The sequence below is a fragment of the Uranotaenia lowii genome, chromosome 3 (assembly GCF_029784155.1).
Source record: "Uranotaenia lowii strain MFRU-FL chromosome 3, ASM2978415v1, whole genome shotgun sequence".
NCBI classification, from domain to species: Eukaryota; Metazoa; Arthropoda; class Insecta; order Diptera; family Culicidae; genus Uranotaenia; species Uranotaenia lowii.
The window spans coordinates 362,718,600-362,790,688 of NC_073693.1; the positions used below are offsets into that span (position 1 = coordinate 362,718,600).

The following is a 72,089-nucleotide window of genomic DNA, read 5'->3' on the forward strand; positions in this document are numbered from 1 at the left end:
AGGTCAATCAAATGCCGTATGGATGCACGGCTGGATTCGACCATTCGGCTTTGCGACCGTTCGGCCTACTGATCGGCCTAACATGCAAAAAACATGCAATTCAGCCGAACAACCATTCGGCCTTACGACCGACCATTCGGCCTTACGACCGACCATTCGGCCTTACGACCGACCATTCAGCATTATGACCATTCAGCCTAACGACGTTTTGGCCAAGCATCTATACGCCTTTACGACCATTTGGCCCGACGACCATTCGGCCTAGCATCCATTCGGCCATACGAACATTCGGCCTTACGAACATTCGGCCTTACGAACATTCGGCCTTACGACCTTTCGGCCTTACGACCTTTCGGCCTTACGACCTTTCGGCCTTGCGACCTTTCGGCCTTGCGACCTTTCGGCCTTGCGACCATTCGGCCGAATGACCATTCGGCCAAATGACCATTCGGCCTAGTGAGCATTCGGCCAAATGACCATTCGACCAAATGACTATTCGGCCGAATGACCATTCGGCCAAATGACCATTCGGCCTAAGGAGCATTCGGCCAAATGACCATTCGGCCAAATGACAATTCGGCCAAATGACCATTCGGCTTAGTAACCTTCGGCCTAATGTCCCATTCGGCCTATTGTCCTATTCGCCGAACATCCGTCGGCCTTTTAACCCATTCGGCCTAGCGACCTTCGGCCTAACATCTTTCGGCCTATCGGCCTTCGGCCGAATGTCCTGTCCTCGGGCTGGACATGTTGCGAGAATGCCGGACGACTGTCCTGCAAAACAGGTGATCGCTACGAATTCGGTAGGAACAAGACGAGCAGGGGCGTAACGAGCGAGGTCGTTAGACAAAATGGAGAGTGATCTGGCGAATGTGGGATGTCCGAAAAACGGCTGCCATGGTCTGTGTTACCGGTTGAGCGTTTTGCCCCTCACTACCTTCCTAGAAACACTCAGGAAAAGCAAACGAAGATGTGAACGCACCCCACGTTGCGAAGCTTTGATAATCCTGAAGGTAGGCAAGCGACATATGAAGACGTGCAACGAAACATTAGCACTGATTTTAGGTTAAATAAAGATGTGTCGCTTAACGTTAAGTTATTTAGTCGTGGATCGAAAATCAAATAAAGTATGGAATGAATTGATTGAAGAAAGAAAAATATTGTAAATAAAAAGAAAAATGGTTGAGCTAGCTAGGCGCTCCCAACGGTCACTTTAAATTACAGGCAGGCAAATCTCACAACACGTACAGAAACACAAGACAAAACAAGGAACAAGCTAAATTGTTTTTCATTGGTAAACGTTGGACACAGGTAAAATGTAAGGTTGGACACACTAACGGAAAAGGCTAAAAAGAACAAAAAAAGAGGAAAAAACTAAGGTCTGCCGGCCAATACATGTATCTGACTAAGTCTTTCCACGTTCGGTCAGTGCAGTTCAGATAAGTGCATATAAAGTTATTTGTATGTATCTTGTGAAGAATAATACATATCACGAAGAAATCAGGTACCAAACGAGATGAAGCCTTACGCCGTGCTATTGGACCATTTTTCCAAGGACCCGTTTTATAACTCGCTCAAATTCGAGCTAAACCGGGTTAAGCCAGCTGTGTAGAGGTGCTTCAGCCATCTTGTCGGGAAGCAACCAAACAGTGCGGTATTAGCCCAAGCGAGCCACAAAGCAGCAAAGCCAACCCCCATTCGAACTAACCGCAGGTGTAACCCACCGTAGGTTGGCTACATCAAACACCCACTCGTCCACCTGATCGTCCACGTGATCGCCAATTGTCCACCGTTTGTCCAGCCAAGCAAGCAAGCCATCGTCCACCATCGTCGAAGCAGCACTCCAGCCGGCTTACACTTAACATCACACAACACAACACAACAGTAAGTTTAAAATAATATACCAATTAAAATTGAAAGACCGGTGTTTGATTAAGATCCAGTGGAGTCCTTGCCTTGTCCAAGACCGTCCTCGAAGGCCTCCGTTGGCGTCGAGAGCCAGTCAAGTCGCCGAAAAAGAGGCCGATGTGATGCCCACCCCTGATTAGTTCTTTGGTCGAGGTCCCTCTGACTCAGACAGTATTAACCGAGTGAATTTTAGGAATACTGTTCATCATAAAATAAATAAAAATGTTGCCATTAAAAAAATGGGCAAATTTTTTCGTTTTTTAATTGGATTAGCTTTCCGTGCACTGAAAAAATTGCTCATGAAGCACCATTCATGATCCACGCGTATTCAGAAGAAATTTGACACCTCTATCAGTCTCTATCTGTCTATTTCAAAGTCTTTCTTTTATGAAAAAAACACATTCAAAGAACGATAGATACTTCAGCTTTGAAGGTGGTGAAAGCCGGCCGGATACGCTGCTCGAGGAATTGGAGATCGGTTGCCATGAACCGAGTGAATTTTAGGAATTATATTCGTCAAGTTATGTCGTGAGACGGAATACTATGTAAATAAAAATAAATAACTTCAGCTTTGGCATTTTTAACGTCTTGAAACTCTAGGATAACAAACAGAGCATCGAATGAAGGTCGGTTCCGGATGGCCGATGACCATAGGCGACATGAAGCTTCAAAGGATGCTTAGCATCGGCTTCCCAGATACTGTTAGAAAATTGCGGGACATTTCACGGATAAAAGCGGGAAAATTTAAGAATTTCTTAAAAAAAAGCTTAATTGTTTTTCCAAACTTATACGTATACCATCAGCAAAGTTATTCATAGAAAGAGCATCAAGGTTTTTTTTACGTGGATAGATTTTGCTCAGTTTTTTTCTTTTATGCTTGGTATTATCACGGTTTTTTGTCATAAGCACAGTTATTTTCCAAGGTTCTAGCAAATTAATACATCATTTGAGAGAAATATTTCAAGTCCTACATGTAAACCGCGGATTTCATACCGCGTAAAAGACCTTCGTTTGATCACAAATATATTTCAAATTTATTTTTGAAATTTGAAAACGAAATAAAACTTCCATCATGGTAAACGTTGGATAATTGAGTCGAAAAATTTAACTAAGATTCCGTCGAAAAATTAAAATCTAGAATCATTTGGAAGCAACTTAGAAAATATTTTCTTCATTCCACAGTCATTTACATTGCATTTAGTTGAACGTGCTCCAAGGTGCTACTAGAATGCTTAGCAGATTCAGAATCTTACTTTTGAGTTATTCATTATTGTCATATTGTTTTATATAAACTATGAAAAATGTTGCTTATTTTGAGAAAGAGGACGTATTTGAAAGGTTTTCTGTGTCGAACCAATTAATGAGCACCTGGAACGGGTTCTATGGTTGATTTATAATCTTTGGACTTTTTTCAAATAAAACAAATTACTTTGAAAAATATATATATTTTCAAATAAGTCATCCTTCTGCAGAATCTTACAGTGCTTTACTTGTTCTTGTTTAAATCTGGATTTTTTTTTAAATTTTAATAAGTATATTTTTGTCTATTGATGATTAACATTTAATAAGAGAACATTTAGTATACCTCCTGGGCAGAGTTTCTTTGTTTTGAAATAATTTGCAATGTTGAAAATGTTGCTGGATAGGCAAAGTTTATCAGAATTCAGAAACAAAATTCAAATTTAAGTTTCTGTAAAAACATAATTTTGATTAGGCTGTGGATTTGACTCGAAAATTTAGAAAAAAAAATTAGTCAATTGTTTATATGATCTCATTGTCTTCCTGAGGCTTTCCAAACATCTAAAAAAGAAAATAAGAGTCCGCTTGATCTGAACTGTCACTCAAAACCTACAAAAAAATAAAACTTTTAAAGCGTAAAAATATTGTCCAAAACTTTTAATGACATTGAAATTTTCATAAAATAATGCGTTTCGCATAGTTTTTTGGATCATAAATTCACTAAAAAATTCAATACTGTTAATTTTACACAAAAGTGAAGCTGAGATGATTGATTGCAAATTTATTTACTTGAAGGTCAAGACATCGAATTCCGATCACGGCACACATTGTACACTTTCTGTGGGTTGGTGGTTTTGGTATTTCTTAGATGCCAGCCATCATACCCTCGAAAGTTGAACGTTAAGTAAGAGGAATCACTTATAGGAAACACCAAGTTTCATTAAGATCCTGTATGTGTTTGTGTTTGTGTTAGAGTTTTGACAAAATTAAAATTGTTGAGATGCAGTTTTGAAACTAAACAATACAAACAATTTTGGAAAAAAACTATTAATAAATAAATTAAATCTGCATATATTTTTAAAAAAATTGTATACATCTGCATAAAATACTTTGATCGTAAAAAAGCTAAACTGAATTTTTTTGAAATTTTGGAAAAATTCGTACAAGAATGTAACTTAAAAAAATCACCCAACCAAACCAAATTCTAGAAAAGCAACGTCAATAGCTTCAAAATCTGCCATTGCAAGCTAGAAAGCTGGTAGGAACACTTATCAAATGTATATCGAGCTACCAACCTTTAATCAGCATCTCTTTTGATCCCACTGTGCGAAGTGGTGCTGAACAATTTTTCACTTGTGTGTCCGAAATTGGATAATCTCGGTACGACAGTTTGCGATCTTGATGTGCCAGGCCACTTGAACTGGTTTTCGGGGAGAGGGCTATTTACGGGGATTGACACAATGTCGGCATCGCCATCATCATCTTGGCAGTCGCCGATTGGGGTAAGCACACACATTGGCAGAAGGGGAAATTCTCCAGCGTCGAAGATCACCAAAGATCAACCGCACTGTGACTTTCGAGGGTTACCTCTTATGAATGGAGGGTACATGAAAGAATATGGAAAGGTGAGGGTGGGTTAAAATTTGTGTCCGAAAAAAACCCCTAGCCTCGTTTTTCGAAGGGGTTGGGCTCGGGGGAATTTCTTCGCGCACACTTTTTTTTCCTGTGCTCAACTGTCAACTCAACTGCGCGGCCGGATTTGTTCGTCTGTAGGAACGTGATGTTCTGGGGAAATAACTAGACGTAATTTTGCATTGCTTTAATGCATTGTTATCTTTTATCAATCCGGTCAGTTGAGCGTCGGATCTTCTTGGCTGCAGAACGAACGAAATCTTCGTCGCGGGTCGCGGGATCCATTGTTCTCCTGTCGTGATCGGAGGAGTTTTTTTTTGTGAAACGTGTGCATACTTTAAGGGGATAATAGCTGATTGATTTTTTGTGATCGGAGTTTGATAAATCAGCACATAAAGCTCCCGGTGTGGGAGATAAGTGGGGCAGAAGGGTTTTGTGAAGAAGTTCAAGAGTGCTGTTCATTGAGGATCGTGCAGTTTATGAAAGAGCGCAAAAATGACGGGTTTAAGTGTTGACGATGTGAAGATTTCTCTGCAAAAGTTTGGGCTGTACGATTATGTGGTGTTTGTGCTTATGTTGGCCAGTTGTGCCATGATTGGGGTGTATTTTGGGTTTATAAAGAAGAAAGCCAAAAAAGGGGATGGTGAGGCGGATTACCTTGTTGGTGGAAGGCAGATGAGTGTTATTCCCGTTTCGCTGTCACTGATTGCCAGGTAATATGTTTTGAAATTTAAAAAAAAAAATAGGGAGTTTTAACAAGATGGGATATGCATAAAATCTTCTTTAACACTAAACGTACCGGAGGGGGTCAAATGACATTTTTTGAACTTCAAATGACTGTAACTCCTATTTTCGCAATTTTTTCTTCATGACTATTTTTATTCACAAAATGCACAAATTTTTTTTATTCTTGTATATTTCGAATAACGTTTGAGGCAAATAAAATCTAGGTTTTATTCCAAAGCAAACAAAAGAAAAGTGAATTGTTGAAGTAAGGTACTTGAAATTTTAATTTTTTATCGGTTCCCATCGGCAGCGTTGAAAAGTTTATAGGTATATTCGAAAATAACTCGTAAAAATCGTTTTTGTTCCCAAAAACTAAAATTTTTAAAGTGTATTTTGAGTTTTCGCTTTAATTTTATTTAATTTAACAAAGAATGTGAACAAACCCGGACAAAATCCTTTGTGTCATCATAAGGCTTCAACTATTGCAAAGCAAACCACAAATGGAACTGGTACAAACTTTTCGAATCGTATCATGATCCCATGGGCTTGTGATATAGTTCAGTTGGAAAGTCAGTTGCTTCCTGAGCCGATGTCCGCGAGTTGAAGCCCAAGAGTAAACATTGAACACAGCTGTTCCGGATAAGTTTTTCAATAACTGTCCGCCAACTGCAAAGTTGATATAAAGTAGCGAATGCCACAAAGATGGTAAAACGACTATAATCGAAACAAAAAAAAAGGTAGCATGACCCCTGTGGTTTTTGTACGAATCGGGAAATCTTTTTTCTTAACGCTTGCAAGAAATGCCCCTTTATTTTCCAAAAGCCACAACACAATCCAAATACCACGTTGAAAATTAATAACTAATCGAAATATAATTGTGACTTTTCTTCATTGAAAAGGATTCCTCAATTCGATGTTCGCGATTCGATCACCACACATCGGTCACCTAATACGAAAAAAACTTCAACCAAAACATATTTTTGAATTAACAACTGCAGATTTTTTGAGCTATGAAATTCGCTTTTTCGGCAAAACTCGTGAGCTCTGTCAGAAGTTTTAAACCATTTCATGAAATAACTAATTTGAAATTTTGCACATTTTCTGAATGTAATATCAGATATATTATTTAATGGGGAAAGGGAATTTTTATGAACATCTCGAGAATTTATCTTTAAAATGGAACGAAAATTTTCAGTATTTGTATTTGAGTACAAATTGTATTTTCTATGATTATTTGAAGCTTCTTCATTCGTTCACTGGGGTGAGGGAAAGGGGAAAGGGAGCTCAATTCAATTTTTGGCTTATCTCGAGAAATTATCGAGCGTTCAAATCCGGAAGGGGGAAGTATTCTGGTACAAAAAATATTTCTTTGAAGATTTGGTTCCCTCGCGGGATAGGGAGGGACAAGGAGGTGTCCATAAGGGTGTGCTAAAATTGCATTATATCTGGGAATCTGGGGGCTCACCCTCTAAATGGGAGATAAGGGTGTGGAGAACAATATTTTGTATGGGGCCGATTAAAAAAATCATGTTTAGAAGTTCCGCTAAGGTGATCTTTGAAAAAAAAAACCACTTTCAAAAAGTTTGATTTCAAATAAATTCTGGGTCCAAAAAGTTTATCCGTTTTATCCGGGTTTGCCCGGATATTTAACACTTAATTCAATAACAGGCCGGCCCGGCCCGGTTGCCCGGATTTCATTGAAAAATGCCCGGATTTATTCTCTTTACTAGCTGATCCCATACGAATTCCGTTTCGCGTTCAACTTGGAATATGTCATGAACAGTTTGTATGATAGTCAATTGCCCAGCATTTTATAGATTAATAAATAATTGCAAAAATATTGGACGATCTCTATTTCTGTCGTCTGCTACTAAATTTGAAATCAGGAATCAGTTGACCGTGCCAAAAAACCCCCGTGTATAAATTTCGACTCGATCGTTGCATAACAACGCAATTATTGCCAAAAATTTAAACCCCTCTCCGATCTTTGATATCTGAAATCGATTGACCTTCCCTCAAAATTCCCATGTGCAAATTTTCAAAGCAATCTATTGCATAATAACGTCAATATTGCTAAAAACATTGAAAAATTAATTAATATGGACTACCCCTTTCTTCGACCCCTGGCAAAACATTTGATATCTGAAATCGATTGTCCGTCCCTGAAAACTACCATGTGCAAATTTTTATCACAATCCGATGTATAATAACGACGATATTGCAAAAATATTGAATGGTTAATATGGACGACCCCCTTTGTCGACCCCTTACTCTGAATTGCATACCTGAGATCTATTGCTCGTCCTTCAAAACTATTGTGTTCCAATTTTCATCTGAATCCGATGTATATTAAAGAAAACATCGCATTACAGTGAATAGTTTATATGGACGACCCTTTTGGCTGACCCCTGACTTTATTTTGGATAAATGAAATCAATTGTTAGTCCCTAATAACTCCCATGTGCAAAGTTTCATCCCAATTCGATGTACAAAACCCGATTTAATACACTTGACAGTGGATTGTAGCCTTTCTTACAGATTTTTTTATTATCAATGGATGCATATGCAAGACACAATACACATAATTCCTAATAAAAACCGGAAATCAAAATCATATTAAGAATACTGTTCAAAAAAAGTATACCTAGCATCCAGTTATCCTGGATATTGAGGGAATTATCTTCAAGCTCAGCACAAGCCAGGTGGTTTCGTCAAGAATCAGGACAACGCGAAGCTAAAAATCGGGATTTTCAGGACACCTCTTGATTTATGAAAATAATTGCAGCTCTGCTTAAATTGCATTAATGAAGGTACACTACAGGTGCTGTAAACGCCTTGATTTATGCAACAACAGTACGCAGCTTTTTGGCTGGCCTGCAGTTCATATTGAAAAAAAAAAAACACCATTTAAATATCATATGAACCGAAGATTACCCCCTGTTAATTTGGTTTAACTGTTTTATGATAGAATTATTAGATTCTCTCATAGTTTAAATACAAATTCGATTAAATTTGAGAGGTTTTCATAAAAATCAGGACAATTCAGGGCATTTTATGTACTAATTTTAAAAAATCAGGACAACTCGAGAGTTTAAAAAAAATTAGGACGGTCTCTTGAAAATCAGGACTAATCCTGATCAATCAGGACACCTGGCACCTCTAAGCACAAGAGAAACAACAACAACAACTGAACAATTGTAATGCACGTCAGAGGTGCCAGGTGTCTTAATTTTTCAGGATTTGTTCTGATTTTCGAGAGGCTGTCCCAATTTTCAAAAACTTTCGAATTATCCTGTTTTTAGAAATTTTGTCTTAATAATGTCCTGAGTTATCCTGATTTGTAAATTTTGTCCATTATGTCAATTTTGTCAGATTTGTTAACTTTGTCAAGATTGTCAATTTTGTAAAACTTGTCAATTTTGCCTATTTTGTCAATTTTGCCAATTGTGTCAATTTTTTCAATTTTGTCAATTTTATCAATTTTGCCAAATTTGTCAATTTTTAATTATGTCATTTTGGACAGTTTTTTTTCTGTTTCATCAATTTTGACAATATTTTTTGTCAAGTTTGTCAATTTTCTTAATAACAAATTAGACTCGACTATATTTAAATCATGTATTTTTGATATTAGTTTTCAACAACTTGTCAGGATACATGCTATTACTAGATGAATTGATCCCAGTATGACATTATTTTTTTCTAATAAGATTCTATTTTCCCTACACCCAGCATGAGATCAGCAGCGGTATCGACTATTTCAAAAGGACGTACGGCCAAATGTAAACAAATCGACTTGTCAGCTGGGTGAAAAAGTACCGTTTGAAGACCTACATTACAGCTCAATTTCTTCTTTTGACACTCCGAAATTTCCAAAAACCCCGCAAGGGGGGGATAAATAAAGTTTGAAATATTTTATGTTAATTCAGAAAAAAAAAAATTCGAAAGATTAAAAGATTAAAAATCAAATTTTGGAAGATGGGAGTTATTTCACCTTTTGTACTCTTAATTTTATTGATTTATTTCATGAAAAATTACTTCTTTTATAGATTTTCTAGATTTTGTTGCACACAAACTTTCGTGCAATTTATTCCAATTTATTTGTTGTTCCTATTATTTTTTTACTCCCCCCTCCCACCCTATCGCGATGTTCCAACAGGATTTGATTAGATGTTCTGAAATTTCAAACGCGTTTTTTTCGTTCCGAGCTAACTGCTAGTTTCGCCCTTATGAAATGCTACGCTAGGTATGTTTACATTTGGCGCGTTCGCCCTTTTCCAAATTTACTACAAAATTATCTGACAGATTCCCGCTTGCGTTCTAAAATTTTAGCACAAAACGTTCGCGGTTTGGGCACAGGCTAAAAGTTTGAGTCAATGCTACTAAATGGAGAAATTTGATGCGAATGATTCGGACGATGCACACCAACTCAATTTCTCTTATGCTGGATAGCATGACCACGAACGTACGACATAAGCTCGAGCGGTATGAGAGAAATTGAGATGGTGTGCTCCGCTCGCGTCCCTTATGTGGTTTCTCCTTCTAAGAGAAACCTTTGCTTGCGAATATAGCGTTGATGAAGTATCGTAGCCCGCCATCGCTGCAGAAGCATGCGATGTCGGATGTTACACCCATCGACCTTATGGTAATCCATATTGATGAATTTAGAATGGACATTCGGTTTCTATTACCGGAAACCGGTTCGGTTAAGCTGAGCTGGTGCCATTCAAAGATGTGTCAAACATGTCTGAAATTTGTCATTATTGAACTTTTCGAATTTGGCCAATCAGCGTTAAGTGACGGTTTGATAAAATTGTCATTGTTGATTTATGTGGCATTTTCGTCATTTTTGTGAATTTGCCAATTTGAGAATTCATTGAAGAAATTAAATAATTTGACTTATTTAAAAAAATGACAAATTTCACAGGTCATTTTTGTCAAATAAACAAATCATATTATTCATTTTGTCAATTATGTCAATTTTTTTAATTTGTTCTCAAATATGTCAATTTTGTCAATGGATTAATTTAAGTGCCTTTTGCATATTTTACGATAGGGGGAAATAACTATGCCATCTGTCGCGCATCTTCAAATAAATTTATTGCTGCTAAGAGATGGCGGTACAGTGACGAGCCTTATTTTTGGTCTGGTCGTAATTATTCAGAGTAAACAAAATATAAGAAAAATTTAAACGAAAAGTTGAGTCATAATAATCATAAAGGTCCGGTAAATATAATTGTATGTACTCAGGTACTTTCTTAATTCCAAATCAATGAAATTATAACACAAAAACAAAAGATTTGTCTTGTTTTTAAACTCTTTATCACCTTCTGATAAAACAGAATATCTAGTACTGCAAGTAGTACCAAACAGAGTGCGTATTTGCAAACCAAATTAAAACGACCGTTCAGTTGGGTGAAACTTCTAGAAGGAACCGAAAACGAAAATAAAAAGGGCAAATCTCGGAAATATCAGAAACTTACGGAAAAAATGCAGTTTTTTTATAATCAACGAACAATAAGTGAGCAATATTCTCGGAACAAAAAGTTTCTGATTGTTTTAATAGGTTTTGAAATTAACATATTCTTAAATCTCAAACATGTTTTTCTCGATCCGAGCCAACTGCTGGTTTCGCGCATATGAAATTTATGCGAGTCTTTTTTCTGGTCGTGAGGTTTGACAGTTCTCAGCGCTAGTAGTGACATCTCTCTGTAAAATAGTTTCTTACAACGGTCCATTGGCACAGTTTTTATTCTATTTCATCAATTTTGACAATATGTTTTGTTAATTTTGACAATATGTTTTGTCAATTTTTTCATTTTTTCGGTTTTGTCCATTTTTTTTTCAATTTTGTCCACTAAGTTAATTTTGTCGATTTGGCCAATTTTGTAAATGTTTTTAAATTTTGTAATTTTTGTTAATTTTGTCAATTTTGTTAATTTTGTCAAATTTGTATTTTTTTTCAATTATTTCAATTTTGTCATTTTTACACTTATGGCAACTTTGTCAATTTCGCCAATTGGCACAGTTTTTTTCAGGTTCATCAACATTGACAATATGTTTTGTTATTTTTTTTCAATTGTTTCAATTTTTTCAGTTTTGTCCACAAAGCCAATTTTGTTCACTAAGTCAATTTTGTCGAAAATCCAAAGGGGGAGATAAATAAAGTTTGAAATATTGAAATCAAATTTTGGAAGATGGGGTTCATTTCGCCGTTTTTCACTCTTTATTTTATTGATTTATTTGATGAAAAATTACTTAATTTATAGATTTTGTGCATTTTGTTGCACAGAAACTTTTGTACAATTTATTCCAATTTATTTGTTTCTCTCATTTTTTTTATTGCATCGCCCCCCCCCCCCCCCCCCCCTTCAACAGGATTTGATTAAATGTTCTGAAATTTCAAACGCGTTTTTCTCGTTCCGAGCTAACTGCTAGTTTCGCCCTTATGAAATGTAACGCTAGATTTGTTTACATTTGGCGCGTTTGCCCTTTTCCAAATTTACTACCAAATTATATGACAGATTCCCGCTTGCGTCGTAACCTTTCAAAAATTTTAGCACAAAACGATCGCGGTTTGGGCACAAGCTAAAAGTTTGAGTCAATGCTACTAAATGGAGAAATTTGAAGCGTATGATTCAGACGATGCACACCAACTCAATTTCTCTCACGCTCTCACGAACGCCATACACATAAGCTCGAGCGGTATGAGAGAAATTGAGATGGTGTGCTCCGCTCGCGTCCCTTATGTGGTTTCTCCTTCTAAGAGAAACCTCTATCGAAGCCCGACATCGCTGCAGAAAAATGCGGATGTCGGATGTAGGACCCATCGATTGGATATGTAAATTTCGGGGTCGTACCCCTTTATGAAAATCCATATTACCACAATATGATTTTGGAGGTTTGGCTCCAAATTTTTGAAACCGGTTCGGTTAAAACCGAACTGGTACAAAAGATAAAATTAAATTCAACACCAGAAATAATAATAATTTTTTCTACCCTTTCCTCCCGCTCATTATGTCGTCATCAAGACATCATGAGTGGGAGTAGAGCTTGTAACTCTTACCACTATACACAACGAGCGCCCATCGTGTATATGACGTCATGTATAATTTGACGTCATGTATACGATAATCTTGATTTTAGTGATTGCTGCTTGTGGCTAGCAAACCAAATTGATACGTTTTTTGGAGGGATGATTTGATGATAATTACTACGAAATTTTTTTTTTTCAAACTATTTTGTTTTTTTTTCTTTCTTTTATACATTGAAGAGGAAAAAAAATCAAATTTTTTAAGACAAAAATCATTTTTATTGTACTTCCCAGTTTCGCAAAAACGTAGTGACAAAGTTTATAAAAAAATCACACCAATACATACAAATACACTGACATCGTCTGAATTCGTCGAGCTGATTCGATAGGTACCTATAAAGGTATATCTAAGACCCATAATTAAGGATCTCCCAAATCGACCGATAACTATACCTTTCTGTAAGAAAGGCAAAAACGTCAATATCACTAAGATATTGAAAAGTGAATATGGACGACCCCTTTCGCCGGCCACTTAAACTGAATTTGATACCTCAAATCGATTGCACGTCACTCAAAACTATCGTGTTCAATTTTCATCTGAATCCGATGTATAACAACGTCAATATTGCAAAACAGCGAACAGTTAATATGGAGGACCCCTTTGGCTGACCCCTTACACTAAATTTGACAACTGAAATCAATTTCTCGTCTTTAAAAACACTCATGCGCAAATTTTCAACACAATCCGACGAAAACTAACGTCAATATTGCGAAAACAATATTTGTCTTGTATGGATGACCCCCTTCAGAAGGGGTCATCCGAAAATCTGTAAAAAAAATTTCTCAACATTCCTGGTTCAAATGAGCATCCATGCCAAATTTCAGACCTTTAGCTCTTAAGACGGCTGAGTTTATAGAGGACAAACAAACAAACAAACATACAAAAATTGCTTTTTATAAATGTACACAGATTCATAGACGCTTCCCATTTTAATGAATGAAGACTCTAATATTCAACAAATGTAACATACATATTATTAACAAAACCAATGCATGTTTTAGCGTTTTCATACCATTTGGCACACTGTTTTGATTTTTTACAAATTTGCCTGTATTTAAATACTTATCCCGCTTCAAAAAGGGGCTATTCTTGTAATTTTAAGGTTTAATTTACTGTATTGGAGATCCTTTCTATTGTTTTTCTAAACGGTGGCTCCTTCAACCTTGAAACCTTCAAGTAATGTTGAGACTCGAGACAATCTAGAAGCTAAGATGCCATGAAAAGAAGTTCGCTTTTGAATAATTTGAAATTGAATTAAAAAAAGCAGTACATTTTAGAAAAATTAAAAACACTGTGTGACTAGTGTTTATATAGACTTCCGGATACTCGTTTTATATATTTTTGAACTTATATTCACAAAAATTATAGGTTCTAAAAACAATTTAATTTTATACAAATTTACGGATTAAAAAAAAGAGTGATGTCATCAAGCACAGCCTACTCTTTCTTAATTTTTTTTTTCAGAACTTTCCTTATGTTGAAAAAAATATCAATTTACTTTTTCAATATCGATTTTGAAAAAAATTGCTCAATTTCAACATTCTTAAAATGCATAATTGTTGAAAATGAAAAGAAGCAGGTTATTACCAGAAATATTTCATTAGATCTGAACAGTTTTAATTGTGTATCGGTTAATATTTTGTTTGTGGTATCTTTGTATAGAAAATTCAAAATTGAGATTAGGTTTCTTTAAAAGAGAGCATTTTTTTTTTGTAGCGGCCCACCACACTCCCCCACACCAAAAAGCTCTATTGAGCCCCCTGGTAATGGACGCTACTGTTCTCAGCACGTCTGGCAGCACAAAATAACAAACAAAATAACTAATACGCGACGCGGGCAAAACATTACTCATGCTGAGAACTCAAAGTTTATAATCTAATGCGGGAAATGCGGCGATACATTAAACTAATTTACACTATGAATCTCAATGGAAAAAGATTTCCTTTTAAGAGATTCATGTTTGAGATAAAAACAAACTTAAATTTTTTTTAGAAGTAATACTAAAATTAATAGAATAAGTTATGACTAAAAATATTATACACAGGTTTTGAAGATTTTTTTCTCGCTCTTGTGCTTCTGTGGTATAGTTACAGATCACAGAATATAATTCGCAAAAAGTTGTTGAGTGTCTTGGTCTGAAATATAGGGGAGATGAGGGCATAACGAGCACCCAGAGCATAATGAGCACTCCTTTTTTCTACATAAGTACGTATTTTTTTAAACAAATTTTCATAAGGACTTGTTTCGTACTACCCATAGTATTAATTTTTTACCAAAAAAGAAATATCCTTTTCATCTTTACAGAAATATTAAATAATAACCACCTAGGTTCTCAAGTGACGAAAATATTATAATTTTTGAGCACCACCAAATAAGCTTTTATGACCTTTAAATCATCTTGATCTGAAATGTACGCACTGCAACATGATCTACACATTGTTTCTCAATTTTCAACATCATAAAATATTTGATTTTTCACTTTAATCAATTTTAAAACGCTTTTTTACTTTAATTTGTTCACTAGAGACGAGCAGAGCACTATCAATGAAGGCATAATGAGCATTATCTGCCGTATAATCGAGCAGCGAATTCAACTCGATGAAGTCAACTGAATAGTTAATAGAGCTACAGCTTGGCTTGTTTCGTCTGTCGATTTGGCCTATTGGTAAGGTGTCGGAGAGGTAATCAGTAGACTCGAGTTCGATTCCTGTTCAAGGGGATTTTTTTTGCACATACCATTCATGATTAGATTATTTTGTTATTGCTTTGTTTGACGAATCTACGCTTCACCGTTTAGTGCAATCATGATCATGAATGATAAATGAAAACAAAAATCACCTCGACCAGGAATCGAACTCGAGCCTACTAATTACCTCTCCGACATCTTACCAATAGGCCAAATCGTCAGACGAAACAAGCCAAGCTGTAGCTCTATTACTCAGTTGACTTCATCGAGTCGAATTTGCTGCTCCCCTAAGTTTGTAAAATTAAGGAATATAAAGAAGGGTCCAAAGATAATTGAAAATTATTTGTAGGGGAGATGGGGGCATAATGGCCATCTTAAGGAAAACGCTTATTTAACCATAGAGAACAGCTGTAATATGTGAATCACATCATTGTTTCGTGTTCAGACACTCAAATAGTCTATTGTCTAATTGGATGAAACTTGAAAAAGTAGATAAAAACGTTTAAAAATGCATTTTAAAAATTTTTGCCGAAAGCTGAAAACCAGTCACTGTAGAGGCATAATGAGAAACCCCCCGAGGCAGTATGAGCACCATTAATGAAGGCATAATGAGCGTTTTCTGCCGGGGATTCTAGCAGCAAATTCGACTCGATGAAGTCAACTGAGTAATAGAGCTACAGCTTGGCTTGTTTCGTCTGTCGATTTGGCCTATTGGTAAGGTGTCCGAGAGGTAATCAGTAGGCTCGAGTTCGATTCCTGGTCGAGGTGATTTTTGTTTTCATTTATCATTCATGATCATGATTGCACTAAACGGTGAGGCGTAGATTCATCAAACAAAGCAATAACAAAATAATCTAGGCCTGTTTGTAGAATTCAAAGAATTAACACATGCTCATACATTATGTTTCTGGTGTGTTGTTTGACGGATGATGCTTTGATGCTATAAGCCGTATAATGTAACAATAAAAAAAATCAATCATGAATGGTATGTGCAAAAAAAAATCCCCTCGAACAGGAATCGAACTCGAGTCTACTGATTACCTCTCCGACACCTTACCAATAGGCCAAATCGACAGACGAAACAAGCCAAGCTGTAGCTCTATTAACTATTCAGTTGACTTCATCGAGTTGAATTCGCTGCTAGATTATACGGCAGAAAATGCTCATTATGCCTTCATTGATAGTGCTCTGTTCGCCTCTACACAGCAAAAAAAATGTAAGGCTTGACGATGTAATTTAGGCGACGGACATGATTTTGGTTATTAATTTACATCCAATCGACGTACACAAAGCGAAAATGTCATCCAGTGTAATTTCACAACCCGCTATGTATTATTCTAGCAAAGTAGTCGCTTTTGATTTTTTTGACATTTAAAATATTTCTCATATTGAAAAGTTATAAACGGATTGTGAAGTTAAAAAGGATTCGTTTATCGGTAAGTACTACTAAAATTAATATTTTAGGTAAGCAAAATCTTTGTTATATTTAAATATCTTTTTTTTTTGTCATTTTCAGGGAATTTTAACCGATAACATGCCTGAAGAAAAAAGGTTCGATGTTTTCAAAACAACCAGATGCAAAGGTCAGTTTTAATGTAATCAATTCTTTATCCTAAAAGCGATTTGTGTCCAAATATTACTATTCCAGGAATAATCAGTGTACGACCTCAGTGATGCAGTTACAGTCCGAGGGTGATTACAAAAACTGGAGGCTCATTCGGAAAGGAAGCGTTTTATTCTAATTGTGAAAATATGAGCGCAGCTTCGTGTAACTTCTTACCATGGCATCTGAAGTAAATGGGTCCAATAGAAAAGCTTCCTCACCTTGCGATGGAGTTATTGTGCAAAATAGTGAAATAGTTTTAGTGCGGCAGGGAGTTGCAAAAAATTGTGACAAGGAAAAATGGCTAATTGCTAATTTAAAAGTTCCCTAGATATCAGAAATGAAACTAAACGACTTGTTACAAAGTTGTGTAGGAAAAAAAAGTTTTCTTAAATGTAATTTTCAAAAATTTGAACACATCAGACAGTTGAAGGTTTCAATAAAAATATGAAAATAAATCCCAAATCATCATTTGAGTCCATCTTTTTATTATGATAACGAAAATAAATCGCAGCCATCACTTGAGTCCATCTTATGTAATGAATTCAATTTCTTATCTATATTTTTCTAATCTATATTGAATTTGAAACTTAATTAAAGCATAACAGTTGATTCTTGGCAATGAATCGAGTTAAAAACACGAATATTTTTGACAAATTATAAGGTTCCTGAGCAAAGATTGATAATATTATCGCTTTTTAAATTATATCCTTTTTTCTCGATTGTCTACTGCGATGTATGCGATACATACATTTAGTGTAATATTCTACATAACAAAATTATACATCAAAACAGTGTAATATTAGATAGCATTGGCGACTCAAGTTATGTGCACGTTTTTGATGTAATAACGCAACACTTTTTTTGCTGTGTAGTGAACAAATTAAAGTAAAAAAGCGTTTTAAAATTGATTAAAGTGAAAAATCAAAAATTTTATGATGTTGAAAAATTGAGAAACAATGTGTAGATCATGTTGCAGTGCGTACATTTCAGATCAAGATGAATTAAAGGTCATAAAAGCTTATTTGGTGGTGCTCAAAAATTATAATATTTAGTCACTTGAGAACCTAGGTGGTTATTATTTAATATTTCTTTAAAGATGAAAAGGATATTTCTTTTTTGGTGAAAAATTAATACTATGGGTAGTACGAAACAAGTCCTTATGAAAATTTGTTTAAGAAAATACGTACTTATGTAGAAAAAAGGAGTGCTCATTATGCCCTGGGTGCTCGTTATGCCCTCATCTCCCCTATCAACGGCCGACTACCAAATATTGACCTTTTCAACTATTCGGTCAAACGAATATTCAACAATGATCTTAAACCTTACAACAGCAGTGTGTGGTAAAGAATGATTAAAATATGTATAAAATGGAAAATATACATTTAATGTAAACAATTATAAATATCTGAAGATAATATCAGTGTAAATCGACTATCGAAAAGCCAGTGATGAAAAGAGAGCATTGCATATCAATAAAATGATAGAGAGAGAGAAATTTGTTAAACGAGGGAACGAGAGAAAAACAATACAATGTGATCGGTCAATCTCGTTGGTCTGTGTTTGAAAAAAAAAAACCGGCAAGATTTGACTTATCTACAGTTCTTTATTGGATTTATGAGCAAGCCTGGATATATCAAGACTCAAAAGAATCTGGAATAATCTATAATCAAAGTGTTAAATGATATTTGTCAGCATTCTTCTATACAATCTACAGTGAAAGATTCACGGATACGCTGAAGATTTTTCACTAAAACAATAAGTTTGTGATGGTTGTGTTGGTTTTCCAACATTACTTATGAATATTATGTTTTCTGCCACGTCACTTTTTTAACTTCTTACATTACGTATAAATATTCAAAACAAATTTGAAAAATTTTACAAGTCTGTTGTTTTTTGAATTAAAAAATTAAATATTCGGCCTATTCGACCTATTTTGTCGAATACCAAGCTCAACTAAGTATTCGGTGAGCCGAATATTCGGCCTAACAGTTTTTTTTGGCAATATTTTGCCGGCCCAATGTTCGGTACATTTCTACAATTGATAAATAGAAAAAAATTAAGAAAGGACGGTCGGTCAAACTGTTGAAACTATAAGTCCATCGCATATTTCAATTTGCACTTCAGGTGTCTTTATCTGGTTTTAAATAGTTCATAGTTTGCATATTTAAGTTCACTGGTGTTGGGAAAAAGTGTTAGAAATTTTGACATTTTGAAAATTTTACCATGCAAAAATGTTTTCAAGATCTTGGGGCGTTGTATTTTTTTACAACACTGTTTTTATTCAAGCCGTATGTGATAGAAATATTGCTATTTTTGCATCACAGCATGCGAAACTACAACACGTGTTGTAAAAAAACTTGAAGGCCACAGTTCTTGAAAATGTTTTTACATGGCAAAATTTTCAAAATGTGCCGTAAGTGTCAAAATTTCTACCACTTTTTCCCAACACCAGTGAACTTGCTCTGAGAATCGATAGAAGTCAATACATTTTTCATTGTTCTGAATTTACATTTTTTTTCGGGTTTACTCGATTTTCTAATGAAATTATCCATTTTTCTACATCCTCTGTAAAAACTTCGTTGATACTAAAAATTAATTTGTCAATTGTCCGTTTACCATTTCCTTCCGTTTGGCAGTTTTATTTCCGGCATCTCGCTGCTGGGAACCCCAACGGAAATCTACGTGTACGGAATCCAGTACATGTACATTGTTGGCGGCGTCGTCTCGATGGGCTTCATCATGATGTACATCTACCTGCCGGTGTTCCACAACTTGCAGCTTACCTCCACCTATCAGGTAATGTAATGTCACATGGTTAAGCTAATGTGTTTGGTTTTTTTGTAATGAAAGTAATTTATGTGATTTATCTTATTTAAACGCAGTATCTCCAAACGAGGTTCGACAAACGAATGCGACTATTTGGATCGGTACTTTTTACGTTTGCCACGGTGAGTTACCCATTTGTTGCATTTTTTTTTTACTCGATCGCCTCCGTAACCCCATTGAGTAGTTTTTTTTGCTACCTGCTAGCGTGGGAGTTTTTGGGGAGAAAATTACCCCCTGCCTCGCGTAAATGAAACTGGCGTCAATGAGTGATGGTTTTTTTTCTTTTATTTTTTATTAATTAGATGGCCTGGTTGCCCATTGTGATCTACGTTCCGGCGTTGGCCTTCAATCAGGTGACGGGCGTGAATGTCCATCTGATTACGCCGCTGGTTTGCGTGATTTGCATTTTCTACACGTGCGTCGGTGGGCTGAAGGCCGTCGTTTGGACTGACGTCGTCCAGACTGTGATGATGTTTGGGGCGATGCTTCTGATTATAATCAAAGGGACACTCGATGTTGGAGGACTGGATGTGGTGATCGATCGAGCCATGGCTAGTGGACGGATTGAACTTCCGGATTTGCGATTCGATATGACCACGAGGCATAACATCTACTCATGCGTTATTGGCGGCGTCATCTACTGGCTTAAAACGAACGCTGTCAGCCAGAACATGATCCAGCGATATCTTTCTCTGCCGACGCTGAAGGACGCCAATCGAGCCTTGTGGACGTTCATCGTTGGAACTTTGTTCCTACTAGGTCTGTGCTGTTATAGCGGCCTTTTGATCTACGCGAAGTACTACGATTGTGATCCCTTGACTACAAAATTGGCCAAAGCAAAGGATCAACTGCTGCCTCTGCTAGTCATGGACACCTTAGGAGACTTCCCGGGACTTCCGGGACTCTTCGTAGCCGGAGTGTTTAGTGCAGCACTCAGCTCCCTGTCTACCGGATTGAACTCGATGTCGGCCGTGGTCTTGGAAGATTTTTTCAAACCCTTCTCAAATCGACCGCTGAGTGAGAGGGCTACTGCGTAAGTTGATATTGTTTATGAACTTTAGCATAAATTGCATCAGAGTTCATTCAGTGGCAGTGGTTTGTATGTGGGAAAAATTTCATCATCTAATTAAAAAATACGGACGAACGCTAACCTCTTCGAGATTTTTGCTGAACCCTATTCGATTTAGGAGGCCTTTAAGCGTTTAAAGTTTTAATATTGTTATCCTCAAAAATCTTCTAAGAAATCGGAAAAAAACCATAACAATTGTTGGATCGAAAGGACTAAAGAGAGCATTAAACCAATCGCCCCTTTATATAAAACACTAAAAAATAAATTGGCAAAATAAATCACAACTCGCTACAATCATAATGTGAACCATTGAACTGATAAAGAGACATTGTGGATCATGTTTTTGAATCCTCATGTTTTGAGGTAAAAAGAAAGGTCGTTTTGGTCAAAAACTCATCCATATTATTTCGCAAAATTAAAAAAAAAACATTTTCATGGATGAACATACAAAAGAAAAGCTAAGCTTGTTAGCCTAAAACATTACGAGAAAAAGTCTTCGGCAAAGTTGTAAGCTAGAAAATTTATAAAAATTGATTAACATGGCTCATTTTCAGAGTAATACGAAATATTTAAGGCAATGACCATTTAGTATCCGGCAGTCACAATTGCGTGTATTTTAAAAACCTTTTATAAGATCGAAAAACTTTCTATGAAGGAATTGAAGGTGGCAATATTCATACGAACGTGAAAATATTTAAAATATTATTTATCATTGATAATGAGAAATACTTATTTTTAAATCGCTAATTTATTGTTGCACACTTTTTTCAGCCGTGTATGAGGCTATTATCTTCACCACAGAAGCAGAACCTTTACAAAATCATGTTATTTTAAATTAATTTAACTGAAAAACCTATGCGAATATTTTTAAGAATCGTATTATACTTTCATTCACTCAGCGCAAAGAAGTTGAAGGAAAAAAATCATTAGTATTAGAGTTTTCAAGTCGACAATGATAGATTTTCGAGGCAATTGTTCAACATTATTTTCATCATGTCTCCCAGCATCGTTAATATCTCAGAAACACGTATACTTAAAAATCTGAAAAAATGTACAAGCTGGCCTTTTCTCAACCAATACAACGCTGCCAAAATTTACACATACAAACCCTAGGGATGTGTTATCCCCGAAATAAAGTGCCCGAATACTAAATAATTTAAGCCTTATTTCATTTTTCAGATAATTTTTTTTTCTCAAACAAATCTAAAAGCTCTCCGCTTACTGTATGTACTTCGCTACCGATGAGAAAAACATAATTCGTCAACTGGAATAACTATTTTTCCCTCAAACTTAGCCATTTATGCTAAAATATTAATACTGTTTATTCAATAGCTTTATCTTATATTGAATGAGTTTTTTTTTGTTTTAAAGATGTTTATTGATTTTTTGATGCATTATAATTGTTTGTTACTTTTTTGGATGATGAAATTAGCGATCAAACATCTAGAAGAAATCATTAATAGATCTTAAAATTTTCAGTTGAAGCGTTAAAAATATCTATTTGATTAGATAACTGCCTTTTCATGTGTTTTTTTAGTATTCCAAAGGTTTTAAATGGGTTTAAATGGGATATTTTCCTCGAGCACGAAGGAAATTGACATTTGAGCTATAATACTATATCAAACTGCTTAATTTCTTTATTAACATAACGTGAAATGAAGAAACAAACGTTCTAGGTTAATTTTGAATAAGAAAATTCAATGACAAAGAATTCAAATACTTTGATTTCATTTTCAGTAAACCACATTTTTTCCCGTTTCGTGTCGTAGATGGCAGCACCAACTTTCAGTTAAAACCAAAATATACACTGCCGGCCAGAAGTTTGGGATCACCCGTTAAAAAGCATGCAAGTTATGATCGTTCATATCTCAGCCGTCTTAGAACATGTTGCAAATTTTCTGATCCCATCTGAAAGATAATGAGCAATAGCTATTTCGGAGGTATTCTGCCCAGAAATAATGTTTTAGTTTTGTACCTTAAACTTAACCTAAAGTAAGAACATTTTCAAAAAAATCGAACTCAATACTCAAAGCACATCATCTCGGGATCAGGTGGACCAAATTTGAGTTGCATTAGAATCCTTATTCTTTACTTTTAAAAACACAATAAAAAAAATTGTGCAAATATTTTAGAATGTACTTTTAAATAATAAAATAGACACTTAAGTTATCGGCCAAAAGTTTGGGATCATTCTTTTAAAAACATGCAAATTTATCTCATTCATATCTTTTTCATCTAACATTGTATTGCAGATCTGAAGGGTTCATTTGGAAGCTTAGGAATTGTTGTTTTTTCATAAATTCATTCAATAATTATATTTTAAAGTTTTAACCATATAAAATTCAGAATCATAAGTGTGAACTTCCGAAAAACAATTAATTTCAGTTGAATTTTTTATGGATATCACATTAAAATATAATTGTTGAATGAATGTATTGAGTGCGATTTTTTGAAAATGAACTAACTTTAGGTTATGTTTATTATACAAAACTAAAACATTATTTCTGAGCAAAAAAACCTTTGAAATAGCTATTGCTCATTATCTTTAAAATAAGATACAAAGATTTGCAATATTTTCTAAGAAGGCTGAGATATGAACGATCAAAATTTGCATGTTTTTCAGTGGGTGATCCCAAACATTTGGCCCGCAGTGTAACTCAATATTGATTTTCTGGGTAAGATAATACTCACAATCATCATTTCAAAATAGTTTTCCGACATAGTTTTATAAGAGTTCACGATGAAGAAAGTTTTCTGGGTTTTCAAAAACTCACCAGCTCAAAAATTTACCATCGCCGAAGCATCTGCTCAACTCCACTTTTGATCAAATGCAAGTAGGTAGGTAGGTATGATACTAATAATATTGCTTGCCATCTGGGCTATGAAGTTTTATTGGAAAGAACAACATTTTTCTGATTTTCAGTCCAAGAAATTAACTTTTTATTAATCTTGATGCAATTCTAATTGTTTGATTTAGTGGTCTTAGAACTTTCAAAACTGAATCAAAGCAACTTGCTTTGATTCAGTAAAGTTATTTAACCAAGTAGGCTCACAACACATCATCCAACACACCATCTCAATTCCGGAAAATTGAAAATGGCTCGCAATTCTGTTTAACAGCAAGATTGGGCTGCAATCTTCGATTTAAATCAGAAAAAAAGTGTTTTACTGGTAAGAAAGATTATAATTTTTTAAATAAGAAGCCTGTTTTTAAACAAAAAAAAAATAAAAAAAATAAAAAAAAATAAAAACAAAAAAAAGGCTGCAATCTTCGATTTAAAGCAGAAAAAAAGTGTTTTACTGGTAAGAAAGATTATTATTTTTTAATAAGGAGCCTGTTTTTTTATTCCTTTATAGCTGTACATCTGTTTTTCCTCGTCTCAAGTCATGTTCATGAAGAATTTTAGCAGTATGATGAAGTATTATAGCTCAAGTGATGAATTTCTTAGTGTTAGAAGAAAATCTCTTAAAAACCCCTTTAAACCTTAGGAATACTAACAAATGCTTAGAAGTTTAAGAGGTTGTATATCAGACACAACCACAAGGTTTACGTAGAATTACGGCATCTTTTTTCAATTTCACAAAACTTAATAAATAATTTAATACGAATTTGTTAAATTTTAACTTTTATATTTTTTCTTGTTATAGCTAGTGTCATTTCTAGTCAGCCCTAACCCCTTAACACGCAACATGTTAACCAAATATGCCCCAGCTCCAGCGCCGACTCTAAGCTAGCCAAGCTCAAGTTGAACTTTCATGTGTTTAGTTCAAAAGTTGCTGAGCAACTAATCGAAATCGCTCAAATTTTGATTTTATATGCCGAAAATATCTTAGTGCGCGCAAAATGAAGGAAAAGTTCAAAGCATAATAACGAAAAAGGGTGGAGCACACGTGTGAGTATCGACGAACAAAAACTTGCTTTGATCCATTGGTTTTTTTTCCGGATCAATTTAAAATACACTGCCGGCCAAAAGTTCGGGATCACCCCTTTTCAAAACATGAAAACATACTTATCAAAACACATTTGTTAAATTTTGAGCAATAGATTGCATTGTGCTTCGAATTATCAAAATAGCTACTTACACTGATGAACATAAACATCCGACACTTTTAATGTTCTGTTGAAATTTTTGTTGTTTTAACGTAATCTTTCCTCTTAATTTTATCCCCTATGATAAAGAACATTTCCTTGAATCTATTCACATAAAAAACATGCAAATATGCCAAACTTTTTTGAGATCATGTAAATGCGATGAGTTAGCATGTGACGAATACTTATGTCCATCTGCTTAATGAAAAGTTCAAGTAAAGATCGATTATTTCCCGATCGTTTTCACCAAGATTTAAAAAATCCGGGAATTTTTTTCGTCTTAAGCACTGTCATCTAACGAGTTCATGCGAATTGGTTGGGCTTAATATATTATTTTTGCCAATAACTTAAGAAAAAATGATATGCAATGTGTCATAAATTTGGTGAGATATGGCCACAAAAATTTGTTTCCAAACTTTTGGTCGCCAGTGTAGGTACACCAACTACTCTAGGGAAGTAAACAGCAGCGCACAGATAATTTACACATCCGCTACATCCGACCTTCGGGGAGAATGACCAAAAACTTAATGAAACCGGGACAGCGCAATCGTTGCCCTTTTATAACTTCGGATCTGGTGCAGTTTGGATCGACTGTCGGGGTTTTTTCACTCGGGTGTTTTGCCCACCAATTTGTATTTGCGTTTTATTAGTATTGGTGTACCAACACATAGCCGACCCAAAATGATGTACGGAAAAGATGTCTGTTAAAGAGACGTTTTTCGTGACGCGTGATCTGTTCGCGAATTTCAATTTGCCCCCCTATAGTGTTGCCGTAAGACGTAATTCTACGTCAAAAATGCAGTTATTTATTTAAATTAGTCGTAGAAGCATTATTGATAAATTTTTCTCAGAAAATTTAGAGAAATTATAATGATTTTTTAAGAAAAACCAAAATCGTTATATGCTTATTTTGCACAATTTTTCATATTTTTGATTCTCAACGAAAGTAGCTTTACTAAAAAAAAACTTATGCTTGATTTATCCTGTCAAGAATTTTAAACAAACTGTAAAAGAAATTGTACGTGAAAATCAGCACTTTGTCCATTCGAATGAGAAGCCCTCCTGACACTTTGAGTACACCTTGTAAGACTCGCAACCGTGTTGCTGTGCAACTGAGTTTCCCACTTGGTTCACTCGACAATTGTATTATATCGAATTTCGATCTTTTCCGATAACTCGGTTTGTCACCAACGAAATATACAACGAACATCCAACTTAAATGAAACTTGAATTTTATTCTTAGTTGGAAAAGTCTTGTGTTTCGCGCGCGATCAGACACAATGTGTTGCCTCGGTGAAATCTGCAGTCGAATAGACCGATCAGCTCGAGAACGATCGAACACATCAGTTCGATTTTCTACCTAGCTATTGTTTCGCATTGTGTTTGATGTGTGTTACATTTGTGTGGCTAGATGAAGTGTGGAACAAAATTTGCTAATCAAAATTTAAATTCATATCAGTGATTCTCAATTTTACTAACAAACATACCGGTCGCCTGAATTGCCTAATTTGATTATGGTATTTTGTGTATCACTTTACTTTGCATTTCTTGCACTTTGAATCTTTCACGTTGAAATTCTATCACGCTGCTCTCTTCCTTCGGTATAAATATGTTGACCTTCGATGTCGGTTGCCTCTAGATGGATATCCATTTGAAGTACATTCACGTTGACCTCGACCTCGACCTTGACCTCGACCTCGACCTTGACCTCGACCTCGACCTTAATCTCGGCCTCGACCTCGATATCGACCTTGACCTCGTCTGTTGTTGGGTTGTTACTCGTCCTCGTTGACCTTCTCGTTGTAGTCGATGTTGTACCAGCCGTAGAAGGAGTTGTTAATGGAATCACAGTGTGTCGCAAACTGGCCACATTTGCTATACACCGCGGTTCGATGGCGCCTCCGTCAGGCGTGTTCCAGCATGGTCACCGTCCTCTTCGTTTCCGTCGTCTCGATGCATCGTCGAACGTGCAATCACAGCCATGGATCTGTGAACACGCAGCAGTTAGATCTTGCCAAAAGGATGAAATTGTAAAGTGGAACATTGATACTTATCTGTGCCCGGAGCCCAAGGCTCCGGGGGACGTGACAAAGCCTTATTGCTGGAACCGCCTGATCTGCTACTGCAGATTGATGTCTTATTGCTTTGTGTTGCCAGCTGTGGAGCTGACATCCTCGCCTTGTTCTGTTTCGTCGTTTTCTTCTGCGCCGGCCGCCGTGCTGGAATGCCGGACCGGCGGTAGGTGATCCTTGTCCACTTCAATGGGAAGCAGACACAATTTGTGAATGGATCGTGTGAATCGCCCGTTCGCTGTTTCAACTGTAGCTACTCGCACCAGGCCGTCATCACCTGGGTGCACAGCTACAACTCGTGCTAGTTGCCACTTGAGGGGTGGCAGGTTCTCTTCTTTGATGATCACCATTGAGCCAACTGCCAGATTCTTTGTAGCAGTGGTCCAACGGTAAGTCTGCTGTAGTGTCGTCAAATATTCGCATTGCCACCGCTTCCAGAAATGCTGGGAAATCTGCTGCACTCGTTGCCATTTGGCAAGCTTGCTGGGTGGGATGTCTGTTCTGTCTGGCTCAGGTAAGGAATTTATTGGCCGACCAATGACGAAGTGACCCGGAGTCAATGCTTGTAGGTCTGACGGATCAGTTGACAAGGGTGTGATTGGACGAGAGTTGAGACTGGCTTGCACCTTAGCCAGGGCGGTGATGAACTCTTCGCAATCCAATTTCGCATTCCCCACAATGCGTCTCAGGTGGAATTTCATAGATTTCACACAGGCCTCCCACAGACCCCCAAACGACGGTGACCTCGGCGGAATAAAGTGGAACTGAATGTCGTCCTTTCGACAGAAGTTTCGAACCGCATCCTTATGTTGCTCAGAAAGGAACAGCTTTTTGAGCTGGGCTAGTTGATTGCATGCTCCTCGAAAGTTTTTGGCATTGTCGCAATAGATATTGGAGGGTTTTCCGTGGTTCGAAATGAATCTCTCAAGAGCGGCCACAAATGCGGGGGTGGTTAAGCTCATGACTAATTCCAGCTGGACAGCCTTCGTGGCTAGGCATACGAATACAGCCACATACGCCTTGGTAGCTGTTACTCGGCGGATGCCAGAACGAATGTACATTGGGCCAGCGAAATCTACGCCGACATTTTCGAAAACGAAGCTGCTTGTGATTCTATCGGCTGGTAAGTTGCCCATTTGCTGCACTATGGTATGGGGTTTCGCACGGGTACAAGTTACGCAGGTGTGAACAATTCGTCGAACTAGGTCACGACCGCCTAGTGGCCAAAAACGTTGTCGGATTGTGGCAAGAAGTAGTTGTGGGCCACCATGGAGAGTTCTTAGGTGTTCTGACCGGGCGATTAAGTCTGTGAAGGGATGTTTCTTGGGCAAAATCAGTGGATGTTTGGCATCAATGGCGATGGGAGCATAATGAAGACGACCTCCCACTCGAATAAGTCCATCGATTAGTTTCGGTTTCAAGTAGCGAAGTTTCGACGAAAACGCTAACGGTTTATCATTCTGTAGAGCAGCTATTTCAATTTTGAAGTTTTCACTTTGGATGTGACCGACTATTTTCAGCAATGCGGAGTGTTTTTCATCGACGGTGAGTGGACCTGAACGACCTTGATTGGGCAATGAGCGAATGTTGTGGGCGAATCGCAACCCCCAGGCTGCCACGTAGATCAATTGGTTCAGTGATGAAAATTGCGCAGTAAATTCTTCTTCTTCGGGGGAGATGGTCGCTGCTAGGGCTACAGCCTTCCTCGGGTTATATTCAAGAGCACTTTGATGAGCATTCTCTTTGACTTTAAATTTTGTTGGCCAGGGTTCACTTTGGGTTGCCAACCACTTTGGTCCGTTCCACCACAGAGAAGAATTAGACAAATCAACCAAGTCTAGACCACGGGATAAAAGATCGGCTGGGTTATCCTCGCTGGGTACATGATTCCATGTCGCATGGGGTGTTAGTTCCTGGATCTCTGCCACTCTGTTGGCGACGAATGTTTGCCATGACGACGGTGGAGCCGAGAGCCAGCAAAGCACAACTGCCGAATCTGTCCAAAGATAGATTGTCGCCTTGATATCGATGATTTCCGTTGTGTTCTCTAATTGATGTGCAAGTAGTAGAGCTCCGCACAGCTCTAATCGGGGTATGGACTTGTTATCGATGGGTGCAACTCGGGATTTGGCTGTGAGCAATCTAACAGTGCATGACCCATCCGGTGCAATTGAACGCAGATATAGACACGACCCGTAAGCAGCCTCTGATGCATCGCAGAAACCATGGATCTCGATTTTTGTTGACTTTCTTAGCGATAGAGCAAATCTGGGTACAATTAGTTTCGAAAGTTCCCCAATTTGAGTCTGGAATTCACGCCACTCTTTTTGAAATGCTGCTGGCAGTGGTGTGTCCCAATCAATCTGATGCTTCCACAATGCTTGCATGAATATTTTTGCCCTTGCCACAAAAGGACCGATCAAACCCAATGGATCGAAGAGACTTGCCAATTGCGAGAGGACTACACGTTTGGAGAACGATTCTGATAATTTCCACTGCGGCTGTTTGAAACGAAATTCATCGGAAGAGGTGTTCCATCGCAATCCAAGAGTGGTAACAGAGCTTTCATGGTCTAGCTCTAGCTCTTCTTCCTCTCGCTTGTTTTGTAGAGGGATTTCTCGAAGCACTTCCGTGCAATTAGATGCCCATTTTGCTAATTTGAAGCCTGCCGACTTCATCAACTCGTCAAGCTGTTTGACGGTTTCTTTCAACTCCTGCACTTCTCGACTTCCGGTGAGGACATCGTCCATATAAAATCCCTTATGTACGACTGCTGCGGCCAAGGGATAATTAGTAGCCTCGTCTTCTGCTAGCTGCTTCAGCACTCTGGTGGCTAGGAAAGGCGCACAGTTAGTGCCGTAGGTAACAGTTAAAAGCTGATATGTCTTCAAGGGCTCGTCGGGAAATTGCCGCCATAGGATTCTCTGTAGCGGCTGATCTGTGGGGTCGACTAGAATTTGCCGATACATTTTGGTAATGTCGGCTGCTACAACGTAGGGAAACATCCGGAACCTCAAAATTATTGCCACAAGTGTATCTTGAATAGTTGGTCCATCGTTAAGAGAAAGACCCGACTTGGATTTACACGATGCGTCGAAAACTGTCCTCAATTTCGTTGTTGTACTCTCAGGGCGTAAAACAGCATGATGCGGTAGAAAATATTGGGGTGTGTCACTTTGTTCTTCATCGTTGATTTCTCTCATGTGCCCAAGAGTCTCATATTCGGCCATAAATTGGAGATATTGTACCTTTAACTCTGGAGTAGCCTGCAATTTGCGTTCCAACAAATAAAATCGACGTTCCGCATTAAACCGGTTGTCCTGAAGACGACCAACCAGATCTGTTCTTTTAGGGAGTTTCACCACATACCGACCTTCCGAATTCCGCACTGTGTTGTCAACAAAATGCTTTTCGCAAGCTTTTTCATCCAAGGACCATCCTCGAAGATCATGACTGGTCTCCAAATGCCAAAATCGTTTCACCATGTCATCTAACGTCTTAGAGCGGCTGAGATTGCAAAGAGCCTTTTGGGTAAAATCCTTTCCGAAACCTCCGGAGACGACCCACCCTAATAAGGTGTTTTGCAAAAGAGGTAATCCGTCACCGAGTTCTATACGACCGTACTGAAGAATGCGGAAGAAATACTCAGCACCAACGATTATATCAACCGCTAGACTTGTGAAATGTAGGATCAGCGAGTGTTGTCTGTTCAGGAATAGGCCAATCTGCGATGGGAACATCCTCTATTGGCAATTTTACTGTGATATCTGGGAGCACCAACACTTGTAATTTAACACGGAAGTCGGAATGCAAGGAGGAAATTTCTACGCTGACGCTGATTTTCCAATGCCAGAAATAACAATCGGGAATGGGGTTCTTCGGCGAGGTAGTTTTAATTTCTGACATAGATCGTGGGAGATAAAATGACACTGTGAACCTGAATCGAGTAAACACCTTGTTCGTAGAATTTTGCCTTGTCCGTCCTCTACATTGGCAAACGCAGTTGGTAGCAGAACGACTTGTTGCGGGGACTGATTTGTTTGGGAAGTGTAGGACGCTTGGATTGCTGGAGTAGCGGAAAATGAAACACCTTGTTGACTTGCACTTTGGGAATTTGCACTTTGTTGACCTGCACCTTGATGAATCGCACCTTGCTGACTTTGGCTTCCGCGCTGTTGTTGCTGCCCGCTAAATTGCCTGTTTTGTTGACCAGACGAATAATTGGAACCACGCTGTTGATCGGCTCGAGAATCATGAAGAAGAGTGTTGTGTTTCTGAGGACACTTGCTACAATTCCGCGAAGGGCAGGAGCGGAATGTATGTTTCGTTGTACGGAGGCAATTAGTACACAAACCCTTGCTGTTGACGAGATCATATTTTTGTCGAAGAGATAGATGGAGGAACCCCGGACATTGGTAGATGTAGTGCATTTGGCCACATTGATAGCACCCGTTCGATGTTGTATTTGACCGATCAGACCCAGATGTAAAATGCGACGCTACACGAACGGAGCTGCTAGCTCTTGGATTACGTTCGAATTTGGAAGAAGAAGAATATTGCCTTGACGTAGGAAGAACTTTCGCATACCCTTGTAAAAAGCCCAGCAAATCTTCATAAGATGGCATAGTATCTCCTTCAAACTCCTTCTTCGTTGTGCTATCACTGTATTCCCTCGAGTCGATCGCATTGCAATGCCGGTCCCACTCACGCTTTGTGTTGGAATCAAGACGAATGTAGAGATCAAAAACTAAGCGAGAACTCCACTGATCGACTGGTTCTCCAAGTCTGCGAAGATTTGCCAAATGCTCCTCAAAACTGTCGATTAATTTTAAAAGTTCATCACTGCTCTCTCTCTGCATTGCTGGAGTGTCATGAAGACCTTGAATATGACAAAAAACTAAACGACGTTGGCTTTCATATCGGCGAATCAGCAGTTTCCAAGCCGTGTTGTAGCCCTCTTCGCTCACTTCAATGTGGCCGATCAAACGGGAAGCTTCACCTTGCACAAGACTTTTAAGATACTGCAACTTGTCCACACCTCTGATTTCCGGACGACTTACAACACCAGCGTAGAAACTATCACGGAAAGAAACCCAATCTTCCGGTCGACCACTGAATTTCAGGAGCGGCAGTTCGGGATAGCGAATGGCGGAGCCTGTGGGGGCAGAAGTTCCTTGGGGAAGAGGCGGAGCCGGTGGAATGGGGCCAGATTGTTGTTTGGGGAGTTTTGATTGCAAAGCCACTTTGAAGTTGAAATAATATGTTTCAAACTTGAAGCGTTCTTTCTGAACAGAAATTACCTCGGATTTGGACGAATAGGATTCCAGTTCGGCTGCGACTTCTATTCTTCCAGTTTGTCTAACCTTACCTGAGCCTGACATTGGTGATCCTCCGGTTTGTATTTGTTCAGGAAAATTTCCATTCCATTAGACTCCATCAAGTTTGAGAGCCGCTGACGGAGTTTGGCTACGATCAAATCCTTTCCTTCTTCGTCGCTCATCGTTTCGCCGTTCCTTCGCTCCGATGTGCGAAGCAACCCACTCACCAGCAATATGGCAAATTACCGACGGCAAAATTTTGTGATGCTGGTAATGCCGATCACTTTTGGCTATATCTGCTAGCCGATCACTTTTATCTGCTTACTCAGGAACGCTTTCTTTTCTTTCTCTTCTTTCTTTACCCCTGATCACTCTTGGCCGTTATATTTCCAACCACGTGTGCTCAATCACACTTTTCTTGCCTTGCAACGGTGTGATTTACACCTTTATTTGCCCAAATTTCGCGTTATTTCAGGGCTATATTTCGCCATATATTCACTTTGCGGGAACACGTGGCCCAGAAACCCAAGCCAATTCCCACCACAATGGATCTTTTCACTATGGACAATGGCTTCACACAAAGGCTTTCGCACAATAACCCCAGGCCGCCTACAAAATGGCGTCAATCACGTTGTGATTTCCACGCCTTGTAAGCTTTATTCTTCGCGGTTTTTCACTTGTCGTGATAATTTTCACGGAAAAGGCTCTCATCCGGCTCGAAGGACCATTAATGTACGTGAAAATCAGCACTTTGTCCATTCGAATGAGAAGCCCTCCTGACACTTTGAGTACACCTTGTAAGACTCGCAACCGTGTTGCTGTGCAACTGAGTTTCCCACTTGGTTCACTCGACAATTGTATTATATCGAATTTCGATCTTTCCCGATAACTCGGTTTGTCACCAACGAAATATACAACGAACATCCAACTTAAATGAAACTTGAATTTTATTCTTAGTTGGAAAAGTCTTGTATTTCGCGCGCGATCAGGCACAATGTGTTGCCTCGGTGAAATCTGCAGTCGAATAGACCGATCAGCTCGAGAACGATCGAACACATCAGTTCGATTTTCTACCTAGCTATTGATTCGCATTGTGTTTGATGTGTGTTACATTTGTGTGGCTAGATGAAGTGTGGAACAAAATTTGCTAATCAAAATTTAAATTCATATCAGTGATTCTCAATTTTACTAACAAACAGAAATCATTGACAATTTTCAATCATTCATATTTTAACAAGCAAATACCATAGTGATATTTTTGTTGTTTTGCTCACTGTATATGGGCTCGTATGCAGTAGGGAGCTTAAATTAAGGACAGTACTATATAAAATCAATCCAGACCAGATAAATGAAACAATTCTAACTTTATATTCACTAGGTTGTTCCATACAATTTTCAATACACTTTTAAATGTATAACTATTAAACTGTAAAACACATTAAAATGTATAACACATAACAAAGAGTAGAAACCAAAATAACAAAAATTTCTGAAATCAACATAAATTTGAACAAAGAAAAAAAACTAAATGGAAAATTCTATTTTCTGTATTGTACTATCATTTGTGAATTTTTTAAAGTTTTTTACTCTTTTGTAATATTTGTAATTCTTATAATTTTTGTAGTTTTTGTAAATTTAGTATATTTTGTCATTTTGTCATTTTGGTCATTTTGGTCATTTTTGTCATTTTTGTCATTTTTGTCATTTTTGTCATTTTTGTCATTTTTGTCATTTTTGTCATTTTTGTCATTTTTGTCATTTTTGTCATTTTTGTCATTTTTGTCATTTTTGTCATTTTTGTCATTTTTGTCATTTTTGTCATTTTTGTCATTTTTGTCATTTTTGTCATTTTTGCCATTTTTGTCATTTTTGTCATTTTTGTCATTTTTGTCATTTTTGTCATTTTTGTCATTTTTGTCATTTTTGTCATTTTTGTCATTTTTGTCATTTTTGTCATTTTTGCCATTTTTGTCATTTTTGTCATTTTTGTCATTTTTGTCATTTTTGTCATTTTTGTCATTTTTGTCATTTTTGTCATTTTTGTCATTTTTGTCATTTTTGTCATTTTTGTCATTTTTGTCATTTTTGTCATTTTTGTCATTTTTGTCATTTTTGTCATTTTTGTCATTTTTGTCATTTTTGTCATTTTTGTCATTTTTGTCATTTTTGTCATTTTTGTCATTTTTGTCATTTTTGTCATTTTTGTCATTTTTGTCATTTTTGTCATTTTTGTCATTTTTGTCATTTTTGTCATTTTTGTCATTTTTGTCATTTTTGTCATTTTTGTCATTTTTGTCATTTTTGTCATTTTTGTCATTTTTGTCATTTTTGTCATTTTTGTCATTTTTGTCATTTTTGTCATTTTTGTCATTTTTGTCATTTTTGTCATTTTTGTCATTTTTGTCATTTTTGTCATTTTTGTCATTTTTGTCATTTTTGTCATTTTTGTCATTTTTGTCATTTTTGTCATTTTTGTCATTTTTGTCATTTTTGTCATTTTTGTCATTTTTGTCATTTTTGTCATTTTTGTCATTTTTGTCATTTTTGTCATTTTTGTCATTTTTGTCATTTTTGTCATTTTTGTCATTTTTGTCATTTTTGTCATTTTTGTCATTTTTGTCATTTTTGTCATTTTTGTCATTTTTGTCATTTTTGTCATTTTTGTCATTTTTGTCATTTTTGTCATTTTTGTCATTTTTGTCATTTTTGTCATTTTTGTCATTTTTGTCATTTTTGTCATTTTTGTCATTTTTGTCATTTTTGTCATTTTTGTCATTTTTGTCATTTTTGTCATTTTTGTCATTTTTGTCATTTTTGTCATTTTTGTCATTTTTGTCATTTTTGTCATTTTTGTCATTTTTGTCATTTTTGTCATTTTTGTCATTTTTGTCATTTTTTGTGTTTCTTTTTGCGAAATCTCTGAATTGTTCTTCATTCGAAAATTGTAAAATTTTATGGAATGTTTTTAAAAACCTTTTTTCATATGCTTCATTTCATTATTTTTTTTTTTATGTTTTTCCCTTCTGTAAATACAATCAAGCGCAAGATATCATAAAAATTGACTTTTTTCTCCCAAGGATCATCATGCGATCAGTTGTGGGAGTTTTTGGAGTCATCTGCGTCTGTCTGGTGCTTGTGGTCGAAAAGCTTGGTGCCGTTCTTCAACTGTCGATGAGTTTGGGAAGCGTAAGTAATGGACCTCTTCTGGGGATCTTCACTCTCGGAGTATTGATCCCATGGGCCAATGGAACTGTAAGTATTTTTTTTCTCTAAAATCTTGTTCCGAACAACTATTTTAATTGTTTTTATCAACAGGGTGCGATTGTGGGAGGAACGATCGGGTTGGTTGTGATGGCGTGGATTTGCTTTAAGGCACAGATCGCCATCGCCACTGGAGAAATGACGTTCGAAACCAAGCCGGTGGATACGCAGGGTTGTAGCTATCACTTTATAGCGTCTGAACCGATGAGTATGCTGGCGATGAACACGACGACGACGTCCACTCAAGCGACGCCGGCGAGGTAAGTTAAATGCATTTTGCTGGATGCACTTAAAATATTTGGGATTTTTTCGTTTGTTTATTTGTTTGTGTACTTGACGAACAAGTGCATTCTGTTTAGACTGTTGCACCGTATTGTTTTGGTTTGAAAAACAACTGAAACAACTGACCGTTGCAGTTCATAACATTTTTTTGTGTACATAACTGGGAACCCCCATTCATTACCGTGTGTAGTAAATTTGTCAGTTTTGACTATCTACTTCGCCAAATGAATTTTATTCAAATGACCTATAATTGAAATGTTGATGGAAAGATAAAAGCTTTGATTGCAAATGCAGCGTTTTAATGTCAAACAGAAACGTGAGGTCTGTTATTAACAAATTAGTGCACTTACCTTAACATCCCGTTACATCAAATGGCCTAAACAATTCAGTGAAAGGTCTATAATTATTGAAATTTCTATAAGTTGTCTTCATTAAAGAACTTCACGGATTAACATAGAATGTTTATGCATTGGTTTACTTTATGTGTCTGAATATCTTACATTGATAGTGCCATAAGCTATGCAAATTAGACATTTTAACGACGATTTCATTAGAAAAAACATTTTTTCACATATGGTTTTGTTCTAAACTATTTTTGATTTAGCAGTGACACTTTTTCTGGAATCACTCTGGAAGCCATAGACTGTGTCGATTTGGGGTCAATTTTGAATTTATCAAGACTAAAAAACTTTGCTTTGGTTCAAAATTCCTCCATACTTTTTTGTAAAATTTGTAAGTAACGTTTATATTAGTAAATTTGAACTTTTTTGTTTGCATGAATATTTTGTTCTGAAAAATCATCATCATTTAAGTTTCTAGTAAAGAACCGAGTCTGCTTATAGTTTTTATACCAATTTATAAATTATATAAAAAGAATGTTCCGTTGAACAGCTTTGTCAAAGACTGTAATTTCGTATCTAATTAGACAAAAAAGCTGTTTATACTCTGCTGATGTGCTCTGATACAAAATGAGATTTGAAGTGATTTGTCTAAAAATCTCACTTTATTCGAAAAAAGCTTAGATTTTGTTCAGATTTGTCTGGATCTTATCCGAATTTTAGGACACATTTAAGAAAATCTAAAACAAAACAACAATAATTGACAAAACTAGCGAAACCGAAAAATCTTCCACAAAATTTCAAAATTATCAAAAACGGCAAAAAATTATAAAAGTAAAAAGTATAAATGATAGAATTGTCTAAATTTAAAAAAATTTAAGTCGACGACAAAACTGACAAATTTAACAAAAAATAAGACAATGAATGAACTGATCAAATTTGAAAAAGTGAAAAAATTTACAAAAATAAAAAAAAGGACAAAATTGACAAAATTAACAAAATTGACAAAATTGACGAAATTTTTAAAAAATTGAAAAAATTGACAAAATTGACAAAATTGACAAAATTGACAAAATTGACAAAATTGACAAAATTGACAAAATTGACAAAATTGACAAAATTGACAAAATTGACAAAATTGACAAAATTGACAAAATTGACAAAATTGACAAAATTGACAAAATTGACAAAATTGACAAAATTGACAAAATTGACAAAATTGACAAAATTGATAAAATTGATAAAATTGACAAAATTGAAAAAATTGACAAAATTGACAAAATTGACAAAATTGACAAAATTGACAAAATTGACAAAATTGACAAAATTGACAAAATTGACAAAATTGACAAAATTGACAAAATTGACAAAATTGACAAAATTGACAAAATTGACAAAATTGACAAAATTGACAAAATTGACAAAATTGACAAAATTGACAAAATTGACAAAATTGACAAAATTGACAAAATTGACAAAATTGACAAAATTGACAAAATTGACAAAATTGACAAAATTGACAAAATTGACAAAATTGACAAAATTGACAAAATTGACAAAATTGACAAAATTGACAAAATTGACAAAATTGACAAAATTGACAAAATTGACAAAATTGACAAAATTGACAAAATTGACAAAATTGAAAAAATTGACAAAATTGACAAAATTGACAAAATTGACAAAATTGACAAAATTGCCAAAATTGACAAAATTGACAAAATTGACAAAATTGACAAAATTGACAAAATTGACAAAATTGACAAAATTGACAAAATTGATAAAATTGATAAAATTGACAAAATTGACAAAATTGACAAAATTGACAAAATTGACAAAATTGACAAAATTGACAAAATTGACAAAATTGACAAAATTGACAAAATTGACAAAATTGACAAAATTGACAAAATTGACAAAATTGACAAAATTGACAAAGTTGATAAAATTGACAAAATTGACAAAATTGACAAAATTAACTAAACTGATAAAATTGATAAAATTGATGTTTACTTTAAATAACCTGACATTCATTTTTTTTTCATATCGAACCTTGACTGATCCGACCCAGTGCTGAGCCTATGACAATTGGATTGAAAACTTTGATTTTAAACTTTTGTTTTTTCTCCATACTTTTACAGTGAACCTGAATTCGCCCTCTACCACATCTCCTATCTGTGGTACACCCTGATGGGGGCCCTTATAACGATGGTCATTGCCGTGATAGTTTCCTTCATCGTCGGAGCCAACGACCCCTACAAGATGAACCCAAAACTGTTTTCGCCTTGCGTGGAGCGGATGCTGGATCGTCGGAGGGACAAGAAAAAGCCGGCTGAAGACAACGAACCTCGCCTAGAAGTTCTAGAAACCAGACACTAAGTAACAACTAGTCAGTATTAGTTTGTTCTTTAATTTCGTTTTTTGTAGGATCTCTCTCTCGAATTCTTCAATTTGTAAAACGAGAATTACTAGTATTGTAAGGAAAAATTGTTGTCAGAGATATTTGAATAAAACTGTCCCCAATCTGAGTAGATTTATGCTACGGTCACACAATATGGACAGCACCCACTTTTGACTCCAAGTCGATGCCATAAATCTCGCCAAAATATCACCAACGGACTTCAAACAAGAAAAAGTTCGTTTGAAAAGGATAGGCAAAGTACCAAGTGCAAGGAAAGAAAAAAAAAATAAAACAAAATTAAAAGTAAATATTTGGTATTTTCTTGTGACCGAAACCCGAAAACCGCAACAATCGACCATCACCATCACTGAGGAGGAGGGTTAGCAATATCAAGTTCGAAGAATAACGACGATTCTCGTTTTTTTTGGCTTTAGAAAAATTATGGTCCGAGTAAGAAAAAGCGATGGATAAAAAAATAAAAAAAAACGCGAAGGTGGACTTTCGCATCGAAGGGGTTGTGTTGTGATTTTTTTTTCTTTCTTGGCTCTCATTTGGAAGCCCCTTCGTTCGTTTTGTTCAGCACACAATTCCTGGCCTTATCCCTCGTCATCGGTTGCTGGGATCATCCAAGGAAACCATGTCAACCCCCTCAAGAAGACGAAGGCTACAAAAAAAAAAACGATGGAAGAAAGGGTAAGTCGAAGAAAAGCTTTGATACACACGGACAGCAAACAGAGTAGGCGATGGACGGTGAAGCAAAAAAAAACCGTGCCTCAACGCCAAACGGAAAATTTGTGGATTTTTTAAATTAAATTTTCATGATTTATTGTTAATTTCATTAATTAAATTATGCGATCTCTCTCTCGGGCTGATTTTGGTGTGGTGAGTGAGTACTGGATTCAGGATTTTTTTCCATTCTTCCATCCTTGGGATTGTTTAAGGCCTCTCGTCTTGGCCACATAAAACCTCGGTTTTCGGTTACACTTTTCATCTGGTGCCATCGAAGGGCATAAATTATGATTTTGTGGAGCAGATAGCACTTTTACGACGGGTCATTTTTTAAACCAAAACTAAACCGGTCATTCAACGATTTGTTCTCGCTGAAAGGAGATTGTGTCCGTAAATTCATCATTGCATAAAGACAATGATTATTTCCAATAAATTTCGTAAATTCTCTTCCAACAGAACTTAGCCTTTTTGATATACCAGGGATTACGTAAAATCAGTAATAACTAGAAAAAAATCATTTAAACAGAAACTTAGAAACATTTTCAAGGACGGCTACTGCATGTTCCCCGGACAATATTTTATTTTGTTGAAGATATAAATAAGCCTCTTTTATCAATTATTATTGAATTTCTTTTTTGGTAATACCAATTTTGTAAAAGTCTCCATTCACTCTGAAATCCGTTTACTTGAACAATTGAATCACAGCCTTTCAATTGTGTGTTCACTGGATTATTTTTTGAAACGATCTTATTTTACACAGTTTTATTTAAAACGATTTTTCTAAACGATTTTCAAACATGACGAAAATAGGTTCTTTAAGTTCCCCCTTTTTTCCACACCCCTCTTGGGTGGTGAATTGATTTGGACGTTGCTTCCCGGCATAAATATGGGCCGGAATGGCCATTTGGAGAAGTTCCGGAACAACCGTGGCTTAAAACTCAAAACAGATCAATCAAAAATAAATCCTTGAGCTTCCCGATTTCACTCAAATCACCTCAGAATGGTCTACCTGGTTATAAATGATCGATTTAGAGTCCAATTTGGGGAGAAATGGGACACTTTGATTTGCTAATAGCTCGTTCACTAGTAATCAGACATTCAAAATTTTTACAGCATTTTGCTGCCTGTGAAAAGTACTAAACGACCTATTGTTTCCAAAGTTTTAGATTTACGCGTTTTTAAGATATTCATGATGCAAAAGAAAAAGAAAAAAATAATTCTGCACAATTTCCTTCAAAATCTATCATTATTAAATTGATAGCTAACATAACCGTTGATTATTCAAGGAATTACTGTATGTGAGTGGTGGAAAAGTATGCAAACACTGTCAAAAATGTCCACAAAGTTCAAATCAAGTATTGGTTTAAGGCACATAATCGGCAACAACGGTTATGGTTCATCAGGGAAGTCAAGTCTCACAACATCATTCAAACCTAACCTCAATCAAGAAACTTTATCTAGTTCCGTTATTGTCAGATTTTGCCGGTAGAAATTCCATTTAAAACGCTTTAAAGTGGCTCAAAAATGAGTTTTGGCAATTTCGAAACAGCTGTATCCACTAAATTGGCCTCAGTTTCTTTTAAAAGAGAAGTATTGGACCGAAAAGTATCAGAAATTGAAGGAGAATGATGAAACCACCTAAAATACAGATTAGACGGAGTATAACTTTGAAAAACTGATCAATATCATGGCTGGAAAAAAGTGCGCCGGCCAATAACGGTAACGATAAACATTTTTTTCAAATTTTTCCATGAATAATCATAAGATCAACTTCATTTCCTTCATAGAAATTATTATGATCAAACGAATGGTTTCTGAGATACACGCATTTGTAAAAGAACTAAGCTTTATTATAACGAAAACTGACCACCGTTATCCTCTACGCTTCTTGCGATTTTTTTACTAGTATACGAAAATACTATCCAGATTTTAGTATCAAAACCTACTGAAACACCTTCTCATCATTTTTTTTCTATATTTATGGGACAGTTATTGAACTATGAGGATATCAAACAAGAAATTAATAAAGAGGCTGATAAGACATTTTTAAATCACCTTAGGTATTAAGTAAGCTCTTGAAACCCTGAATCTTTAGTTTTGACAATGTTCATATGACTTATAGGAGGGAGTTATTCAAATTATTGTTAAAACGGATAAAAATAAAGCAAAAGATACAAAACATATTAACTGAAATACTTCATTTAAAAACAATTTCGCAAATTTCATTATTCATTGAAATTTTTTTTGGGCAAATCATATGTATGTATGTATGTATGTATGAGAACCCACCAGTGGCTGATAGGTCTTTCGACCCGAGGCGGTACGGGAAGTCTCGATCGCACATTCAAATATTGTTAATACTTAACTCATCAACAATAATTGCAGCACAATCAAGGGGTCCGTTACCACTGGCTTGGGACAGGTTTGACTCATCTCACTCCCTTACAACTGTTCGAAACAAATAAAGAATCCTGAAAAGGTACCTAAGTAACCTACTCATGATTCCAAATTTGCCGAGATACTACGGCTGGCTTGAACCCATAATCCATTGTATATCAGTCTTCCGATCGTTTGATGTCCTGTCCAATTCCCCCACTAAACCCCATAATAGAGTTAAGCTATTTTAATATACAATCAAAAAACTAGTCACATATTTTAACTCATGTTTTATCTCTTACCTTGTTACAATTTGCCATTCCCTTGCATCGTTGTACTTACCCCTGTACCCCTAGCATTTTTATTATTATATAAAAAAAATTCTTTTTAGGCTGCTTATAAAATCACAGTGCTTCAAAACTATTTATCGCAGCATGCCGAGTTTTCTATAATTGTTGTGAGATCCGAGAAATTCACTTTCCCACCCCAGCACAACATAACATTGCTTTAAGAAATCATTTAAAATGCCGAATTTTATAGTCGTGCACTGCATCCCAACACATTTCCACATCATAATCTGCAGATTTCAGAATTCGCAGACCATTATTGAAACACATCCAACCTCATCTTCTTGAAGCTTGTGAGATTGCACTACAGACGCGCAAAGAAAAAAAAACGATTCAAACCTCTTGCTCAAAGTAACTTGAAGTACATTTAGGAATTTTCCAATTTTTCACTTTTCACGATAAAATTGGAAATTTTTACGGGTGGAAAAAACATTCTTTAAGAAACCCCGCCATTTCCGGAACTATTCTTTCGCCTTTAATTAGGTTTTATAACCTACCCACACTGGTAGTAATATTTGTTTTCACAATTTCACAGTATCCATGCATTTGAAAGAACTTTCATTTCCGGAAGCGTTCGCAATTATTTTTGCATTAAAACATGCAAATTAGTGAAAAAAAATCCGGAACTCCGATTCCTAAGGAGGTAACAACGTAACTTAACACTAAAGTTCATCTTTTCTCGGTAGTGTTGACTGGCACAACTAGAACTATCTTTTCCCGATTAATCGAAACACTGTTTTTTGTTTAATAATTTTCATTTTCACTTGAAAAACATGATTTTTTCCGAAATTTTTTTTTTTTGGGCAAATCATATGATAAATAAAATGATAATATTTGAAATTACTTGCTCTTATTGAGTTTATCAATAAAAAAAATTGATGATACCTTTTCTGATTTCTCACATTTTTTACTAGTTTCTTAAGATTTAGACTCTCATTAAAAAAATTTAAAAATCAAATAATAGGTTCTCGAATTCTCACATTTTTCAATATTCTAAAATACTTTACCCAGTTTGATGGATTGGCTCAATGTTAGTATCTGAAAACTTTAAACAAGTTTCATTTTTCGATTTCAACATTGTTAGCGAAATACAATTTTTAGGAAAATCATCAAGGCTTTTTAAAATAAATGTTCTTATAATTCAGTAGCATATCTGAGATAAGATGTAACACAATGTAAATCAATGAAACGCCTTTTTAATTTGGTTTTCACACATTGAAATATGATTTAGGGGAAAACTGTACAAGACGCACCAGCGGGGTAAGATGGCCCATGTCATTCTTTCTCAAAAATACACTGTCCTATGGCTTCGAATGATGTTTTTCTTTATTTGTATTATAGCAAACAAGTTTTTCCATCATTTAATACATGAAATGTTCACAAAAACGACTTTAATTCTTAGAAAGATTGGAAGGATTAACGGAATCATCGTAAATCCTGTTATTTTTCATGGGTAACATATAAGGTTTTACGGTAAATCAGCCTGCGCAATCTGATGAAACTACAGCTTATCGTTTTTCTACTCGTATGCACTTTCGGAAGACTATAAATATTTTGCAGTATTTTATTAACTTCCCACAAATTTTAGCTAAATTCAATCATATCAAAATTGGGGCAGAATGCTGATAACTTTTGAGATAACCCAAATATCTAAACAAAATGCCATTCTTTTTATTTGCTGACTCCCAAATTACGATATCAATGCATAATTATACAAATTTCATCCTTGTTCGAGTTTAAAAGGTGCACCAATATTCGACTCGAAAAAAAACATTGCCGTCATGTTTTCCGCGATATTTGTAAAGAAATTGAATTTCGTTGCCTACCTGAAGGCGTTTTATCTATAAGGCTATAAAAAAGTGTATTTGGAAAAGCAAAATTTTCGATAAGTTTAGCAATAATTAATGATTCGTTGACAAAGTATGGCTAGTTTACAAAAACATGATGAACATGTAATGAAACATTTTATGTGATAATACGTAAATCTGATCCCAGAATCGTCGTAAAATTTCAATTTGGTTCTTAGATAATTTGTATCGCTGTAAATATCGATTATGATTAACTGGTGCGTCTTGTACAGTTTGCCCCTATCTGCATCACACATTTTTTGACGTTAAATTTTCGTCCATCCGGTAATTATTTGAAAAGGAATTATTTTTAAAATTTTTAGAAATAATTTTCACCCCTGAATGTCTGCAACAACTTATGTTTTTCTTTATAACAGCTTTATCTACGGAAAAGATGTGAACTTTAGTTCGAACATTTGGTCGAACTAAAATCTTTCGGCCTTTATCGCTTCACAAAATTGTCAAAAACTTTAAATTTTCATTATATTTTTGATTGAAAACATTGTTTGAATGAATAACACGATTGATGATATGAAAAAAGATTGTATACCCAATGTTTTCTTGGGATAAAATTATGTTCGAAAGATCAACTATTGAAATTCGGTACAGGTTTTATTGACTCTTCTTTATTTGATTAAAAAAATTGTTCCATAAAATTTTTCTTTATTTGATTAAAACAATAATTTTATGGAACAATTTGTGCAAAGAAAGCATTCTAACAAGGCATTAAAATAATTTTGAGCTATTGCGTTTATGTCATGGATGTGATGAAAATTTTATTTTCTGACGAGATTGTTCCAGACGTCTCTTAATTTTCTATAATATTACAAAATTGGTCTTTTTGCGACTGGAAAACACATGATTTTTTGCAGATTTTTTTCAATTTATATTATGTGAGAAACATGTTTGAGGTAAAATTTTTTCTAGGTAAATAAACTATTTCAAGTTTACATTATTTTGTCATTCTTTTATGGGAATCATGAAAAAACACATCATCGCATTATTTTTAATAAAATATTTTGAAAATATTAGTAATGAATGAATATTTTCAATAAGTCTTAAAAAAGTGTTTCCATCAAATACCACCAATATGTATCACCCAATATTCTGCTAAAATTCCTCAAATCTGTCAAGAATAGGGATACCATACGTACTCTTTTAAGAGTACATGTATTTCGATAAAAAATGTGCGTACTCTTCTTTTTGTGAAATTTTACCAAATGTAATCTTTTTTTTTTGTTGAAAGACATTTGATCAGAATATCGAACGAATTTCTTCCATTTTTTGAAGATGTTTCACATCTTATGCAAAAACTACAAAAAGAATACAGCTTACGACAAATTTCTTAATTTTTTTTTTAATTAACATGCATTTTTAGTCGTTATATGAGCAATGAGGACGATTAGCGCCTTTGAGTATGCAAACAGTATCAATATTCACAAAGTTTAGGTATAGTACAAGTTAAAAATTGTCATGTTTGTCACATAACCTACAAGATATTAGCAGTATTTTATAACATTGAAATATCTCGGTGCCATATCAGAGAGCACGAAATATGTACAGTAGAACTCCGCTCCGAACCTCCACGTTATCCGTGCCACAATTTTTATCCAAAATCCATGTAAAAATGTGTTTTATCATCGCGATATATTGTAAAGCTATGAAATTGATGTCTCTGACAAGTTTAACTTCTAAACTTGCCAGAAACGTCGATTAATAAAATCTATGTAAGAACCGAGCTATGCGCCTGGATGATATGCAATACCAGAGCAAAAAGGTTTGCTAATGTAATTCGTTTTATCCGAAGTCCCTCCCCTACTAGCTCGGGTAAGCAGGGTTCTACTGTACACCATTTTGCATATCATTTCAGGCGCGAAGCTCGATAATAAATGGACGTTTCTTCTGACTTTTTGTATAACTTTTTGTATATGATCTCAATGTACACTTTTTGGTGCCACGGTATATGGTAACCCTAGTCAAGAAACATTTTTTTTTAACTGTAAGTCATGCGAAAATAAACTGATTATAAAATTTAATGAAAAACTAAAGACACCCAGCGCAAATTGTTATATAATAGTTTTCTTTTCCGCGATATGTATAGTGAATAATTCGTTGATTTCAATTGAATCTAATAGTTGTAGTAAATTCTTTGCTCTACATTGCCTAAACAATCAAATTTTAATTTAAAAAAAAAAGTTAAGTTTGTAGGTAAATGTATTTTAAAATTCTTTATAACTTCGTACTGAGTTTTATGGATTTTTTTGAAAAAAATATCGTAATCAAATAAGGGAATTTTATCTCAATATAAACATGTCATTCAAAAGAACAGTTTATGTGTCTAATATTGTAATATCAAAGAAAATACAGGATTTTCACTGACTTTTGGTTTTAAATTCTTCAATGCTTTTGATACAGATTTATATAAAAAAAAAATTTCCAAATGAAACAAATACCAATAAAAAATCAGCTCTAAGAACTAAGGTTTGGAAGTGGTAATTCAGGAATAAGCTCCGTGGCCCACAAAAAGTTCGCCATGGTTTGGCTACCCATGCTGTAAGTTTCTAGTCGTATTTTAAATTTTCAGTTATATCTAATTATCATCAATTTGAATAATTACATTTATTATTTGTTTAAATAAAGAAACCCTTTTTTCACATTTGTGCTGCAGATTTTTTTTACGCTCTATTTATTTAGTGTTTAACCTTTAGGATGAGAAGATTCTGCGTAAATTCCTTGGATTGAGTTTTAGTTTTATATTTATCATGATTCTTTAAAGTATCGTAACGTTCCTATGTAATTACACCACTATAGAATCGGGATGAAATTGATTTTCTGGTACAATACAAATACAAATTTATTGCACAAAAAAATCCTGTGTAAAGTTGAATTTATGTGTAAGGAAATCTGAGAATTTGTAAATTGACAAAAAATTCGAAAAATAGATGCCTATGAAAATTCGTCAAACATTCTGTGTTTCGAATTTTTGATAATCTAAAGTTGCAAAAATGTGCCAAGTTATGCTAATTTTCCAATCCTCTTTTGAAAATTTATCTCGTGTGACTTAAAGCGTTTATACGATTCATTCATTGAAAAGTACGGTTTTCACACCACTAATTTACATATTATGTGGTCATGATCTTAAAAAGAATCAAAAAAATATTTCTATTTTTGCAACGTATAGCTTCTAACTACAGCTTTCGTAAACACTAGGTGAAATTTTTGAGCATTTCATAGCGGATTTGTGGTCTTTTGTTCCGAAGCATGTTTTTTTCGAATTTTTTTTTCTCTTTGACTTGGAATAATGGAAAATCGGTTAGAAATCAGAAGAAAAATGTTGGTTCTAGTCAGGAGTGTCAAATTGACACTCCAGGGCCTGTAACGGGTAAAAATTTCAGGAACGGATGAGGGTAAGAAGAAAATCTTTAATCATTTCTAGTGTCCAATTGTTTTTTTTTTTCCCAATTTAAAAGCATTCAAATAGTGTCTTTAAGAATTCTTTTTTTGAGGTAATGAATTTACTTGCAAACTTGATATTTAAAAAAAAATCAACGAAATCGCTATTTTCTCCTCAAAGCTCCACTCCACTTGTCGAACGAAGCACATGGCACCGTTTAGGGGCTCCACAATCGACTGAATTGAACTTTGTAAACAATGTGCCCTCTATGAGAGCAGGCCTCCCCTTTCGGTCGCCTAAATCAGCCTAATTAACGCATCCCCACCATTAGTTGGAGGGGAGAGCTAGGCGTGGCTAGTCATTTCCCCAGCCAAAATGTTGGGTAACTCGGAGCCCCAAAAACCCAAAACACAAAACCGATTAATCGAAAACTGGGGGAGCCGTGCAGACTGGGCAGCAAAGGGAAGCAAAACCTTGATTAAGTCACCCTCTTTTGGTTGTCGTTTAGCGAGGTGGGCTACCGTTTTAGAACTGATTACGAGAAGGTTCTCGTGAGCGTTGAGTAGCCAGATGAGGTTGGTTACCCTATTCTGGTGAGTGTACAGTAGCACGTTTGTTGTGCTGGTTGTATTGCAATTAAACTTCTGTTGCGAAGAGCTCAGTGGGAGGAATTGGGTGGTTCGAAGAGAATATTTGTCTCTATAGAACTCAGGGCCACTCTGAGCTGCAACGTTGCTACTGTTGATTCCGGAATGATATTCGTAGTGCATCAGCTGAACGTGCTGTTGAATTCTTCTTAGAAACATTTTTTGTTAGTTTCAACGAGTGAATCGATAAGTTATTCCCGGCTGAGGGTGAGTTACAATAGTGTTGAAATGAGATTGTACCTTCTTAGAGAAAACTGGTAGAAATTAGCAGAAACACGTTTATGACTTCTGAACTTTTATTATAACGATCATTTCATAAGATTTACGAAAAAAAAGTCAACAATATACATATATGAGTAGTACATATATGATAATAGTTCACTACTGCTTAAAATTAATAACTTTTTTAACATGTAGAATGAACAAAACAAAATATTCAAATAACATTCTTCGTTTGTCAAAAATAACGAAACGATGAATTTTCAAGAAAGTATCATAAGATAAAAATAAAAATGTGAAAGTGAACCAAGTAGAAAAACAAAATTTTAAAAACATAGATTTAGTTATCATCACTACAAATTTAGAGCTCAAAATTGTATTCTTGTGAAGATTTGATTTTGTTTTTAAAATAACAAAAACGACAAAAAAAAAAAAAAAACAAAAATAAATTGACAACAATGACAAAAATGAAAAAAATGACAAAAATGACAAAAATTACAAAAATGACAAAAATGACAAAAATGACAAAAATGACAAAAATGGCAAAAATGACAAAAATGACAAAAATGACAAAAATGACAAAAATGACAAAAATGACAAAAATGACAAAAATGACAAAAATGACAAAAATGACAAAAATGACAAAAATGACAAAAATGACAAAAATGACAAAAATGACAAAAATGACAAAAATGACAAAAATGACAAAAATGACAAAAATGACAAAAATGACAAAAATGACAAAAATGACAAAAATGACAAAAATGACAAAAATGACAAAAATGACAAAAATGACAAAAATGACAAAAATGACAAAAATGACAAAAATGACAAAAATGACAAAAATGACAAAAATGACAAAAATGACAAAAATGACAAAAATGACAAAAATTTTTAAAAAATTAAAAAAATTAAAAAATTGGTAAAAATGACAAAAATCACAAAAATGGCAAAAATGACAAAAAATTAAAAAATTGGTAAAAATGACAAAAATCATAAAAATCACAAAAATCACAAAAATGACAAAAATGACAAAAATGACAAAAATGACAAAAATGACAAAAATGACAAAAATGACAAAAATGACAAAAATGACAAAAATGACAAAAATGACAAAAATGACAAAAATGACAAAAATGACAAAAATGACAAAAATGACAAAAATGACAAAAATGACAAAAATGACAAAAATGACAAAAATGACAAAAATGACAAAAATGACAAAAATGACAAAAATGACAAAAATGACAAAAATGACAAAAATGACAAAAATGACAAAAATGACAAAAATGACAAAAATGACAAAAATGACAAAAATGACATAAATGACAAAAATGACAAAAATGACAAAAATGACAAAAATGACAAAAATGACAAAAATGATAAAAATGACAAAAATGACAAAAATGACAAAAATGACAAAAATGACAAAAATGACAAAAATGACAAAAATGACAAAAATGTCAAAAATGACAAAAATGACAAAAATGACAAGAATGACAAAAATGACAACAATGACAACAATGACAAAAATGAAAAAAATGACAAAAATGACAAAAATGACAAAAATGACAAAAATGACAAAAATGACAAAAATGACAAAAATGACAAAAATGACAAAAATGACAAAAATGACAAAAATGACAAAAATGACAAAAATGACAAAAATGACAAAAATGACAAAAATGACAAAAATGACAAAAATGACAAAAATTACAAAAATGACAAAAATGACAAAAATGACAAAAATGACAAAAATGACAAAAATTACAAAAATGACAAAAATGACAAAAACAATTTTGCATTTTTTTTTTTCAAATTGTGTGTTATTAACCATTTTTGTCATTTTTGTCATTTTTGTCATTTTTGTCATTTTTGTCATTTTTGTCATTTTTGTCATTTTTATCCAGTATTCATTTGTATTATTTAAATTTTCTAAACAAAGGGCTTAAATTATATGTCATCATATTGTTGGAGCTAAAATTCAGATATTCGACGGTTGGTGAATTTCAACCGATCAACGTGTTACATGGGTTGTTAAAAGTTTCTTAGAATGCACGAGACACAATTAAGTTAGAAAATTTTAAGATCTCATCGAATATCATTCCCTCGAACGAGTAGTCTTCAATGTCAAATCCAAAACTTGCGATATGCTCCGGATAGCATCGGATATGGTTCATGATTAATGCCTGTACTCGTCCACTCCCATATATTACTTTCACTTTCGATTCTTTCTCGTCGTGTGCCCATCGAGCGTCCATCATCAGTGCCCAGAAATATCCCATATCGGGCCTCCTCCCCCATTTCGGTTATTTGGGACTCCATTACACAATGAACTCTGCCGACGGAACCGCCATTATGATATGATTGTTGTGTGTTCCGTTTATGGAGGTCAACAAGCCCATCATCATCATCATCATCGTCATCATCATCCCCAACTAGTGAAAACATCGTAATACAGAAAAGCCAGTTCTGTTGGCCCCCAAAAGTCAATACGCGACACACACCGGTCACGCAAAGTGACAGCTCGTGTAAATGCGCCCGAGTATTCTCACGGGTGTGTTTGTTTGTTCGGCTGTGTATGAATATAGTATAAATTTGGGCGACTTCGGTTGAATTTTCACATAAATTAATTTCGGTCGTTCGCGAGATTCGCGACAAAACCAAGCGCGGCGGTCACCAAACGAAGAACGATGAGTTGCCACTATCAGTAGGTACAACCTTTGAAGTAAGGTATGAGGTAGAGCGAATTTTGGGATTGAAGTTCGGAGTTGTCCCATCATCATCAACAACAACATCAGCAACATGGCGACTGATGGATGGGTTTGGTCGGTCGATTTTCCATTGTTGGTGACCGGACACCAATACATAGAGTCAAAACCAAAGAGCCATATGCCCTCTGACACCGGGCCATGGCAAACAGTATGGTCGTCGGATTATTCTGTGACGACCACGAATCGGGACCCATCAACCCGTGGAAAGTTGCGAGAAAAACTAGTCCCAAGGACACTGGTAAAGTCAAAAGTCACTCTGGCGTGAACTTTTGAAAATGGAAAGTGGAACAAGCCACGCAACCGATGACAGTTGTCGGTGGGTCGGTAGAATCTAGTAGGCTTTGAAATCGATACAGAAGAGGTGACCCATGCATTCTGTTAAAGTTTTCAGTTCGTCGATGGCAGACAGTAGAGTATTCTGGTTTCGTCCAAATATTGAATTTTCATTAAAAAAAAAAAATCCCACGTTGTGAGCAGAGAAAGTGCCAGAAGAGGGCAGAGGTTTTCAAATAAGTCCCCAGTACTGGGGTGAGGGTATCAAAGCAGTCCCAGTATAGTGGGCCGATATGATAATCTACACTCCGGCGGCAAAAAGCTGGATTCCGATCCGAACGATCATGTGGGGACCACATCACAACGCTACGAATAATAATGGAACAAATCAACGAATTCTAGGACTCTCTTGGTTTCGAAAAAGCATTCGACCGACAGAACTTTGAAAACATCGGGGGTGCACTTAGCAGTAGAAGAGTCCCAGAAAAATTCATGCATCTCATTGAAGCATAGTACGAAGCATTTTCGAGCAAGGTCTTGCAATCCCGGTAGCTGCTGGAGTGAAACAAGGATTTACCTATTTTATCACAGCTACTTTTCCTCATCGTAATGGATGAGATCCTGATCGGGTGGATCGACTGTTCACCGAACCGAGGATTGCCGTAGAATCCTGCAACAACGAAGCAACTTAATGACCTTGACCTGGCAGACGATATTGTTTTGCTCGCCTAAAGCATTATGTTTAGTTTATTGGTGGATATGTGGGCTAGGCCGTCATCCCGTAACTTCAAGGTATACATATAATTGTCATCTTAAATACAACATATTATAATTTAAAATAGTCTGTACACTTGAATTGAAGCCAATTATGTTAGTTATGCGGTTCGCTTCCCTCATGTATCGATGCGTTGACTCGTTTCGGCTGCAATTTGTTGTTCGACTCTCAACGGTTTAGCGCCTGCGTCTCCTTAAGACCAAACTGCTGGAATTGGTTGTTATGCGGGACTCGATCTATTCTCAGGAAAAATTTAAGTCGTTTATGCGGTGCCGATTCTCTAGTAGATCCAAGTTTAATAGATGACATAAGCTCTCATACTCTGGCATTTGATCTCTCCAACAAAGATTCCTTACCGTAAATTGCACAAACTGTTTCTGGATACCTTCTAATCGATTTATATGTACTTTATACATGGGCCTCCAAACTAAGCTTGCAAAATCAAACTTTGATCTAACCAAGCTAATATACAGGCATTTGATTGTGTATGAAACTTCTTACTCTCCTGCAAAGCGTCTCACTACTCCAAACATTGCAAGACCATTCGAAGCGAGGCTATTAATTTGATCTTTGAAGGTCAATCCGGAATTTAGTTTTTACGCCTACACGACTTAGGCGCACGCTGAAAACTCTACTTATCGCTTCCCAGCTTAAAGAGTACGTGAACTGAATTGGCGAGTAGCTTCTCGTAAAGGATATGACTGCGCATTTTGAATTATTCAATTTGAGTTATGCTCTGACTAGGAAATCTAAGAACGCATCCAAATCCGATTGAAGAGTTCGGCAATCGTCATTTTTTTACGGGCAAAAATATTCTCACATCATCGGCGTGGATCAATACGAGTGCCTCCGGAAGCGACTCAGAAAAACTGTTCATTAACTCTATACGAAGTAGAGGTCTCAGGTGGCTCCCTTGAGGAACTCCTGAAGATGCTCGATATAGTTCAGAATAATCAGAATTCATCGATACGTACTGGCTTCTGTCCGTTAAGTAAGACCTTATCCCATTCAAAATAATTCCTTCAATAGCCATTCTTGATAAGGCCTCCAATATTTCATTAATGTCAACTACGTCGAAAGCTTTCGATTTGTCAGTGTAGATACAGTCGACTTAGATTACCGTTACCGTCCAATATAGAACACGGGAAGTGAATACATATATGTAAATAAGTAATGTAAGAATGGCTGTTAGCCAATCGGCAGATTTGCTGTGAACCCCTAATAATCCTTAGGCAAGCTTACACAAAACTAAGTTGCAGGGAGTTCGCTGATTGGAAGTAATTGGTTAACCCACCACTTTCTTAAATTAGTTTCTCTGACCTTGTTAGGGTTGCCAAATTATGGAGTCAGTTCATCCATAAGAAAAACTTTATCAAATCTGTTTTGAAATCTTTAATTCTTTCTTAAGATGTTTATTGGAACTTGGAATCAAAGTTTGTTGGTAAAAATAATATATTTTTCTATTTGGCCGGGATTAGACAAGACCGAACTGAACGCCAATTTCAAATAAAAAATGAGTTATTTATTGCAGCTGATGCGAAACATGATCAATGATCAGGTATCAGGCTTAGTAGCGGCACGTTATCCAAACATACGGGAAAATTGTGCCTAGCCTTTTTTTTATCCAAGATTTCATCATTTACCTGAGAAACCTGAAAATCCTATAAAAGGAAGAAATAAATTCAATATATTTAAGATGGCATAAAGCCTTCCACTAGGCATTAAAGCTCTTTTCTACATTCGGTAAGGAATGATAGCATGCCTTTTAAGTTTAATTTCTTAAACTCAGATTCGCTTATAGCGTAAGATCCCATAGTACGAAAACGTAGTCTGGCAAATGAGGGACAGTTACATATAAGATGGAAGGGATCTTCCACATCTGATTCACAACTACCACATACTGGAGATTCAGCACGCTGAATGTTGAGTTTACAATGACCGGAGAGTGCTCTGATCAAGATGCTGCAATGAGATTTATTTAAAGTTAATAAGTAACTCGATATGATTGGAGATGGTTTTTCTAAAAATAATTTAGTTTGACGACAAGTGTCCAACTCTTCCCAGTATCGTTTATGCTGGTTAGAGGACCAAGTTTGAATTTGGTTTCTGAACCAACATGGCGATATTGGGACAGCCGGCTCTGGTCCGTAAAATTCCTTTTCTGATCCAGCTCTAGCGAGTTCGTCGGCGCAATCGTTTCCGAAAATTCCCTTATGTCCGGGTACCCATAGAAGGTTTAATCCATTGCCTTTAGCAAGTTCTTCAATTGCTTTCCAGCATGCGGTTACCAGTTTCGATCTAAAACTGGAAGCACTAAGTGATTTGAATGAACAGAAATAAATTGTTCTGAACATAATTTTCTTTTGAAGTGCAATTTGCATTCCATACATAATAGCATATAGCTCAGCCTAAAAGACTGTACAATATTTTCCTAGAGGTTGAGCATGTTCTATGTTCAACTCGTGACAGTAAATTCCTGCACCTGCACGGCCGTTTGATAATGAACCGTCAGTATAGAATACAATATGAGAGGACATTTGGTCCTCTACGAAACCTGATAACCATTCTTGAGGAGAAGGAAATTTGACTTTAAACCCCATGTAGGGAAAACTACTCGAAAGTGTTAAATCGTTTGGCGCTAAATTAAACTCGTTTAATCTAACTAATTCAGGCCACACATTTGTATGACTCAATGGTCTTTCGATATTTCCTGACATCCAGAGACCAACTGCCTGTAGACGAAAAGCACATGAGAAGGCTTCCTGTTTTAGGAACAAGTGTAGAAGTTTGATAGTAAACAGAGCTTCTAGTGCTGCAGTAGGAGTTGTTGTGAACGATCTGGACATCCCTATGAGACACATTCTTTGAAGGTGATTAAGTTTTGTCCGAACTGTTGCAACTTCTCCTTTCTGCCACTACACTAGACACCCATAGGCCAGAATTGGTCTTACTATTGTGGAGTTAATCCAGTAAATATGTTTGGGATTAAGTCTCCAGTTTTTCCCGATTGCACGTCGGCAATGTCCGAAGACCATGCATGCTTTTTTGATTCTGAATTCGATGTGATCTGACCAGTTTAATTTGGAGTCAAGAGTGACACCCAAATATTTAACTTGACCAGACACGGTGATTTCGGAACCATAAAACAGCAGAGGGTGCACCCCGCGGGTGATACGTTTTTAGTAAATATTAGTTTTTAGAGGATTAACTGAGAGTTCTACATGAGAACACCATCGTTCAACAGAGCGCAGAGCTTGTTGCATTATATCAAATAATGTGCTTATGCACAAACCTCTTACCAGCAGAAGATAGTCATCTGCGAATCCATAGGTTGGTATTCCACGGTCATTGAGGTTTCTCAACAAGCCGTCTGCAACTAGGTTCCACAAAAGAGGTGATAGTACATCTCCCTGTGGGCATCCTCGTGTGCTAACTTTTGTAATTGAAGCCTGTCTTAAAGACGAATGAAGATTACTTAATTGGAGCTTGGATTCAAAGTTTTGTTGGTAGAAATAATATATTTTTCTATTTGGCCGGGATTAGACAAGACCGAACTGAACGCCTATTTGAAAAAATGAGTTATTTATTGCAGTTGATGCGAAACATGATAAACTACCTGTCAAACGAAAACCAGAACATTTTTCCTATTTTTTTTCTGATTTTATAAGAAAATTTCAATTTTGCAGACAGTGGTTATGGCAAAAATGCGTTGCGCCAAAGTGAACTGAGAGCCACCTTAGAGGTAAACATAGAAAGCCTGTTTTGATCATGAATACAAATTTTGTGCGAAATAATCTAATGTGTGTTGGTTTCTTCGATTCAAAACAGTTCTTCGGCACGTCATGAACTAATTTCTGATAAATTAAATGATAATGTATGTTCCCGTGGCTAAAAACTAGCATTTATTAAAATTTCGCTCAGCCAGAATGAACCGAATCCCTTTAGTTTTGATTTCCAATTTACTTGAGGGGATGTTAGAATTTTTAACGATTAACGATAAAAGATACCTACATCGGAAAAATGTAAAAATCCACCCGGAGGACCAGAGAATAGCTTATCGCTATTCTGACAGTCGTCATGACTTTACTAACTGGTGATGAAAAGGGAGTTTTCTTGGGATGTTGAGAAGAAAAATTGGGATCTTAGCCATTTTAGATTAGGGTCGTTTGGTTGGCATTGTTATGAATTAAGCTTGAGGTTACCATTACGGTCTTCGATCATTCATATTTTCGGTCATTTTACTACGAGCGAGTAGTTGGACCGATTGCAGTTTCAACCCCGAACTGTCGAATTTATCCGGCGGGGGCTTATTGCACAAGTGGAAAGACGATTCTATCGGTTAGTGGACCATTTTAGTAACCCAGGGTGTAACTAACATTAAGCATTGTGTTAGCACATTTTAGGCAGCGGAATTCTAAAGATCATACCACAGAGTCTAAGTTCGTGTATCAGCGCTACCTGTCTCATTTCGCCATACCCATTTTGTGTACTTTCGTTGACAGCCCACCTCTGGGAAGAAAGTTCGGGTTTAAAGCGACTTCGGCACATCAACTCCTTGAGTTGTTGGCGCTTAAGTGCTCTAAGTTAACTTGCGCAAATTTTGCTCAGAAATTTAGTTTCTTATTTAACAATGTAGGTGTAATAGCGAATTTACCCTCATCCATTCCTGAAATTTATACCCGTTACAGTCCCTGTGTCAATTCGACACTACTGACTAAAACTGCTATATCTCTCTTGATTTTCGACCGTTTTTTAGAAACCTCGTGATATAACTCAAATATGTTTTTCAGACTTGATTTATCTACAATACTTATTAATATACAATTTTCCGTTATTCGAGGGTTCTGAAACTATAAATTTTGTAAAAATCGGTTGAGGAACAAGAGAGATATAGCGGTTTTTATAAAGGAGTGTAAAATTGACACTCAAAGTCTGATTGGGGAGTTTATTTTGCTGGCCTTTCAGGGTGCGTCCATAAAAAAGTTATGATGCAAAATTAAAGATTTCATGAATTCATTGAGGATTCCTGTAGAAATTTGATTATTTGGATGCATCTTAATAAAGTTAACAGCCGCCAAACATCCAATAGTGTCATATTTATTGACGCTCAAAAGCGAATTAGGGTTAAACGGGGTTTTTTTGTTTGCTGAAGGTTCTTTTGCCGGCTTATTTAAGACTTAGACTCTGGAAAACATTGACGATGAAACTGCGGGGTGAGATTTTGCATACGATTAAGAGGAATTCCAATCGGACCGTGATTTTGACAGAAAATTCGGTGCTGCCCATAGAACCGTGAGGAAGATTCGACTCCGAGAAGGAATCAAGTTTTATCTGACGAAGTTCGAAGGGTGTCTTCTGATGGAAGATGAAACCTACATATGTAAAGGCTGACTTCGGGCAAATCCCAGGTCATAAATTTTACTTGAAAATGGCTCGGAGGGATGTTTCAGCCAAATTTAAATTCCTTTTTGCTGACAAGTTTTCACGAAACTTAATGATTTGGCAGGTCATTTGCAGCTGTGGCAAAAAACGGAAGTTTTCCAAAAATAGTGTCCGCCCTTTTGAGAAATACCTGGTGGTATAAGATCGCTTAAACGATGGACGAAGAAGGTATGCGTCGCCTAATGAGCCGTGTTACAAGAAAAGTTCGACAATTCCTTCGAAACCGTGACGAATAAGTTGATCCGTATTTTTTCTTAAAATGGATAGAATACCCGAAGACTGAAGGATCAGCATGGATTATCTTAGAACTAGAAACTAAAATCATATAACTCTAAGTTAAATATTCAGAGTTATAATGTATGAATTATTAAAATTAGTACCGTCAACTGGGGCATCATACAACACTTTTCAACTTCAATGGCTTCTGAAAACTTAATGTCCACAGACCATTGACAACAAATTGACGTTGACGGAAAATTGAAAATATATTGGTTTCTTCAATTATTTTAAAATTTACAAAAACATGCGATTTTCACCCTTCTTAGAAAAGGGGGTGAGTTACAACAAACTTTGTTTTAATGAAAAATCAAATGAAAACGTTTGAATATATATATTGTTTTTGTTATATCTGTAATGTCATAACCTATAAAGCATCTATTGCAGTAATTTTTGGTTTTGTTAGAATTAAATTTTACATTTTTTCTTTCATAAATGTTTTTAAACGAAAAGCCTAAACGCGCTGCATACATTTAGGGGTTAAAAAAACTACAAAAAAATTATTAGTTGGAATCACGAAAATTAATGTTTAGATGGATGAAATTTTAAAATTAACAAACACGTGATGCAAAATAATCGTATTCCAGAATATAGAACAGAAATTTCAAAGGTGAATCTTTGATTTGAATTTTAATGCATCTTAGCCTAGACTTGTAACTGAATTAATAGAATTTTTATTCGAAAAAAATTGAAAAAATCTCCAACAGTATTGGTATAGGATAATATAAGCAGTATAAAGTTTGTAGGTGATAACATAATGCCAATCCCTAAAACTGGGCAATAATTTAACGGCATCGAAAAATGTTAAAATTTGTACATCTATTGCTCGATTTTTTAAAACTTTCTAAGAGAATCAAAAATTTGACAAAAAAAATTATCTCACAATGTGCGAAACTAAGTCAGCATTAATGCGTGTTGTGGTATACAAATGTTGCATAGAACCCTGCCGTTGTATGATGCAAAGTTGAATAAATAAAATTTCAGTTTTAAGTGCTCATTACTAAATCACAAACCAACTATTTTATAAATCTGAAATAATTTTCTTTGATCGAAGATTTTTCCCCATGATGCGCCTGATCCATGTTCATTCCAATAAAATTAAAAAACTTACGATTGGAAAACCATATTGTTGTCAGCGCGGTTTGCGTTTTGGTCGCTGATTATCACTGCAGTACAGATGTTTTAGTATTGGTTTAGCAGATTTTCAACATTTTTTTGCCATAGCCAGACGCTTCCAACGTTAGAATTATTGATTATTCTGTATTAATTGAAAGCTTAAAATTTTTGCTGACTTTAAAAGATCATGTTTTAATCAACACTCAAAATTTCAATTCACGAGATAACTTCAAACTCTAAAACAACTGTCCATCGAATGCAATTGCAAAGATTGAACGATTTCGACATAATTGTTTCCAAAGCGAATCCTCTTTATATATGCTATCGGGAAACTCATAAAATTTTCCGCTTCGTTATCCGGAAATCTCCAAAATTGCCTGTGCTGTTAAAAGTGAAATCAAATTCAATCAATCGCCCAATTTCATTCATTCCCAGAAACGAGTCGGTAGTGGTCATTACCCAATCGAAATCACCCACTTGATTAAATTCTCCGGTCCGAAACAAATAGACAACGACGACCATAATATGAGTAAAGCAACAACAATGGGGCACACAATGCGTTTCTTTGATTCTTGCCTGGGATATCCATCCCTTTTTCGAGTTTCGCTTCCACCAGGAGCTGAATGACAACAGATTCACCGACACTTTATCGTTGTTTTCGGTCCCTCATCATCAAAAATAGCCCACTAGTATGTATCTACGGCGGCAGAATAAAAGTGAACCCTTTTTCTGTCGATCTTCGTCCGGAAGCTGGACTTCTCCTAGCTACAAGTACTTGATAATCTCTTGGCTGGACGAACGAATCCCGCATATCCAGGGAACTCGACTCCCTTGTCCATTTCTGACTTCTCCAGCTAAAATTGGAAAAGACATCCGGCCTAGAACGGAGACCACCATCATATCAACAAGGCTATCCATTTCGAAAATCTTTTGTTCGGCCTGTCGTTTAGAGCCATGTTGGACAACTTTGTGGACATCGAACCTTTCAAAACGATGTTCAATTGAATTCGGCAGAAAAAGGGGTTCGTTTCGTGCTACGATTGCTATTAAATCGATATGTGATGCTGTGATATCTTGGGACAAACACAATACACGAATCATCCCCCCATTCTCGGTGTGATTGCCGATTTGTGCCAATTCACCAACCCACAGTCTCTTTCCCTTCGGTTGAAAGTGAAATGAAATCAACCGATTATGATTATGATCTGCCCTCATACATATTGGTGTTTTCCTCCCTCTGCTGGAACAAACCTCTTCCAGGGCGAGATGTTGAACAAGCTGCGAAAATACACTCGGATTTTCTCTCCTACCAGAAGAAAGGGTAAATTGCATGTTTTCACCCGTTGCTTCGCCTTTCTTCAATCTCCATCCGGCAAACTGACTGACTGCCAATGCGAAATTGCAAACATATTACCACTTGTTTCCAGGATATCGATAGGCCTACCCAAACGGACGTCGTCGCTAGTCCAGTTCAGTGTCGGATCAAATAGCACTGCGGTTCAGTCATTTGTCGGAAACAGATTCGATGTGCATTCTGCCCTCACCCCTTTCTATTGCAATATCCGGTTGTAGATTGTCGGTGGCAGTGATTCTTAGATGAAATCTATAAAAAAGATATATTTTTTTAAATATGACGAAATTTGTGATGGAGGAGTCAGTAGATAAAAAAGACTTTGCTTTTTTATATTGGTTTTTTTTTCAAAAGTTAGCTACATTCAAAATTTAAGCAGAAACACGTATTCTTTCGCGCATTCAGGCCCAGTTTTGGAAATGACGGTTTTCGGTGAAATTTCGGTTTAAAAATAAGTGAAATACATTTTTAAATTTATAGCCATCGGAAAGTGCATACGAGTAAGAAAACGGGAAGCTTCAGCTTTACCAGACTGTGCAGGCTGGTTTATCATACAACTTTAAATTTTTATGTACCATGAAAAGTTATGAGTATTTGACTTGTTCAATAAATCCTTCTTTTTTTACTATTAGTTTATTTGAAATACCTAATACCTTTAGGTTATGAGGAGCCAAACTCGTTTTTCTTTACAACTGGAAGCTTAAGTATAGCACTTTTTAAAAGAAGAAAAGAAAATAGAAAGGGAAAAATAAAAAGAATCGTAGACGAAGATCAATAACTTTTAGGAAAATTATAACAAATCCTTCTGTTTCTCCGCTACACCCAACCTATATAGACTTTACATTCCTTGTACACTTTTGTTATAAAGGGAATATCAACTAAGTGACTTTGGGGAAATTCTAGTATTTTTTATACACTTTTGACTGGTGTATTTTTTTTGTCAAGGATTTTTATCGTGTTTAAACTTAAGCAAACTTATAGTTAAAGTCATTTGTCGTAGCAATTAAATTAAGGACTATCAAAGTTTATTACCGTTAACAGGGCATCTTACAACAGCATGGATAGATGCATCATTTATATACCACACACTTAAGTATTCTAATATTTGTTTAATATTAAGTAGTAAAGTGATCATTTATTGATAACGAAATGATGATGACATAGTTTGTCACAACGTGAGATAGTTTTTTGAAGTTTTAGATTCTCATAGAGAATTTAAAAAAAATCGAGCAAAAGATGTATACATTTTAACATTTTCCGATGCCGTAAAAATCTTCACCCAGTATGGCGGATTGGCCAAATGATAAAACTTCATAATTTTTTTTAATTCTAAACCGGCACCGTTGATGTCAAAATATTTTTCGGACAATTACTATTTTAAATATTTTAACAATCCAGTTACCAGCCTGGGTAAAAATGCATATCAAAGATTCACCTTGTAAATATCGTTTCCATATGCTGAAATACGATTGTGTTGCATCACTCATTTATTAATTTCAATATTTCATCCATCCAAACATTACTTTTTATGATTTCAGCTAGTACAATTTTTTGCATTACTTTTTACCCCTAGATGTATACAGCAACCTTATGCTTTTCAAAATTTTTGTCGAGCAACACCAAAACTTACTGCAATTTGTGCTTTGTTTGTTGTGACATCAATAATATATCAAAACTATAAATTTTCGAACGTTTTCATTTGATTTTTCATGAACGACTCAGCTTTTTGCAACTTACTCCTTTTTGTTAATAGAAAAAAAATCAAAAACTTATGTAGAACAATATTTTGAGTTAGGCTGATAATAAAAAGTTTGACAAAAAGTACCTGCATATTCATATATTTAAATATCTTGTGTTGCATAACATTTATTTAACAGTTTTTTTTCTAAATTTTGGCATTTTCAAACCTTTTTTCCATAGACTTTGAGTGGTAATATAAAACAATGAATTCAAGAGGTTGATTCTTAGAAAAGGTTAGAAAATGTAGAAGTTATGATAACTTTACTATAGCCAAAGCATATGAAAAAATAGAGTAAGTACAGTGTTTAAAAGTGTTCCTAACCTTAAAATAGAAATAATAAAACATGATAAATCTCACACGCTCCAGTCTGAATTGATCATTGGATTACCAGAAGGTCACAAACTCACAAAAATAAACATAACTGTTTATCAAACACAAAAATCTTGGTGAAATGAACGGCAGAAAATTCATTCTCCTTTAATTTAAAGAAAAAGTATTTAAAATTATGAATTTCCTCAATGCATGAACTTGAAATTTTATTCAAGCAACGATTCAAATTTCGAGCATAACTCGAAAACTATTTTTCATTGGCTTTTTTAAAATCATTTTTCATTGTCCGATTTTACCTATATTAAAAATGATTTTCAGTCTAGTGAGTTCAAAAACACTGTAAACAAGTGATTTTGTCAATATCCGATATCCAGTTATGCTTGTTGATAACGTCATATTTTTTAGTAGGGAGGTAAGATTTGTCATCCTTATAAAAAAAATTAAGAGAGAATGCGAAAGCATTATCCACTTGTTTTGCTTTGAATTTTAATCAGAATATCAAAAATTTATCACAAAGCAAAAAGAAAGGTTGACATATATCGACACTAGGATGGCAGTCAAATTCTTATCCCTAAAAACTAATCTGTGCATAATTTCAGTTCGATTAGACTTGATGCAGGGAAGTCTCAAAACGATCGATTTTTGGGTAAATTTTTAACTCCCCTTTGATGATTTTCGAGGGGCGAAAAAACCGAAACTTCGAGGCACTCCTGAATCAAGCTAGAGCTCCGGATTGAGCTGAAATTTTTCACTAGTCATTTTTTTGGGTCAATCTATAAAATAAATATAGTCGATTTTCAAAGCTTGACTATAGGGCTTTTGCTACACACACATACAAGAGGTCTGTTGGGCACATATTAGAGATTTTTGTTCAAGATTCCACAGAGGTTCAACTGAAATGTTGATTTTTTCTTAAATCTATGCGATTTGTGTCTAAGAAACAGTCAGTTAATGTATTTCTAATCATCTTCTTTCACTCTTATTTATACGATAATATGTAGCTACGAAACCGAATCTACCTGAGAATTTTAGGTTTAAAAATATAAGACGATTAGTTTAAAATTTCGACTGCATTCGTGATTCTCAGAAATTCCCTCCCGGTTATTGGTCTTTACATTCATCACAAAATAAATAAAAATCCTCATCTAATGTTTCTTCTGTTATTCGAGCAATTTAAATTAAACATGTTCAGATTTGTTTAAATTATTAAATTTGAATTAAATTTAAATTAAAAATAATGCAGATTAGCAACTTTTTAATTATGTTTGAGACTATTTAAATAAGTATAAAAAAAAGTTTTAAAATAATCTATTTAAGGGGAAAATACAGAATCTCGTTTTTTTTACCGAAGAGGATTCTTTTTTGTTTAAAAAAATGTATAACTCTCAATTGAAACAAATTTTCAAGAAAATATGAATCAGATTTTTTTTTTCGAAACAAAAATTATTAATTTTTTTTTTATTTTTTTTTATGCGGCAGCTTGTGGGAAATCACAGGGCCCTTTTGAGGCTAAAACTTCTCACCGCGGGGGAAAGCTAGGTAAATGAATTGGGAAGGAGTTGGGCGAGATCGTAATACATCAGAGGGACTAAGCACTGGCACTCAATTGAACACTGGTTGCTCCCTGATGAATTAAAAGGTCAGGGAGCTGTATTACGAGCAAATTTAGGGTTTTACTATTCACTTTGTAATTGTGTATATGTATTGCAGTTTGGATGCTACGATATGTAACGCTGTGTGGTGTAATGTAACAGACAAATAATAGCCACTGTGGGCTGAGTTTTGTTGTTACGATGTGTAATGCTGTGTTGTGTAATGTAACAGACAAATAATAGCCACTGTGGGCGGACCTTTGTTGCTGCGGTATGTTATGTTATGTTGTGTCATATGTTTAGTATACAAATAATGTGTAGTGTAATATTGACCCATTGGCCACTGAATGATGTGTAATGTAGTGTTAAGTGTAAATTGCCGGTCAAACAATCATTACTGATCGGACCAATGAATGCTTGGTGGGGCGTTTGTAAAAAGCCCTGGGGCCAACACCATATCTCAGTTCACTTGCATTCTAAGTGAACTGAGGGTGCTCCTAAGTATCCAAAAGGTGATAATATGACAACGGAAAAGATACTTAGGCGTCAAGGCATACCCAATTATATCGGAGTGATATAATTGAGCCCCCCACCACGCCCAGGGACTCTCAATTGAAACAAATTTTCAAGAAAATATGAATTAGATTTTTTTTTTTCGAAACAAAAATTATTAATTACTTTTTTATGAGCTTATTCCTTGTAATTACAATTTCATGGTTAGTAAAAGACAAAATAAATGAATTAATTTTGTTTACATCAACACTTACTTTAATCCAAACTACTCTTGAATTAACATTGCCAGATTTCCCGGTTTTATCCGGGTTTGCCTATAGCACGATTTAAATTTTGTTGATGAGTTTAAACGAACAAAAAACTTCTCAAGTATGTTTTTCTTGATTTTTGTTGAATAGTTTCTGGGGTTTGATAAAATTTGCCCGGATATTGCCCGGATTTTTAGTCGACAATTTTTAAATCAAATGCCCTATTTTGCAAGGTTTTTATATAAAATATCCCGGATTTGACCGGCCCAGATACATACATGCTGAAAAATTATGGCAATCTTATCTTGAATGCATTAAAATGTTTAAGCCAAATAATCACAAAATATGTTTTAGAAATTGACCCATGGTATTTTTTTCACTGACTTTCCAAAACTGTGTAAGAAATTGGGAATAGAATATAATAAATTGTAGAAACCGAAAAATTTAATTGTAAGTAGTATATTTGAAATCGTTGTTATTTCTAGAGATCTGGATATTTTAGCACTTTTTTTTTATCTCCATGAATCAAAAAACTTCCTTTTGAAACTAAGAACAACTTAAGGAAAAAATATCAAATTGTGTGGAAAAATAAACAATTTCAGAAATAATTTTTGAATTTTATTGCATGACTAGCTGATTTACCCGGCCTTGCTCGGGTTTGCATAAAATATAAATCAAAATGAGTCGTTTGACTTTACGAAATTTTGGTAGCTTTGTATTCAATATGTTTTATATATTTATGATGAGAAAATTTTACCCATGTTGTGCCATGTATGTAAGCTTTGAAAGTTTTGTAAGTGTTTTTCAAGTTTTGAATGAGAAAATTTACTGTGTTTCCCTTTTTCATAATTTCGAAACACTTATAGTTATGATGTTCGTATTCATAGTAATTAAAAATAATTTCCCATGAATTCTTTCATGACGAAATACCCACCCGTTCTTAAAGGAAGCTTGAATAGCTTTGGCCTTCTATTTTTTTTATCTTCAAATGATTAAACTATATTTTAATCTTTCCCACCCCCCATCTAATGAAATCTCTTTTGGAGATGATCTCCTCGGACGCTATAAGCCAAATGCTCCCCCGTATGCTATATTCAAGTTTTATTTGCCCAGAAAATTCTAAGAAGGCTTCCGAAACTTGCCGCAGCTCGTTTCATAGAGGATGGGCTTCAAGTCTTCCAAGCCAACGGCCATGAGTTCGAATCCCCACACAGTAAACTTTTGTGGTTTGGTGGTTTAAGCATTTATGATGTGCTAGCCATCATGTACTCGAAAGATGTACGCTTAGAATTAAGTAAAAGGAATCTCTTCGAGGAAACATCAAGTTTCATTGAGATCCTGTATGTGTTTGTAATAGGTTTTTTAAACTTGTTGAAGACTCATTTTTCATGTTTACTTTTGAAAACTTTGTGTTCCTTTCGTTGTTTTTTCCACACCGTTTTATGATAAGTTTTTCTAAAATTTTCCAAGTTCCACTAATAGTTTTTTGAAGTGATCTTAAAGAAACTATCTCGGAACCCAAATCGCCCATTTTATGATGCTATGACAAAAGATTTTTTTTCAATTTTTCCATTCTTGGAAAAAAAATCTCATTAATTATTGTGATGAGTGATAAAGTAAAAATTCTTAGAAAAAAATTTTTTTTTTAAATTCGCAGTACTTAACGGTTTAAGTTTTCGCATAATTGGATGGTTTAATTGAACACATTGATGATCAACATTTATTCAAAAGTTATAGATTGACAGATGAAATTGAATTGTATAAAACTAAAAACCTCATATTTAATTTAAAATAAAGTTTCTTTCGGTGAATTTGGTTTTTCCAGATATTGCACATTAAATCTCTTGAGTCCTCCATTTACATTTCTCGACGACATTCAAAGCTCTGAAATCACAGCTCTCAACTTATATCTCTGAATTTAATTATTTTATCTTTCTCTATGAGGAATTCTAAAAATACGAAAATGGTTGGTTCTAAAAAGCTTGATTTTAAGAAAATAGCATAATATGTTTTCAGCACTCAATCCAAATTCATTTAGAAGATAAATCATTGCATCCATACTTCACACACTGTAAAGACTCCAAATTTTTGCAGCAGTGGCAGGAAGCACTTTGAAAACCACTACAATTCAAGTCAATACATACATTACAGGTTAGTTGTATTTTTCAATCCGAAATGTTAGCTCATTATTGCATCCAAAATTCTCGTAATCTACCGGTACCACGTGCTTTCAGCAGAAGAAGGTACAAAAAACACCCGCCAAAATTTCTCCTTTCAAATTTTTTATACTCAGCAAGCTTTGCTGTACTTTCCAGTACACGTGAACTTTGGATGGTCGTTTCTATTGCCCAGCCCATGTTGATGGTGAAAAAACTCCGCCAAAGAAAACGTAAATCGGCTGGCAAATGGGTGCCATGACTTTTGGTTTGTGGGAATAAAAACGAAAGTTGTTTGGGAGGGTCCCTTTTCTTAGGTGGGAGGGGCTCAGAACTATTACTAAAACCTTACCCTGTTCAGGCTGATCGGTTAAACGGTGTGGATTTGTATAAGGTGCATACAAACAAACATATATAGTCCAACTCATCTTTATATATTAGATTAGATAGCTTCCCTGAGAATCAAAAAAAGGAAAACATGTTGTGTTGTTCGAGCTAAAATGACATATTTCTACTCATTGAACCTGCCATTTCAATTTAACACATGAAGAGGCAATCGTCTACCTTCTAACATGGTTATTGAGGATCATTTACAAAACATTTTCATTGAATTTATCTGTATTTTGGTTTATAGACCGTGAGCCGATGATTTCGTTCAATATTTTTAATGAAAACAGAGTAGCAAAGTGCATAAAAGCTTCTTTCAAGAAAGCTTTCTATTTAAAGTTCTCGTGTTTGGTGACTCTTCATATATTTTCTTATACCTACCTATTATTTGAACATTAGAAAACATTGAAAATTAAATACAAAATTTTTTTATGACGACACAAATGAAAATATGAAGAAATGGTGGTTTGGTGTTTTAAACTTTAAGCTGATAATTTTTACACTACACAATAAGTTTGCCGATTGTCATAGGAGTATTAATTGGGACTTATGTAGGTTGTTGAACGAGAATCGCAGCAAGCTATGCTTGGGTCTGGGTGTGTTTTTTAATCGGTGTGTTGCTCTCTGGATGTTTCTTTTTTTTGGCTATGAAAAATATTGAAGAGCTTCTAAAGTTTATTTTGCAACTAGGTATTTCAATTTTTTAAAGAATGGTGTTTAGTAAAATGCGAAGAAAAAAATCAGATGATTGGGTAATTCGAAGGAAACCGGCCCATTATTTTAAACAAACGCAAAGCTGGAAGGACTAGGAAACCAAACGGGAAGCTTGAATCTTAGAAAGGTAATTTAAAATTGTGGATACCTCATATTCTCACAATGAATGAAAATCTAAGTATTTGAAAGTTGAAAATACTAATCGTTTTTTAAATTGTGTATAAGAAGACATGAGTATTTTGTCTAAAAAGGTGTAAAATCAAAAATTGACAAAAATCATTATTGGAGTTTTCAGAAGATTTCAAGGAGGTTCCAATCACGTTTTTTCTTTTTTATAAATTTTTTTTTTTCTTTTCAAGAGCCATATCCAAGATCGATGGCCAGAGACGAAGTACACAAAAATCCAAAACTTGTAGATCCTTGTTGTGAAATTTAAGCATGAAATTGAAGTGTTTATACCAATTTTGGATCTCCATGTGACATAACCACATTTCCATCCACAGAAGGAAGAATATTCCAGGATCGTATGTAGGTTGTTGTACTTGTAAGTCACAATTTCAAAGAGAAGCACGTCTTGAAAGTTGAACATCCCTGCCCTGACCAATAACCATGAATATCTCCCAAGTGCATCCCCATGCATTGCGTTCTTATAGGAATTCCGCGCGCCAGTTGCAGTGCAGTTCGTCCACCAGAAGCACTAGCAGAGAATGCAACCACAATGCAACCAACCGACCACATCGAAGGAAGAAGAAGAAGAGCTTCAACTCAACAATGGCTTCAACAGAGATGCTAGAGAGAGCTGTGAAAAGCCATTCAACACCCTCGGCATCATTAGGCCGAAATAAGAGGGGAGTTTGAACTTAATTGGATGAGTAAGCACCGGTCCGAAGTATCAGGGATTTGCAACCGTTCGATGCATTCGGTGCATCCGGTAATGATGACCGTTCGCTGGCCGTTTTCCACAGCATCCAGAGCATAGGAATCGAAAGTGCAACGGATGGATGATCTATGGTCGTCCCCATCCCCATTTCCGATTTCCCTCTTGAACAAGTGACCAACATAAATCTCAACAACCCCTAATCGAATGTGGTTCGTTTGGATGTGCAATCGCAATGCACATTTTAGCAGAAGGGTTGAACTGCAATCTGCACAAACAATCCCCGGATGCTGACGGGAACATGTGTTTTCGCTCAATCTGTCAACTTTTATTAATTTAATATTTATGATTTAATTTGAAGGTCGACACCTGTAAGCGATCGGAAGTTCGCACCAATAATTGATGATTTGGAATTGGATTTGGTTAGATACATGTTGTTGGATTGGGTTTGCCAATCGATTAAATTTTGTCGAGTGAGATTCGTTTTTATTAGAAAATTCAAATTTTTCAGTTGCTGATGATACTTTCGGATTACAATTCGCGAACCCTTAAGTGTTAAGAGAGAATAAATTCAAATTTTTTCATAACTCATGATTTTTGTAGTATGTAATTTTTTGTCTAAAGTAAAAATTCACTAAACTGACACGAAGTAATGTCGTAGAGGTTTCACAAAAAACTAAAAAAAAATTAAAAATCGTTTTAATTTTTTGTAGCATGCTCTCGGCTTGAAAATCATCTTCACTTAAATTTCCTACTGTTGAAAACAGAAAAAGGGTTATTGATTACCGTGACTGTGCGTAAAGGCAAAACAGTTTAGATGTATCATAATCGAGGGACACAATTTTTTCAAAGTCATTTCCCTAGCTTTGAGAAAGGATATGGATTGTTGTTCTTATACGCGAGCCGCTAATGGATATTGGATCCGGATCGTTAATTCAGTAGCTATCATTTAAGTTGAATTTTCATTCATTTCAAACGTTCACAACGCGATTAATTTCATTTTTTTACATTTTTCGATCGACAAAACATCATAATGTAAGATTCAGTTAAAAAAAACGATAACTCAAGTATAATCAAAACTAATTTTAAAAATATGATTTCCTTACGTTCAACTGACATAAAATGAAATAATGTCAGGGGACAAAAATTTAGAAATAATCCCCGCCTTGCTTTTTTTCCAAACGAAAACACATTCTTTACTGTAATATAAAATCATTTTCATGGAAAATATCAACAAACAAAATCTTTGAGGAAAAATTTCAAATAGTTATGAGAATAAGGAAAAATTTGAAAAATTTTCGAAATCTGAAAACTTTTTTTTTGTCAGCAAACAAATTGACCTGTTTTTCATTGGACAAAAATGACAAAAATGACAAAAATGACAAAAATGACAAAAATGACAAAAATGACAAAAATGACAAAAATGACAAAAATGACAAAAATGACAAAAATGACAAAAATGACAAAAATGACAAAAATGACAAAAATGACAAAAATGACAAAAATGACAAAAATGACAAAAATGACAAAAATGACAAAAATGACAAAAATGACAAAAATGACAAAAAGACAAAAATGACAAAAATGACAAAAATGACAAAAATGACAAAAATGACAAAAATGACAAAAATGACAAAAATGACAAAAATGACAAAAATGACAAAAATGACAAAAATGACAAAAATGACAAAAATGACAAAAATGACAAAAATGACAAAAATGACAAAAATGACAAAAATGACAAAAATGACAAAAATGACAAAAATGACAAAAATGACAAAAATGACAAAAATGACAAAAATGACAAAAATGACAAAAATGACAAAAATGACAAAAATGACAAAAATGACAAAAATGACAAAAATGACAAAAATGACAAAAATGACAAAAATGACAAAAATGACAAAAATGACAAAAATGACAAAAATGACAAAAATGACAAAAATGACAAAAATGACAAAAATGACAAAAATGACAAAAATGACAAAAATGACAAAAATGACAAAAATGACAAAAATGACAAAAATGACAAAAATGACAAAAAGACAAATATGACAAAAATGACAAAAATGACAAAAATGACAAAAATGACAAAAATGACAAAAATGACAAAAATGACAAAAATGACAAAAATGACAAAAATGACAAAAATGACAAAAATGACAAAAATGACAAAAATGACAAAAATGACAAAAATGACAAAAATGACAAAAATGACAAAAATGACAAAAATGACAAAAATGACAAAAATGACAAAAATGACAAAAATGACAAAAATGACAAAAATGACAAAAATGACAAAAATGACAAAAATGACAAAAATGACAAAAATGACAAAAATGACAAACATGACAAAAATGACAAAAATGACAAAAATGACAAAAATGACAAAAATGACAAAAATGACAAAAATGACAAAAATGACAAAAATGACAAAAATGACAAAAATGACAAAAATGACAAAAATGACAAAAATGACAAAAATGACAAAAATGACAAAAATGACAAAAATGACAAAAATAACAAAAATGACAAAAATGACAAAAATGACAAAAATGACAAAAATGACAAAAATGACAAAAATGACAAAAATAACAAAAATTACAAAAATGACAAAAATGACAAAAATGACAAAAATGACAAAAATGACAAAAATGACAAAAATGACAAAAATGACAAAAATGACAAAAATGACAAAAATGACAAAAATGACAAAAATGACAAAAATGACAAAAATGACAAAAATGACAAAAATGACAAAAATGACAAAAATGACAAAAATGACAAAAATGACAAAAATGACAAAAATGACAAAAATGACAAAAATGACAAAAATGACAAAAATGACAAAAATGACAAAAATGACAAAAATGACAAAAATGACAAAAATGACAAAAATGACAAAAATGACAAAAATGACAAAAATGACAAAAATGACAAAAATGACAAAAATGACAAAAATGACAAAAATGACAAAAATGACAAAAATGACAAAAATGACAAAAATGACAAAAATGACAAAAATGACAAAAATGACAAAAATGACAAAAATGACAAAAATGACAAAAATGACAAAAATGACAAAAATGACAAAAATGACAAAAATGACAAAAATGACAAAAATGTCAAAAATGACAAAAATGACAAAAATGACAAAAATGACAAAAATGACAAAAATGACAAAAATGACAAAAATGACAAAAATGACAAAAATGACAAAAATGACAAAAATGACAAAAATGACAAAAATGACAAAAATGACAAAAATGACAAAAATGACAAAAATGACAAAAATGACAAAAATGACAAAAATGACAAAAATGACAAAAATGACAAAAATGACAAAAATGACAAAAATGACAAAAATGACAAAAATGACAAAAATGACAAAAATGACAAAAATGACAAAAAATGACAAAA

General features: G+C 35.0%; 1 protein-coding gene across 1 annotated transcript; it reads left to right on the forward strand.

Annotated features, from left to right (window-relative positions):
- Window positions 1-4,980: 4,980 nt before the first annotated feature.
- Window positions 4,981-38,826, forward strand: LOC129755091 (sodium-coupled monocarboxylate transporter 1-like). The gene is made up of 7 exons (XM_055751423.1): window positions 4,981-5,492; window positions 19,525-19,684; window positions 19,771-19,836; window positions 20,017-20,747; window positions 35,341-35,515; window positions 35,579-35,784; window positions 38,286-38,826. The coding sequence occupies exons 1-7, from the start codon at window positions 5,275-5,277 to the stop codon at window positions 38,521-38,523; spliced, it is 1,794 nt and encodes a 597-aa protein (XP_055607398.1). The 5' UTR covers window positions 4,981-5,274; the 3' UTR covers window positions 38,524-38,826.
- Window positions 38,827-72,089: the final 33,263 nt, after the last annotated feature.

Bases quoted from the DNA above. Each gene is read 5' to 3' on its own strand.
- LOC129755091 (XM_055751423.1), top strand. From the start codon at position 5,275: ATGACGGGTTTAAGTGTTGACGATGTGAAGATTTCTCTGCAAAAGTTT. The intron at 19,837-20,016 runs GTGAGTTACCCA...TTTATTAATTAG, and splicing joins TACTTTTTACGTTTGCCACG to ATGGCCTGGTTGCCCATTGT. The intron at 35,516-35,578 runs GTAAGTATTTTT...TTTTATCAACAG, and splicing joins TCCCATGGGCCAATGGAACT to GGTGCGATTGTGGGAGGAAC.